Below are 52,703 nucleotides of genomic sequence, written 5' to 3'. Positions count from 1 at the left end.
CTGCCGGACCCGTGGCAGGGTGAGGATGTACCCTGTGTCCCTCTCAGCAGCTTTCACACAGAATGGATGCACCTCTTCAGACAGAGGAGGGACCACCTGATGCAGGAGATTTAAATGCAGTGTAGAAAAATCAAACAAAAACACTGTCTCCTCGTGGCACTGACTTAAAACTGTCACCTCCTTCCCAGCTTGACAAGGAATACAGAAACCTCCCACCCTGCGCATGTCTAGGTGATTGCTGCTGCTTTCACTTTAATTTCACTGCTTTGCCTCCTTGCAAAACTAAGAGAGAAATTTACAAAGTTGAGGAAAATGGCAAAAATTTTCCATTCCCTGCTTATTTCCTACCCTGCTTCCCTTTCCAGTCTGCTGAAGCACAAATGGTATATCAGAGGAATTGAGCCTGTTCTTAAAACAGTCTCCGTCTCACCCACTGCTTTCTGCAAGACTGACCCCAGTTACTGTCACCTTGAATTTTTATAGTGCCAACAATAACCCTACTCCTCTAGCATCATTTGGGTGTGTAGGATCATATTTCTTCACAGTTGCTATAATTATTTTCTTTCACAAGTTTTAAGTGCTGCCTGCTTTGCCCATGCTTTCTTGATACATTTTATTTTTAATGCCACGACAATTTTGTCTTTCATGCATTTAACACTTTGTTCCTACAGGTATTACAGCAGCCTTCTCCTCTTTCTTTTCCCATATTTCCCACTTCTAACAAGGAACACTTCAGCCCCCATGCCCACACTGTCTTGCAAGGTGCCTTTCTCATATCTCCAACGCTTGGGCTCTTCTTTTACTTGCTCACCATTACATTCTGAACTGCCTGTGGCTTGATCCTGTCTCCATGCCACAAAACCTTTCCACATGTTATTTTTATGCCTACCTGGCTGTGATCGTGGCTTTCTGAAGCATTTCTGGAGCTGCAGGCTTCTCAGCAATGCCTTCCCTGCCCCGTGCAGCCTTTTGCCCACACTTTCCCTGCCAGATTGGCTTCACTGCTTTCTCTTAGCCTATTTCAGCCTCAGGAAGGTCCCATTTCCACCTAGGCATGGGCAGATCACTGACACCATTTAGGCCAATGACACAGGCCAAACCCCTCTCTGGTGGGGAGCAGTGACTCTCCAGGCTCAGGCACAGGCATGAGCACTTCACGGCCAGCTCAGAAGCTCAGCATCCTGTGAGCTCCTGCTCTCCTTTGTTTCCACAGTTGTACAGCTGATGCAGAGGTACACAAGCTTCAGGCCCTCTCCTCCTGCTTGTGAGGCTGAGATGGCAGCAAAGGCAGCACCATCTCTGCCCTTCCCCAGGGACTTGTGTGGAGACAGCCCCGAGGCAAGGGAAGGGATGGCATGGATTCTATGTCAGCCATCACCCCCATGGCTGTGGTGCCTTTAAGACCTGCTCAGCTGGTCTTAAAGCCACCACCCAGATTTGGGGGCTGCCATTCCAAGGATGATTTATCTCCTGCCAGGGAGGTGGCCTGTGTGTCCAAAAGGCAGAGGGAGGAGAGCAGTGATACGGATCAATGTGCTGCAGGAAATGTCAAAACATGAAGTGTTTTAACAAAGTGTTAAATGCATGAAAGACAAAATCAGTGAACAGAGGCTCCCCACCAACACTCCCAGGATGTCTGCATTAGCACAGGGTCCCCAGGGACAAGGCTTTCCCCCCAAAGGTAGTGCTGTGATTAATTTTCTAATTAAAGGAGGGGGCAGAACATCTGCCCTTGCAGCCTGCCCAGCTCAGAACACAGGAAACACAGCCCTCCGCTCTCCTGCACCCTTCATCACATTTTCTAAGAATTCTTAGTGTCACCAAATCTATTTACTTAGAACTTCCCCGTGCCAGAGAAGATGATCAAATACATTTTTCTTAACACTTAATGAAATAAAAGCTCAGACTAAGCCTGATAACTCCAGTCTCCATGGGCATCCTCCAGGGTGTCCTTCCACCTGCAAAGGCAGCAGACCCACTGCAGGAGTGGTCTGTCCTTCTGGGGGCACAACACTCACTCCCTGGATGCCAGCAGCCTGACATGTGCTACCCCAGCCCAGGCTCTGCCCCTCCACACACCCATCAAAGCACATGAGACTGTTCACAGGCACTGTGCTCTCTGCCTGTTCTGGAGCTTTATCCTTCCATCTGTTTGTGCACAGACAAGGCACCAACTGCAAATCCCCAAACCCCATAGCTCTAAACAGGGGTTACCCTTGGCCTCCCTCAGCCCACATCTCTGGCATCTCTTCTTTTCAAGACACAGCTTCAGAATCAGACGTGACCAGAGAACGTTACATAATGGGGTGTGAAGGGGAAGCTGTGAACTGAAAAAAGATCCTGCATAAATGAGGTTCAAAAGGAAGACGACTTCTGCATTACCTACAATAACACAGGAAGCAAAGACTCACTGTTAGTTAAGAATAACAAATAACTCTTCACTTTCTCAATAGCCAACCTAACCCTAAAAAAAAGTTTAGCCTCTTACCATTTCCTGTTTCCGTGGTGGCAAGGTGCATCCCCCACTGACCTCTGGCAGCAGATTTGGCCCTGGCTTACTGCAGCGCTGGTGAAGCCAAATGTCCCCAAGGGGAAGATGTGTGGTCAGCAGCCCTTGCTGTGCAGCAGAGGGACGAGCACCAGAGCCCACTCCATGTGTCTGGCTGGAAAGAGGGAGCTGGCCTGGACAGCATCTTCCTTGAAGAAGTCGTCAAGATTTACCCAGGCCTGCTTTGAATGTGTTGGCAGAGGGCCACCTGCAGCCACTGTCCCCTTCCCTCACGCACGAGTATTCACTCCCAGGAGCCCAGGGGCAGGGCCAGGCTCTGCACAGATCCCTAAGTATGGAGCTGGAGGAGGAGGCTGAGGTTTGCAGCCCCATCTGCAAGGGGTTGGGATTGCAAATGCCAGAAAGCTCCAGCTGAAAGGTGGTTTGGGTTTAGAGCAGCTGTTGTTATTTCAGCAGCTGCAACCTGAGAGAAACATGCAAATCTTTCCCTACATTATATTAGTGACTTGTCCAAATCACCTTGCAAAGTCTTTCCTAGAGATCACAATGCTGCAGGGGACAAAAGGTGAGGGTCTAAACACAGAACAGGGAACAGGTGGGAAAAGCAGGTATGGAATGTGGAAGAGAGTAGCTATAAAATCTAATCTACCTCAGCCTCTCCAAAATACTTGTGGCAGTTGAAAAAGATTCAAGCAAAAACTTCAGCTTTTCAAGGAGGCAAAGGGAGCCTGGAAGGGGAGATGAATAAAAGCCACATTTTTTATTTAATATGTCTAAATCAGAGGCAGGTCTGCTCAAAAGTTAAATGGAGAAGAGTGAGCAGGTTATTGTAGTGTGCCACAGAGATTTTAAAGATACTGAATTCATAGATCAAACTCCAAAAAATGTTGGATTTAAGAGAAACAAAAGGAGCATGAAACTTGTTAAGAAGCTTTTATACACTGCACAAAACCACCCAAATTATACATTCACTTCTGGAGGACAGGGGAATTCTTCACTCAGGCTCAGAAATTCAAAAGAAGAGATTCCCAGAATATTCCTCCTCAAATATAGAAAAGCACAGCTGGAACAGGGTAGCATGCACAGCACAAGAAGGAGTGGGGCTGCATGGCCGGGTGGGAAAGCAGAGCAATATCACAGCAGACCAGCATGGAAACCACAGGAACGTGCCAAAGGGGGCAGAAATAGGAGCTCTGAGGAAATGCTTCCTGCAAAATTCACACCAAGCAAAAAGGCAGGAGACAGTCAGAAGGAGCATGGAGATGGTGGGAATAAAGAGAGGCCAGAGCAGGGCCAGCCTGTAGGCAGAGCTGCCATGTGGGCAAGGTGCCAGATACAACCTGAGGGAACGGTAAAAGTAATCATCTCAGAAAAGTGAGAGAGACAACAGAGTTGGCTCCTTTTCTATGAAAAACAAAGGATGACAACGCTTGCCTGTGTTCAGAGCTAAACAAGTATGCAGAACAGTAATTTCCCTCTGCTCAGTGTAACAGGTTGTATTTGGTGGTGAGGCAGGCAGCAGATGCTTTTCCACACTGGAGGCTTCAGCTGATTTCCTCCAGGGGTAAGAACAACCAACCTCATCCCACCCTAAGATCTCTCTGTACTCTTAGGAAGGCACTGATTTAGGAAATAGCCATTTGGACTGCACCTTGTGCCTCAGCCCTTCCACAGGCAGGAGGGACACCATAAACCTTAGGGTAATATAAGCAATACACTGATGTGCTGATAAGCAATAGAAAAACACAGCCAAAACTTCAGAAGCCTTATGAAAGACTGCTGGTTTAAAACCCAACAGCAGCACCTTAACAACCTCCTTAGAAAACAGAGTAACCTAGAGATGACTGTGGGTAAAGTCCTGTCCTTTGCAAGGAGTCAGCCACAGGCCTCACCTTCAAAACCAGACTTGCTGGGAAAAGAGAGTTTTGCCATGAAATGCAATATCCCAGTCTCTGCTGCAGCTGCACACTCTCTGGCTTCCCTGCATAAAGCAGAGGGGCAGCTACAGGGGACACTCTGGGGAAAGCACATTCCCAATTCAGGAGCAAGAGAGGCTGCAGAGGAACTGGCAGCCCAGACAGAGAGGATGGAGCTGAGCAATACTGAGAGCAAATCACACTAGAGGTTTCCACACTGCCGCTGACTCACCCGGGCTGTGACAGGCGCTGAACCGCCAGGTTTCACTGCCTGCCTCCAGAAGGAAACAGCAGCAGGGTTTCTGTATGAGGCCAGGCCACCATGCAGCAGCCTCAGCATATGCTGGTGGAGAGGAGCTGCAGCTGAGCCAGGTTCCCACCCACACTCCTTTCCTACCTCTTGTCATCAGTGCTTCCTTACCCACCTGTAGCAAACCTCATCATGTGTAAGGTCTCAACCATAGCCCTGTCATTAGCCATACAGGTTGATTTATGCTTCTGACACTAGCAATGGAAAATATGATTCCAATGCTGCCAGGTTCATGTCATGCTCAGGACTGGCTGCAAATAACAAACTGAATGTACAGAGGGTGAGGAAAAAGCAATCACTGGCTGAACAGTGCCAGAAACAAGAGTAACAAACTGATGGAGAGAAGCTGGGTGAAGTTATCAGGACAGGGACAGAAGAATATTTCTTCTGGGCAATGCAACATGGCCAATGCTCCTCTTTGATAAGCATGAATGAAACCTTCCTGAATGAAAGCTGCCCTGGGAAGCTGGAGAGCCAAAGCTTTGGACCTATATGGCCAAGGAGAACCCTGTCACCTAGGTGAGATAGCAGAAGCCTGTTGGGACAAGTAGAGAACTTTGTGGTTAATTTAATTGTATTTATTCCTCTTCAAAAATCAAGTAAACTCAGTCTTGGAAAAATGCTTTAGCAACGTCCTTGGGGCTACATTTTATCTCTATTTCAGAGCATCAGAAACACTCTGCATTTGGGAGTCATTGCAGTGCAGTCAGAGCATTCTGTCCCAGAGGAAAGGGCTGGTTTAATACCTTACACTCACAATGTTATCAAGGTAGCAAATGCTTTGCCAGGATAGTGGCAGGGTCTGCTGGGGAAATGTCATAACATTTTTAATTGAACCATAAAGACACACACTGTGTGAGCAGCAGTCACCAGGGGACACATGCAGAGATGCTGCTTTCCTACTTTCCAGAAAAAAATACCAAAGAATGACCAAGATGTGAAGTCAATTATTTTCAGAGGTATCAGAAAAGGCACCATGCACTGAGGGCAGAGTGGGAGACAAACAGAGTCCAGAAACAAAAGCAAGAGATGACAGAGTCACTGAGCACAAAAGCACCTGGATTATCTCCGGCACGCACACGCTGGTGCTCGCAGGCTCACAAAAACCCCCACGGCAGAGCTGTGAGCAATTACTTCTGGTTCAGCTGGGTACAAATATTTACAGAGAGCAAACCAAGAGACAACAAACAAACAAGAAGTGGGGTTCAGGGGCTGGATTTTGCCCCTCATGCCTCCAGAAACCCAGCAGGGACAGTGATGGCACTGGCGCAGTCTGGTGCTGGTGCCCACTGGGGCAAGTGACACCTGCATTTTTGGAAGACAGATCAGTGCTGCACAGCCATGCGGGGCAGGTGAGGTCTCAGTGCCCACATGCCACCAGCAGTCCCCTCCAAAGACACTGATGGGAAGTTTGCCCTAGGGTTTCCTTGCCGAGAGAGCCAGTGGGATGAAAAGGGCCTGGGGTCAGCAAGCACCGGTGCCCTGCCCTGCCATGGGAAAATGAGGCAATGCCATTCCTGCCTCCAGTCTGCAGCCTTGATCAAGCACAGGAATGGCTTGTGTGATGATAGGAATTAAATTACTTTTTAGCTGAACCACTTGCCCACTGCAGTCCCAGATTGCAGGCCCTGGGGTGTTTCCCATGAAGAATACCTATACCATATCTCATTTGGATTCTCTGAATTTCCTTACTCTTTCCTCTTTGGCTGTGGGGAAAAAAGCCCCTTTCTCACTCCTCTCCTCCTGTCAGACTCTCTCTGATGTCTCCATCTCCATCTATGAGCCAGCTGTGTGCTTCACTGGCAGAGCCTTGTGGATGCAGGCACATGAAAAGGAAAAATCTAAAGTACTGGGGGGAATTTTCCATGAGGCGGCTATGTGTATCATGAGGTGGATATGTGTAGCTGCCTGGAAAAAGAAAGCATCTAAGCTGTTTCTTTTTGTTTTCTCTCTTTGCTATTCAGAGAACCTCTGTGTCATCTGAGCAGAGACACAGCAGGGAGCTGCTGTTTGCTTTGCCAAAGCAATGAGAAGGAATAGTCTTTGTTAAAGACACCACCCTCGTAGGGATTATAAATACAAAAGGAGATGTAATTATCCAGTTGAACCCAATCCACAGAAAACACTGCAGTGAGGAGCAGGAGGAAGGGGAGTGCCTGGCTGTGGGCGATGGGCCAGGCAGGGACATATGAATCACATTAAAAACCTATAAAGGAGCACCAGAAAATGTGTTTTCTATAGAAATACTTTCACTCCCACCTGCCTGTCTAGCTCTACAGCTTTTGCAGGAGGAGACTCCAATGATGCCAAGATGGCAGGATCTGAGCCCAGCACACCAGGGCACCCTGAGGCTCACGGTCAGTGTACCCATCCTGCCAGGGGGGACAGCCAGGTCATGGCAGGAGCAGGAGGCTGTGTGCAATGGCAGCAGAATTAGGACATCTGGTTTGCCTGTGAGTTCAGTGTCCAGGGGTCCAGTCCCCCAGGACTGCCACGAGAGCACGGAAGCTGTCTCAAGCCCAGATGAGCAGCACTAAGGGTCTCATGGCTGCTGTGTGCCCGGAGCAAAGGGTCCTCAGCATGCAGCCATGACTGAGCTCCAGCTCAGGGGCACTGGCACAAAACAACACAAGTTTTGTGCATGCATTTGTAAAGGATTTTTAAAACATCAGGTCATAGCTCTGCCCAGGCCAAGCTGCAAGCATGAAGGAGCAAGCTCTCACTAGGCTGCTGACCACAGCCTACCACAGCTAGCACAACAGCCTGAATATGTCTTATCAGTCTTCCAGAGTTCCTCTAGTTCTTCATATCTGCTGGGACAGGGTGTTGAGGCCCCCAGTGTGCTCCCAGCTGCCAGATCTGCTTATCCAGTTCACATGTACACTCCTGGCAGCCACAAGGCAAGGTGCTGCAGATACAAAGGCTGCTGGGTCAGCCGGCTGCCACCCAAGCTGCCAGAATGGCTTTCCAAAGAAAGGTGCTTTCCAAAGCCAGAAACATATAAAATGTTGTGATGGCTGAGGGAACCACCATTGTTTTTCATGTGGAACAGAGGCAAAGTGGAGGCAAAGTCATCTGATTCCAGAAAAAACCCCGTAATTTACTGCCAGTAACAGTGTGGTTTTGACTGCTCAAGTCAGGAGAACAAGCACTTATGAAAATGAATAATTGAAGATACCATAAGCCTTTATTAGTCCTATGGTAAACATAAACGCCTTCTGCAAAACACAAAGAAATGCCCTATCAAAAGTGTCACGGATGTGTCATTCTCTGTGACTTCCCAAAGAGCACTTTGGAATGATTTACGCCCAAAGTAAAAATGCAGAGTAATAATTTTTTAACAGATTTACAGTTTCTTGGTGAAACATGCATCGCTCAGACTGAGCAATTATATTTCACGTTATAGACAATGTAAGATTCCTGATGCCTTTAATTAATCACATTCTCATTTCTAAGTGAATAGATTTTGTAGATGAGAGAAACACGCAAACTTATCCCTTAGCACCTCACTGGTGCTTTCAAAGATTATTGAATTTGAGCACAGACCCTCTGTGCAAGCAGGCAGGGAGCAGTTGCCTGATCTGAGCACACAGTGACTCCGTCTCACTGGCAGCAGAATGACAGTCCAGGAGAGTCTTGCACTGGGAAAAGAGCCCCAGACTCCAGCAGGCCAGCGCCAAATCCCCCCCATGCCCTAACGCCACACCCATCATCATCCAAAGGCGGCGAGCAGCTAATGCACGGCAGAGGTTACCGGGCCGGTGGCTCTGGATCGATACCTCAGTGAATGGAAAAACCTTTATGGCCAAAAATTGTTCTGCTGAATTTGCATAATGCACAGCAAAGTGTGATGGGAAGCAGTCATCTCCCCTGCGGGCTCCTGACTTTCACCCCAGTGCTGGGGTGACCACGGACATGGATCGGTGACCACGGACATGGATCTGTCACAAGGCAGCGCTTCCAAACACAGCTGACGAGGGCTGCGGTTTATGGAGCCATGAGGAGCCCTGCCCGTGCCCTCCCTGTGCCCTGCCTGCGCCTTCTCTGCGCCCTCCCTGCGCCCTCCCTGTGCCCTGCCTGCGCCTTCTCTGCGCCCTCCCAGTGCCTTCTCTGTGCCCTCCCTGCGCCCTCTCTGTGCCCTGCCTGTGCCTTCTCTGTGCCCTCTCTGCGCCCTGCCTGTGTCTTTTCTGTGCCTTCCCTGCATCCTCCCTGCACCCTCCCTGCGCCCTCCCTGTGCGCTGCCTGTGCCTTTTCTGTGCCTTCCCTGCATCCTCCCTGCATCCTCCCTGCGCCCTCACTGTGCCTTTTCTGTGCCTTCCCTGTGCCCTCCCTGCGCCCTCCCTGCTCGGGGCTGCACTCGGGAGGGCACCAGCACCCACACACCTGCCTGCAGTGAGAGCAACTGTCCTGTTTGCAGTGGGGGATAACGGGGGGAAGGGACAGAGAGAGGGAAAGAAAATCCCCTTGCGAGGAGTCCTAAATCCCAACTGGCTGCTGTGTGGAGGGCTGGGGGTACTCTGAAATGCCAGTAACAGGAGCTCCAGCATCCCACGGCTCCTTGCTGCCTGCACTGGGCCCTAGTGTGGAGCCACCAACTACCCCCAGGCTCTGCCAAACTGCTTGGGGTTTTGCGGCTCCACATGCTCCCTTTGCCATCAGACCCAGAGCAAATAGACTCCTCTGGTTTGTGCAGTTCCCCCAGACACCCCGGCAACACTGTTACCCCAAATCGAGAGCAGCAGGTATGGCGTCTGAAAGAAGAGGTATGTCCAGTGATGTGAAGTGCTGACAAGGGGAGGTGATGCCATTTCTGTCCCTCAGCAACCAAAACCGAATAAAAATAGGGGACTGGGAGCAGACAACTCTTTTAAAAGGACAAAAGCGTGATGTAGACCGGGAAGACCGTGGAAACTGTGCTGGGATTACCCCCACCACATTGTGCAAATGTTGCAAAGCCCCAGACACAACCCAATTTTCCTCTTCCATTTTGTTTGCTGCTGGCTGGGGTCACGGCTCCCTCACCCCTACTGCCCACCCACCGGCAGAGAGAAGTGCCTGACTGCCCCCGGAGGGTCTTGGGGCTCTCCTCGAGCTCGGTGGCTCTTTGAGGGTGTCCTCGGTCCAGCAGCCTCGGCCAGGCGTGCGGAGCCAGGGCGGTGAGCTCCATCTATTGTCCAACCCGCGGAGGGGCTGGCTAGGATAACTCCTCTGCGCGAAGGAAATGCGCTTTTCCTTGCCTGAATGACTCAGAAACGCTCTCCTAATAAATAATTCCTGTACTCAGTAAAAATGCGGTCCCGCTGAACGCAAGCGGGCTGCGGGGGGCTGCGTGGTTAGCAGCTGCCAGCTCTCCTTCCTTGCCTGCGCTGAGCCGCTCATTTCAACAGGCAAGTGGCAATCTCATTAAGTACCTCATTAACAGCTCAGCCCGTGGAGCCGGGCTGAAGAGGGCAGCCGGGCAGAGGTGCGCTCCCAGGTGCCTCGTTGGAAAGATGCGATCTCTGCAGGGAGTGAAAGCTGGGGGGGCCGTTTCGGCTGGGGATGTCACAGGGGAGTGACTCGCATACCAGATCACTGAGGTTATTCTGTTCCCTGCCCAATTTCTTCCCAGCTTAGAGTGAGCCCCCAAACGAGACCAGATTGTGCTGAAAGCCGCCAGTACCTTACTCGGCTGGGGGCTGGCGTGGGAGCGGGGGGGAGGTGGATGCAGTCGTGCAGAACCCCCTCCCCGGGCCCTTGGCTGCCTTCCCCTGGCCAGCCTGGGGAGGCCAACGCAGCACCCTGAACTTGCAGTGCAGAAATGAGCACCCTGGGAACAGCTATGACATTCATAAAAGAAGCATTGAGCAGTGTTTACAGGGCTCCGTTTCCTGGACAAATGCATCTCAATGTCCCTTTCGGCATGAGAAATCCTGCTGTGCCAAGATCCCTTGCCGGGAGCCAAGTGGGGATCCCATGAGGCCAGGGAAATTTATTTGCAATCACCACGAAGAGAAACATGCTGTTGCTCAAGCCTGGCAAGGAGCTGTTCTGTCCAAGCTGCCCATCACAGGGAAGAAAAGAGCCCGTTTGTGCGTGTGAAATGGGCCGAGAAATCGGTAACCCCAGTGCTGAGCAGGAGGCTGGACTCAAGCAAAGGCAGAGTGTGGCAGTGGGTCCTGTGTCCTGCAGCCAGGGCCAGGCTTCCCCCCAGCCCACCAAGTGGGGTGTGTCACCTTCTCCCTGGACCCAAACGCTGCCTCAGCATCCCCTGTCCTGTCCCACTCCACCCATTATCCTGTAGCATGTCCTGTCCCACTCCACCCATTATCACACTACCATGGCCTTGGGGAAGCAGCCACCCTGCACAGCCCAGCTGGGCTTTCACATGGCCACAGAAAGCCACTGTCCCCTGCTGCAGGCTGGCACCCACACACTGGCCTTGGGCACTGCTGCCAGATCTGCCTGTCCCTGTACCTGTGCCACCTCCCCACGCTCATGTAGGAAAATCCAGGGGGAACATCAGGGCCGGTAACAGGAAAGGCTGTGCCACACGCCATGTCGATGGCCCTTGTGCCTCCCTTCTGGCACTGCTGGGGACATCAATGGCACACGGTGCACCCACCAGCACAGCTGATCCCACAGGATGCAGCTTCATGGGGAGGGGGCTGAGCAGGCCCCAGGGGCACGCAGGACCAGGTTGATACCCTCCAGCCTGGCACAGGGAGAGCTCCCAGTAATAATTAGCCACTAGAGGGAAGTACAAGGCTGTACAGGGAAGGGTTTGGGCGTTCAAGGATGCCTGGGATCACAGGGAATTGCAGTTTGGTGAGATGGCAGCACAGGCCATTTTACTGCTTTTTCTTTGGAGCTGGCTCCTCAGCACTCGCTGGTGTCTTGCACCCAATGCAGGTGCCCATGAGGCAGTGGCAGGAGCAGGCACAGGTCTGGCTGGCCACAGGAGTGGACTTGGCCTGAGCTGACTTTGTCCGAGCTGCCTGCGGTGCCCTGAAATGGAGCCAGTAGCACCCTTGGCATGGAGACTGCAGACCCTGGCATAGAGGCCGTGGTCCCTCCAGGGTGCACGGCCTCAGACAGCACCAAAATAGCAGGGAGCAGCCTGCCAGGCCGCCTGCCAGACAGCATCAGCGGTTTTGGCCATTTTTAGCAAAGTGGGGAATGTGTGTTGTTTCTGGGACATGCGGTATCCAGGGCCAGAGGGAAGACAAGGGAATGACCTGGCATCCCGGGGGGACAGCAAACTGGAGCACAGTGCTCGGGACAGATCCCAGTGGAGGAACCCCAGCTCTGGATGGGAAGAGCAGTCTCAGGAAGGGACAACCAGGGGGATGAGGGTTCCCATGGAACTGGGCTCCACAGTGGTGCTGGTTTGATCCCATTGGGAGAAGACAGTGGTGGGCAGCTGAGGGCTCCTGCCCCAGCCCCATGGCACAGACCCTGCCAACAGGGCCTGGACAGTCACCAACCGTCCCAACCTCCCTGGCCAAAGCAGCTTTCTACCCCTGAAACAACACCAGCAGGGATCTGACAGAGCATAGCTGATAATGAGCCTCTGCTCTATTTTATTCCTGTTTATAGATGGCTAAATATAACCTTGTGCTTATTTTTAATTCTTACTGAAAGCTGCGAGCCACAATCCATCAAGTCAGTTTTGTGTTTTTCTTATTGGCTGGCTTGCATCAGATCCAAGAGAGGAAACATCCAGGCTCAGCACGAGGCCTGTAGCCAAGTTAGGTACGTGTCCCACACAGGAGAGCTGTTGACCATGGAGCAAAGCAGAGAAGGCATTGCAGGACTTGTGAGCAGCAGCCTTCTCTGTGCCAAAACACCCCCAGTCCATCCAGAGCTGCTGTCCCTGAGCACCGCTGCTGTGGGCACTGCCAGGACAGCCCACATTTGGTGGCAGGTTTTTCTTGTCGCCAGGCAGAGCCAAAGCATTTGATTTGTTTTCCTATCACAAAGCCAGAAGCAACTCCCTGGATTGTACAATATCTCCCTCTGCAGCAGGAACAGGAGCCAGCACCAATCTGCAAACCAAGTGTGCAACGTAACATAACGGCAAGCAAGTGTGCCAGGGGTTGTATCAGCTGGGTGTACCTCCAGAGATAAACTTCCACCTCTCTCCTGGGAGGCCGGGATAATGTCTGGGAAGATGTTTGATGGACCACTGAAAAATTTATCACTGTGGTATTTCCCTGACAACTGAATTGAAAGACCATGAGGTAATTGCAGCACTACCTGTTAAGCACCTTAGGTCCAGTCCTCAACTCCTGGCAGCCTAATAAATATCCCAATCATACATTTCAGGGTTCAAGCCAAAAGTTGGCAGGGGAACCAGCCTTTTCCTGCTCACACCTGGGGCAGGGGCAGCTGAAAACCTCTCACTCCACAGCAAAAGCTGGTCCAATTTCAGTTCCAAGGTCTTGCTCCTCCATTCATTACTCAGGAGACTTCAACGGAAACATTGGCATTGCATGCACACAAATGCACATGGCTCTAGAAAATCACATTTATAACAAAACAGATCCAACTAGATCACTGTCATATTTTACTGGGGTTGCATGAGAGATTAAGTCTCAACATTGCATGGAAAATCCATCATCCAACAAAAACTAAAAATATTCTTCAAATGCTGGACTAAGGGCTTGACCAAAACAAGGCAGGCAGTATGCAGTTGTCCTGTGGCTCCTCCCTTCTGCACCTTCTCCTCAGTCTTAAAAATTCACTCTTGCTGACTCCCAGCACTACATATAAAATGTTACTTATGTGCTCATTTATACATGTTTTTAGTCTCTCCAGATAGCCAGCTCTTGAAAAGAACTCAGCAATTCAGAATACTGCCATGCTGGCATTCACTTGGATGAGTTTCCCCTCTCACAAGCACACCAGCTCCCCATGCCCAGTTGCAACATCGCACATCACAGTTTTTTCCTGGTATGATTTGGGAGCTCAGGTTTGCCAAGGTTCCACCTAGCTAACTTTGAGCTGCCCCAGAGCAGCTGCAGAGGAAAGCGTCTGCTAGCTAAGGTTCAACCTCTGCTTTGGAAGGAGACAGGTACAGGGAGAAAGAGACTTTGTTTTGACCTAAAGCCAAAAAGCTCGATAGGTAGAAAGCCATCCTAGGGCGGAAATTACTCCAGTCATTTACAATAGTGCTGGCATTGGGTGCCTTAAAAAGGAACTCTCCCCCAGTGCTGCCCTCCCCCTCAGGCAGCTTTGCCCTTCTTTGGTGTGGCAGCAGCCTCCAGGCAGGAATGGTTCTTGCAGTTAAAAGGAGAAGCCCAAACTTATTCCACAATAATTCATTTACTAACACACTGAAAGCCCCATGTGCGTGCATTACTGCAAGCTGGACACACTTTCTCCACCAGCCACTAACAAGATTTCCCAATTTGCAGAGAGCAGCAGCCAGTGCTGGGCAAGCACAGCCCTGGTTGAACAGGCTCTCACACAGGCTCTCCAGGAAACCACTGCTCTTCCAGTTCCCGTCCAATTCCCAAACCCATCTTTTCCCTGTAAGGCCATCTTCACAAGCTATCCCAGTGGATTATATATGTGTTCCAAAACTTAAGTTATGTCCAGGAAAAATTAATGGGAAAACCCAACTTTTAGGTCAGCATGCGCAATAGCAAATGGAAACAGCAGTGTCTGAGCTGACAGCTCCCCGTGCCCTTAGGGATAGCGATGCGATAGCCAGACCTCATTCTCTAAACAGACTGCAGCAAGCCAACCAGGACTCAAAGCAGCTGGTAAGCATGATTTTTTTTTCCCCTCCTTACTAAGTTCAGGAGTTTCTTTTCTTTTGGGCTGAATTGGACAGACTTTTCTCTTTGCAAGAAGTTATCTTTCTCCGAGTTATTCTTGTAATAGCCAGAGGGTATTTTAAACCAAGAATAGCTGATGTCCTTTAGATTCATGCTCCCCTTTTTGGAAACACTATTTAGAGAACAGAACTCCTAAATCAAAAAGTAGTCAGGAACAACAGTGAAAAACGGCATGGCTGTAACAGTAAATACTGCACTGGCACCTTTCAATTCACCTCTTTCCTCAAAGACTCCAGGAAAGATTGGGTTTGCCCCAAATCTCCTTGAGTCACGTAAGTTCCTCACCAGAAACCTGCACCACTCACATTTAAGGTGTGAGCCTCTGGAACAAGCTACTGCTGGAACATCAGCAAAAACTATGCTAGGAGAATTAAAAAAGAAAAACGTTTGACATAAGCCAAAGCCCTGGTTAATACCTTTTGAGGGAAATTCTCTAGTGGGAAAACAGATGGATTTTTTGGTCTGTTTTGCACAGAAAGGTGTGGGGGCTGTATATAATTTTTATATAGTGCTATCTGAAATTTAAATTCTGAATCATTACGTAGCCCTTAGGAATGGCATTGTTCTCACAGATGCTACTCTGGTTTCTACTGATAAATGAATAAGCTTCATATAATGCATATGTGCTTTTAATACAGCAGCTGCCAAGGCAATAACTGAAAGCCACCAGCAGTACAGAGTTCATCTCTTTCTTGTTCATCTATTTCTTGCCCGAAAGGTTTGACTGACATTCAAATATAGCAGATTATTTCATGTTAAACTGATGCTAAGAATCAAATGGAAAACCAAGACAAAATAGGAAAGACCAAGTAAAGGGATGTCACTTCTAAACCAGAGTTTAAGCTCAGATCTAGTAGACACAGCTTAAAACTTGCCCTTTGTAAGACATGCTTATGCCAGAGAACTGCTTGGCTTCTCAAACACAGAAATCACCTGTGCTTGAGTTAAACTGTAGGGATAGAAGTAGTTTTCTCCTTGCATATTACAGCACTTTTCTCACGAGAAAGGAGAGCACTGTGTGTGATGAGTGTGCACTGATGCTGGGGAGGGCATGGCTCTGAGCCCTCCAGAGCAAACTGGCCAAGCAGCTGCCAGAAAAGCTCCCTGCAGCCCTGCTTTGGGCTCCTCATACCTGCACTGCTTGTGACCTTATAGGAGAGGGTTATTTTGCACCAGAAGACCTGGCTGTGGGGCACACCACTAAAATTGAAATGATATTTGAGTTCTAGGCAGCACACCAGAAAGCAGAACTAACCCCAACAAAATCACCAAAACATGGCTCAAGAAACACAATTTTGAGCCAGATTTTTATGGCTCACCACCATGTTTTAACAAAGTTAGGTGTCCCCAGGCAGCCTGGGCTGATTTGGAGGGGTACATATATGTGCCCCCAGGCAGGGGGGACGAAGATCCCTCTGCTTGGTGCCAACCACTGGGACATGGCAAGGGGGTCATGTCACAGTGTGATCGCTATGCACACCCTTGCTTAGCAAACCAAGCCACTTTTAGGATTTGTAGACATCAGTTTCACTGGTCCACGCTGGTTCATGGACAATCACTACTACATCCCTTGCTGCAAAGGGGCATTTCACTTCCCAAAGCGCAGGGACACAGGAACACTGCCTAAGGCTCAGGCTGTGCTCACTGGACCCCACAGCACACCCTCAGCCCCAAAACTGCCCCCAAGCCAGGGCACTGGCCCCATCTCAGAGTGCTGTGTGGCTGCTGGATGGCTGGAGCCTGGCTGGGTGGGCATGGATTTTGGAGTTTTCTGATTTTAGGTGTTAGGCACTGCCCACCAAAGCCATTAGACAGAGCTTTTAAGTTTTTTTTCAAAGCTCCTTCAATATCCTGCAAAAACTGAAATCATGGCAACCTCTTTGTTACTGTTGTGGTTTAACCCAGCTAGCAGCTGAGCCCCACAGAGCCACTCGCTCACCCCTGCTACAGCAGGATGGGAGAGAGAGAATTGCACTGGTAAAAGTGAGAACACTCATGGGTAGAGATAAGAATAATGCAATAATTGAAATAAAATAGTAATAATAACAAAAAGAAATTGTTGTGGAAAGGAAAATAACAAAGAGAGACAAATAAACCCCAAGAAAGTCAAGTGATGCAAATGGAAACAGTTGCTCCTCACAAACTGACTGATGCCCGGCCAGTCCCCGAGCAGCAGCCTGGGGCCAGCCTTACCCCTGCTTTATAGCTGAGCGTGATGCCATGGTATGGAACACCCCTCAGGTCAGTCGGGGTCAGCTGTCCTGAAGGTGTTCCCTCCCAACTCCCCGTGCACTCCCAGCCTCCTCACTGGTGGTGTGAGGAGCAGAAAAAGCCTTGATGCTGTGCAAGCACTGCTCAGCAATAAGAAAAACACCCCTGTGTTATCAACCCTGTGTTCAGCACAAATCCAAAGCACAACCCATGCTACCCAAAGAAAATTAACCCTGCCCCAGCTAAAACCAGCACATTCCTTTAGCTTTCTTTGAAGCAATTACACCAGAGCTAGTAAGACATTATTTAAAGTACGACATTTGAATAGCTTGCCTAGGAAAATCAACCCTGCAAAGAAATTGCTCCAAAATATTATTTTTCTTGAAAATTACAGAGGTAAGGGACTCTAATTGCCATGCTGTTGCTCACTTTTTATTGCCTATTATGCCACTTACAATGCTCCTAACAGGATACTCTTACTGTTCCATAGTAGAAACCCTGCCCGGGGAGCAGTATCACACAACAATGGTCATTTTAAAATATCTTATGTTCTAAAAACCTGACCCAAAGCCCACCAAGGCCTGGGAGCACAGGACAAAGCCAGGCTGGCTGCAGGGTGCCACCACCCACCTGATTTTGGGCAGCTGCACTAATTGCTCTGACCAGCAAAGCAGCCAGATTAAAGAGAAATACAGTCCTACAATGCCTCAACACTGTGGAATTTGTCTTCCTGTAATCAAAAAACAATTCAGATGGAAAAAACTCCAGTATCATAATTTTATATGGTGGCTCAGAGGAACTGGGAAGCCTGGCTGTCATTCCTGTTTGTGTTAGGTAAACCCAGATGAGCAGGCTGTTTGTGCAGTGACAAACCACCCCTGCCTGGCTTCAAGGCTGTAGAGGGTTTGAGACAGGCTCTGCCAGACCTGTACCTTCCACTGGCTGCTCGTTCACCCGGGGAGGAGTCAGGGCTTATTGTGGCTAATTGAGCAGAGCTTTGCAAGGAGATCAGCCACAGATACCCTCGCATTTGCCATGCTCAGTCCTGAAACATCTGTGCCTGTGCACAGAGCCCGTGAATGCTGGAGGAGTAGCTGGTGTTTGCTCCTCTCTGCACTGGATGTGCCCCCAGGGGTCCAGCTTGGCTCATGGAGCTCACACCAGCAGCACGCTGGATGCAGAGAGGCCCTTGGGGCCAGCAGCACTGCTTTCCTTCAGATGTACTGACTCAAACTTCAGTCTTCTGTGCCTCTCTGTTATTTGGGGGAGGAGAGTGTTCACTTTTTTTCCCTATTAACCTTTAAAGTTAACAAAGCCATTGTCCATATCAGGAACCAACAATGAGGGGCCTGGCAGGCTTCCTGCTGTTCTCGTTGCTGCTGATGGCCCCCCACTCCACAGGGGTGGCTGCCCAGGACACCCAGCCTGACCCCAAAATGCCATGTGCCAACTGGATGGGAGGAGCACCGGGCTACCCTGGCCACAACGGGGTCCCTGGCCGGGATGGGAAAGATGGAAGAGATGGACTAAAGGGAGATAAAGGAGATGAAGGTTGGTGAGGAACAGGTGGTATGTTGGTGCTCGAGTCCACAGGCAGCCCCAGCCCCAGTCCCAGTCCCAACAGGTTTCATGTCTGGTGGGTTCATGCCTGATCTTTATCCAGATGGCTTTTGATTATCTCCTGGGGTGGAGATTCCATAACCTAAATCAAACAGTTTGGTGTGGGGTTTGTTTCCCCAGTTAATGATGTTTTTTCTGACATGCTGCTCTCAGCAGCTCTGCACACAGCCAGGGTGGGGGGTGAGCAGGGTTTCCACTTGCTGCCTCAGTGGAACCTCCTGGGGGCTCTTGAAGTCCCTGAGCCTTTCCTCAGCTCCGTGCTGCCAAGCAGGGCTCACGCCACAGCCCCCTCTGCATTTCAGTAGCAGCCACTAACACAGTGCAAACACAGCTCCCAGTCCCCACTCTGTCCTGCAGGTCCAGCAGGTCCCAAAGGTGAACCAGGCCCAGTAGGAAGCCGAGGCTTTCCCGGACCTCCTGGATCTCCTGGAATTCCTGGAACCCCAGGGCAGAAGGGCAAAGATGCTTTTGTCCACCGCTCTGCCTTCAGCGTAGGGCTGACGGAGCGAAGCCCTGCCCCCAACATCCCCATCCGCTTCAGCAAGATCTTCTACAACGAGCAGGGCCACTACGACCCCAGCACGGGCAAGTTCCTCTGCAACATCCCTGGCACCTACTACTTCGCCTACCACCTCACGGTCTACCTGTCGGACGTCAAGGTCAGCCTCTACAGGAAGGACAAGGCCGTGATCTTCACCTATGACCAGTTCCAGAACAACAACGTTGACCAAGCGAGTGGCTCTGTCCTGCTGCACCTCAGCTCCGGGGACGAGGTCTGGCTTCAGGTGTATGGGAATGGGGACAAAAACGGTGTCTATGCTGACAACCTCAATGATTCCACTTTCATGGGCTTCCTCCTGTACCCTGACCCAGATAACTACTAAAGTAGGGGGTGCTGCATGGAAAAGGATCAGGTGGCTTAACCCCAGACGTGTCCTGGGGCACTGGCACTATAGCTATAATGTATTTACCAGAAAACTGCCTTTTACAGGGGCAACGATTGCCAAGGGGGGGACCTTTTCTCCTGTGAAATCAGTGAGATTGTACCAGTACTTCCATGGAACCAAGAGCTCACTCCTACCTCTGCTCTTGCTTTCCTGTGGAAACCTCAGCCCAAAGTCAAATATCACTCCTGCCATGTCATGAAAAAGTAACTCTCAATATGGCTTAACCTTCTTTTAAATTTAAAAGTGAGAAGAGAAAAATTGGTTGCATTTAAATATGACATTCTAAATCTCCCCTTTTTAGCCACCTAAATCAATTTAAACCAATTGTAGAAATTTTAGCCAGCATTTTAAAGTTTGAGTAGAAGAGGGAAAATACTACTTGCAAAAGTAGAGTGCTCTTGTTTTCAGCTGAACTGATGGCTCATTTTTTTTAACTCCCCCTTGTTAGGGCCTTTGACTTCCACTCCTGGTTTGTTGTCTCCCTTGTTTTAGCCCAGATCTTTGAATATATTCAGGTTATTAACTTCCACTGATTTTAATCCTTTGATTTTCCTTTTATGTTTATCCCCTATTGTTATCCTTAATGCAGACAGCAGGCTGGTTTAGGGCAGGGATCTTCTCTTGTGATTTATCTGAGAAGCCTTATGAGCACTGGTGAGGCCACACAACAAAAGCAGCCCACTGACTGTGTGATTTCAGGGGCCCTGAGGTGACCACAAACATCCTGTCCCATCTCCCCTCTAAACAGCTCCCAAGTGCACCCAGAAGTTGAGATCTATCAGCTGTGTTTCTACTTTTCCAGGCCCTAAGTGTGCCATAAGCCATGGTTTGCTCACCAGCTAGGCAGAGCTTCAGATGGTTTTGAAGCTTCCCACGTGGAGTGGGCTCCTGGGATGAACACCCCCAGGCCTGTCCCCAGCTCTGGGCTGAATGCAGAAGATTTTTAAGGCTGGAATTAGTGTCAATCCCATCAAACTGCTCTCCAAGGAGCTTGCTTGACTTTTAGCTGAAAGAGGATTTGATGGTTTCTCAGATACATTCAAGAAGACTCCTGCTACTAAGCTTCAGAACAAGCTAACACAGATCAGAGCTAATGCAGTATTACAAGCACAAAACAGCATTAAGAGCTTCAACTGAAATTACTTGCAACATCATTTTCCACACTCCAGTGAATTACCACACTGCAAATAAAAAACAATAAAAAACTCTCTCAATGAGAATGTTTCCACATTTTTGTGTGAGTTGTTGGGAAGAACTTGAAGAAAGGGATTTACTCCTAGCCTCACCAGGCAGCCCAGGAAATTTTATTTTTTTTCCCAGCAAGGTGGGGGCATTATAGGCTGGCAAACACAGGGGGTACCCCCCCCTTTTGCTTTCTCAAGGAACACTCCACACTCTAACTTTCATCAAAGCTTCAGCATCTCACCACCTTACACTGTATTGCATCCTTTTTGGATAAAATGAGCTCTGGTTTTCAGACTATTTCCCCAACCAAATATCCCGAATCCAGCCTAAATGGCCATCCAGAGCAGGGGCCTCTGCTGGCCCTGAGGGCTTCAAGCACACTGGATTTAGCAAGGATGAAACTGATGCTCAATCTGGTCATGCTAAATTCAGAAATCTGGGAAAAACCCTGCTCTTATCGTGGGAATTAATGGGAAAGGAACAGGGCAAAGGTAAAAAAAAAAAAAAACAAAACATAAATCCATAAATCCATAAACAAAAGGAGATTTTAAAATGCAGCATTTTCTGGATCAAATGCCGTAAGAGGCTTAAATTGAAATGAGCAAGTCAGAGCTTTTGCACTGTTTCTTTCAATGTTTTCAGACAGATCTTCAGAAGACAGGGAAAATTGAAACAGCCACAGTACTAAGAGGCATTTGGGATAAACGTTAGGAGGCTATACAAGTTTAAAGACTAGTTCAAGAGGGAGCCAAAACAAATTATTGCTTTCTTTGCTGCCATGCAGCAGGAACAAACATGCTTACAGCTCTATCCAGTACACCAGTACTCAGAGGCTTAGACCCTGGGAAAAATTTTAAAGAAAGCCAAAATTTTAAAGTGCCATTAAGAAGGCACTGCTGTTCCGTGTAATGACTCTTCCCCCTTCTCACAGACACAAATACTGAACTGCAGCTTCACCATGATACTCCAGGAGAGTACCTGCATTGCTCATGCATGTCCCAGCCAGGCACCTCAAAACCCAGCAAACACAGCAGCCCAGGCAGCAGGCTGTGAAGAAGGTAAACACCCACGGCATGGCAACAGGGGTCAAAGCCCGCCCTTTAGGGAGTGGGACTGTTTTAAGAAGTCTTCCACCTCAAATCTCGGGAAGATTCTTGCTCAGCTGAGACATGCACTTCCCCAGCAGGCACCAGATTCCAGTTTACGCCACCTTCCATCTCTCCTATAAGGCACATGCTCCCAACAGAGAGCTCACTCCATCAACAAAGCAAGCACAGACACAGGACAGGCAGAGAAGCACCCCCACCTCTGCCCCACTGCAGCCCCACAGCTGCCCTTTTACCTCTGTTCCTGCCTCCTGAGGCTGCCCAGCCCCTGAAGGGGTCTGCATGGGGGTCTCAGCCAGCCAAAACCTGCTGACAAGCTTTGGGAGCAGCAGCTGAGCATGGCCATCAGTCACCCTGGGGAGTCCTTATAGCCCAGCATATCCAAATTCCTGCATGTGGGATGGATACCAAACCTCCACCTCACCAGCTCTGCCACGTCAAGGCCACATGGCCAGGCTGACCGTGGTAGCCCATGGACAGAGAGCTGCCGGGCACCATGCTGGCCTTGGGCTGCTTTCAAGATAGAGCTGCAAATAGGGTTTGGGGGGGATAACAAGGTCCTGGCAGATGAGCTCAGGGGAGTTCCTAAGGAATCTGGCCTTTTTCCAGTATGGAGTTGCTGGGGTTTTACTATCCCTGCATGCTTCATAAACCCATGGGAGAGGAAAACCTGGCCAAGATAGGCACATCTCCAAGTCCCAGGCTGGCTGCTAAGGATCACACTGCATTGAACACACAATTATGTTGTAACAAAAGAGCAAGAACAACACTGACATGCTGAAAGGGCACAGAATCACCTGCTCTCTTAACAAATTTAAGTGTTTTAGTTTGTGATTTTTAATCAATCCTGACAGTAGATGCCTTGTACGAAGTTATGTCTCACTATTTACTGCCTCTCTGGCTGTGGTAGGTTTAAACGGACGCTCTTCCCTTTAGAGGCTAATATACTCTTAGAGCCAGAAAGCAGGAACACTCCCCAATGAAAGATTGAAGTCACTGCACTAACAATCAGAGAGAACTAACATGGAAAGCTGGAGACAGCTGGAGAGACTGGCCAGTCTCATCCAGCAGGGAAACCATCTGTAAAAGCATCCATAGGCCTTTCAAACACAATTATAGGCTGGTCCTAATTGTACTTCAACCCCATGTAATCACTTGTGCCAGTAATTAATTGGAATACAAATAGCAGCTGCACTAAACCATGAAGAGCTACAAGAAAAAGATAAATTGCTTGCAAGACTTGCATTTCTGAAGTATAAACTCACTAGAGGGTTTTCATCATGGAAGCAGGCAGAGGGATTAGGATCAAGTCTGACATGTGGCTAATCAGCTACTCTTCTTCCATACAAGAAATGCCATCAGGTTTAAAGTCTTTGAAATACTGTGGATGAAACCAGAGCATGCCCAGGCTGCCACATGCTTCTATGACTGTATTTGTGCTGGGTGTAGGTACTTGATGAAAAGACTCAGTCTGCCATGGGACTATGAGTCAGCAAACCCACCCTCAGCTCATCCTAGGATGATCAGCCCAGTCCACTGCTCTTTGAGAACACTGTGAGACTTCCTTACATGGCGGTGCAGTTCATTAGCCTCCAGCCAATCCAGGGGGAAAGAAAGGTTTATTCCAAATGAAATGGATGCATTAAATGTCAATATTTATTTCTTCCTGCAGGGATTCCCACCCTCAAGGAAATCTGTGGGATCCCTCCCATAAAGCAGGACAGATTTATGGAGAGGCATCAGGGAGGGAGGCAGAGAGATCACACTTGAAGACAAATCTTTAATTCCCTTCTGGAGTCAGGCAGGGAAGGAGAGGGGGTATGAACCAACACACCCAGCTCCCTCTGAAAATCTGGGCATCTGTGGAAGTGGAGCTCTGCCTAACGGAGAGGACAGCACAGCTTCTCTGCTCCTTGACAGGGATTTCCAAAGAAGCCATTCTAGATCTGTACCATGTTTTGGCAAGTGTTGTAAGGCCAAGGTGGATCTGTCATCCTGGATGAGGTACAACACAGGGAAGGTGATTCCCACACCACAGCACCTGTACCCCAGTGATGCAGAGGCAGCTCCAAAGCAGTAGATCATCAAAAGGCCACAGTGGGACACTGCTCAGCAAGCTGCACTGGAAGTTGAGGCACACCCTGACTCGGAAGCTCTCTGACAGGACAGAGCCACTGTCCTGTGACAGGAGTTGCCTCCGAAGTGTCCTCGCCAAAGCACCCCCAGCTGGGACTCCCTTGGTGGGTCAGCTCCTGTCAGCACCAGGGATGCTTTGTCACGTTCCCTTGGCAACAGGTATCCCCTTGCCACATCACCCACCTCATACACAACATTCTCAGCTGTGCATCTGTTTATTCACAATATTCAAAATAGAGCCCTTTCTTCCACCAGGCTTTAAGTTAACATGAGTTCATACAAGATTACCTAAGACTTTTTTCATAAATAAGCAAGCATCATTCACAAAATAGTCCTACTTGTGAATTTTAAAAATGTTAAAAGATACTGCTCCTGTCTCCCTCTGTTCTGAACTCCTTATAGCAGCTTGACTAAAAGGTTTGTAATAAGGGTCAGGATTCTAACCCTGCTGCTTGGCAAAGGCCAATGAGCAAATATAAAAGCCAAAGTAAAAAAAAAATAAACCTGAAAGAAAAAACATGGAAGCAAATTTTCATGCTCAAAGCCACCCCTGCTGCCAAGGACTGACTTGTATCGTGCTTTTCCAAAATATCCCTGATGTGATGCTGGCATTCCAGCCCCATCACCAACAGGGACACGCAGAGAACAGGGCTGCACTATCGTCTGCCCAGCATGTTCTTATGTGCTGAAAAACTGCACATTGAGAGCAGGAAGATGCCTGCCAGCTTCTCAACACCCCAGGGAAGCAGGAAGAAGTCCATTTATTCATCTAAATGAATTCCTTCGTTATCAAGAAAAATACCTTCCACTTCAATTATTGAAATAAAATATTAAAGGGAAAACTTTTAATTCCCCGGAAGTAAACTAAGCAAAAAGCCATCAAGGAAAACCCACTATTGCCACATTAGGTCTGAGCTTGGCTGTTCCTGCTCATATGAAGAACAGTGGAGCACTGGATACTGGATAACCTGGAAACCAGCCCAGAAGCAGCACTGCAGAAATATTATACACAGATGACAGCCAGCTTCCTTTAGCATGGCAACTTTCTCTCCCTCACAATGACTGGATTCTTTTCAGCTCAAAACAGATTGCACATTCTTATTTCCAAAGAATGTACTGGGACAGTCTGCAGTTCCCTACAAACAGAACCTTGGCCTGTTGAGAGTCTTGAAGGGAACAGGCTGACATTTAAGTGTTTTGAAGCAATTACTTTTCATCTGTGCTGCACCACTGGCTACACCCTTCTAAGGCATTTTCAGCACTTGGGACCTCATCCTGCCAAGTCTCAGGCAGGTCAGCTTTACAGATTGCCAGCTGTCCCACTGCAGTCACTGGGACAATTCACAAATCTATTCAGACTAGAGCCTTTATCTGGATGTTGAAATACCGAGCAGTACCCAGCAGCTTATAACCTAATACACATCAGTCTAAATGTGTGCTTATTGCTGTTAGAACAGCCTTATTCCCTAAGAAACACTTATTATGAGATGTGTCAATCTCAACAAAAGGGACAGGAATCAAAGCTCAATAAGTGAATTGGCCAAGGCAGGCAAATGCCCTGTACATCAATTTTTATTAGAGATTTTGACATCTTGTGATTATTTCCTGACAACAGGCTGATTGCCCAGACTAATTAGAAGGAAAGCCTTGACAAATGGTAACACAGAAACAATGTGAAGCTGAAGGGCATTTTGTTCTTCATCTAACACCATTCCAGAAGGGACCCAAACAAATTACAGCTCCTGCTGGAAGTTTAACACACTCAGAGTCCTCTTTAGAGAGATGATGTGATACACACCCTCAGCCTCACTGTGCAGGAGGGAACTTCACACTCCAGACAGCTACAAGATGCATGTTTGGCAATATCCCATCCCAACTCTGCATGTTCCTCCTATTTCATTCCACCCCAGGAGACCCACCCAGGTATCAGATTGAAGGCCAAGCTCAGTTAGCAGGAGAGCAGCTGGGAATACCCAAGAACCCCCAGTAGCTGCAGCCAGAGCAGCATTAGCTGCACACCCAGGCAGTTAATGAGATTCCACAGCTTTCTTCGTTAGGACTTAAACACTTTTAAACACCCACAGACTAGGTTCCCTCCCTACAGACACACATACCATATTTCCCAGGTGCCAGCAGTACTATTTATGCTGCTTTTCTACATGAAACCCTGAGTTTCTGGGAATCTTCACAAAAAGGTATGTTAGCTATACCTACCTAGAATGGATAGTTATATCCTACCAGAATGAAAACTCCTGCTGGACCCAGGAGCATTATTTGCCCTCTACCCTGTTCCTCAGAGAGAGTTCCATGTTTTGATCAGGTGAGATGTTACAAAACTAGAACCACTCATCTTTAGCACCTTCAAACCAATGTTCACTGAGGTTTTAGACATCTTTAAAGGAGAAAACACCATCCATACTGAAGTGTAACTGTTCAAGGTGGGTTTGTATCGCAGAATATACCCTGCTCCTGTGATCAAACTTAATGCTCAAGTTTCTTACAGATTAAGAAAGCAAATGGAAAAACAAAGAACTATGGACAAAACGTGGACAAGGATGTTTTCCAAAACCAAGATGACCATAATGAGGAATCAGCAAAAGTAGATAAAAGAACAGAGGAGAGTTGCTTCTTGAATCTTATTTCTTCTTCTGCACCTGCCCAAAATGCTGCCTCCATTTCCTGGCAGCAACTCATTTCTCAAAACCTAGTTTGGAGAAAGCACAGCACCAAAGCCAGAGACAGTCCAAGCACACTTGCCACCACTCAAATTGTTTTACCTTGGTCTCAATGAGGAAAACCGGAAACCCCAGGCTCTCAGCAAAGCAAGCACTAAGAGGGAAAGGACACTGCCTGAGCAAGGCTGTTCCTTCAGGGACACAGCACAATGTCAGGCACCAAGCAGAGTAAATGTCAGAATGCTGATTTAGAGTACACTGCATGATGAAACACAGGCTGTTCAGAAATCCACAGCAACACAATCAAAAGATGCCTAAACCCTACTGGGTTTATTGTGCTTACAGTTTTAAGTTTATTTAAAAATGGTCAGAACAGTTACTGTTAGATTTAAGATTTCCTTTTTTAAGGCAAACTAAAGAAATAAAAATGTGATAGAAGTATGAAAGGGTTTCCCTGCAGGTACAATTTTAGTGTGAAGTGTTTAAAGAAAGATCAGTCACAGTATTACGTTTGCGATCAATTTATGGAATACAGATTGCATTTGAGATTAGACAGGATTACACTCTTGACTCTGAAAAAATATACTAAAAACTCACCTGTTCTTTTCATTCTGAGATCCAGTTTGGTCACTGAAGGGTAAAAATGAAACATTTCTATGTTCTGAAAAACTTATGTCAAAAATCTGAACTAGTATTTCAACAGCCTGATTCATATACACTATACCTCTAAGCACAAATAACTGCATTAGCATCTGCAGGAGAAGAAAATAATTTTATGTTTCTTTTTCTATAAAGTACAATTTCAAGAATGAAATTATATTTTTAAATCCAAGCATTCCCATGGTCTGGGGTCAGAACATTTCTCTGCTTAATGTATCAAGGTGAAATTACTTTTTGTTTCTGTGTTCCTTAAATTAAAAGTGAAGTACTGATGGTAGCTCTCTGTCTTGAAACAAAAGACAACCCACACTCTTCTCAGTCCAACCAACAAATGAGTTGGACTATTCAGAACAAGCAACCATCTTATCCCAAGACAATCTTTTACAACAAACTTTTCTAGGCAGCAATGTGCCCTACTGCATCTTTTACGTAATATCCAAAAGGAACAATGATTATTTAATACCAAAATACTCCGTCTAAGGGAGCTCAGAAGACAGCAGTATCTACTTTTAAAGTATAAGCCAGAGAGAGAGGGTTTTCTTCAGTATTTTATTCAATAAGCACATCAGCAAATAAAATTTCCAGGAAAATCTACACACCGCTTCGTAGAAATAACAGTGCACAGTTCCCTCCTTAGTTATCTTTAACCATCTGGTTTTCATATTCCCCAAGCAGCTTATACAGGTTTTTTTCCCCCTCTCTGTGATTTTCCCATTTTGATTTAATTTAATAAATAATGGAGTGCACAGGCAATCCTAGAGAAAAATCCACATCTCGGCACTGCATAGCTGGGCAACTAAGTTCACTGGATGTCGTCGTCATCAAAGAGATCTTCAAAATCTAGTCAGAAAAATAAGACAAAAATTAACCTCAAGTTTCCATGTTACAAATGCACATACAAGTACAGTACTTCATTACTTGGATTAAGGACAGAAATAAAGGTGAATTCAGTGAATGAGAGTTACTGCACCATCAGTTATTAGAAACGTGCATCAGGGTGAGAAGAGACAGCAAAGGCAGACAGACCCATGCACACAGTCTGTGGCATGGACAAATTAAACTGCTTCACCTGCACAATACAAGCTTTGCAGGTAAATTCACAAAAGCAAAGCTTCAAAGGAAGGACTTTTATAAAGTTATTAAGTATCCATCACAGAGGGGCTCAAGCATGAATCCCAAAGTTCAGAACTGCGCAAGTACTAGCTTTATGCATGCAGCAAGTCTCAGTGTAGACAATCCTGCAGAATTCTGGCTTTTGGTCATAGCATCCAAGCACACCCCCTCAAATTTTGCAGATTAATGAATTGAAATTTGTGTTAAAAACCCCTTCCTTAAAAATATTTGATTGCTTTAAAGGTGCCAATAACATTTCTGTCTCAGAACACATCTCCCACTAGTGAAATGGTTCTAGGCCCCATTGGAAGCACTCTTAACTACTCAGCTTTGCATCTTCTTTGTATACTGAACATAAACTAACAACCTAACTGAATACAAGTCTTTATCCTTACAGAAAGCAGTTTACAAGTACTGTGCAACGAACTGAGGATGAATCTTCATTTAGAAGAGTCCTAAACTACCACTGGAACACAGTGCCACAGCATGATGTTAAAAATATATGGAAATAGCTACTCCTGAATATGCTGGCTCCAACAGAGCTGGGTGTCCCTCACAACTGCTGAGAGTAGAACTGCCTTTTACTCCTGTATTCTAAGTCTTGAGCAAAATGAGAAACATACTTTATTTTGGAATTAACACCAGTTTATGATATTAACAGTACCACAGCAATCAGATTTAATAACATCTAAAACTCACTGTTGAAATGTCTAAATGTGTTTCTTCAGAAGTGTAAAAACCCCTTTAGCAACTAAGTGCAGAGTGTTGTATATTCTACCCCTAAGTGGCCTGATACGTAGCTCTTCTCTGTAAAAGCAGCTGTAAATGCTTACATATAGGCTGAGAGAATTGAGATTGTTCAGCCTGGAAAAGAGAAGCTTCAGAGTGGCCTAACTGTAGCCTTTTAGTACCTGAGGGAGCCTACAAGAAAGACTGAGAGACTATTTACAAGGGCCTGGAGTGACAGCATAAGAGGAAATAGCCTCAAACTGACAGAATGTAGGCTTAGGTATTTGGGAAAAAGCTCTTCCCCTGAGGGTGGTGAGGCCCTGGCAGAGGCTGCCCAGAGAAGCTGTGGCTCCCTCATCCCTGGAAGTGTTCAAGGACTTGTGGGATGGGGCTTGGAGCAACCTGGGATAGTGGAAAATGTCCCTGCCCGTGGCAGGGGGTGGAACGAGATATCTTTAAGGTCCCTTCCACCCCAGGCCATTCTATAAGTCTGTGATTCTATATTCATACAGCTGACTTTCAAATGCAGAAAGTATATTAAAAACAACGTTTTACTTCCATTTGGGTACATATGCACGTATACTTTGAGAGTTAATGAACTACCTGTAAACTACTAACACTCAGAGATAAATTTTTAAAGTCCTGCCCACGTTTTTACATGTATTTGCACTGTTTAACATAAGCTATTTGTTATGTGAACAGACGAAGGTATTTTTCCTTGTAACGATTAACACGCTAAACCTTCCAGGAGAGGAAAACCCGCATTTTACCGCTCCCACCGGCATCATTTGGCACTGAAGCGCTCTCACACCGCTCCCCAGATATGGTGAGCGACAAGTTTAGCGAGCACCAGGCACCACAGCCACGAGAGAGAAACCAGGCGAGGTTTGCTGAGATACCCCTCCAGCCCCCCCGGAGCAGGGCGGTCCTTACCGTTGAAGAAGTCAGCGTGCACCGCTTTCTCGTTGGCGGCCAGATCCATCAGCAGCCCCGTGCTTCCCCCTGCCTGCGAAAGCAGCCGCTGAGCGCCTCCGCGCCGTGGCACCACAGCCCCGCCACCGGCACCAGAGCACCCGCCTCACCTCATCCAGGTCCACGTAGGGGCCGGCTCCCTCCGGGAACATCTCGTCCACCGCCGGCTTCATGGCGGCCCCTCCGCGCCGTCACTTCCGCCGCCGGGGCGGAGCCGCGGCCAATGGCCGCCCCCGCCTGGGGCCGCGCCGTTGCCTTGGCGACCAGCCCCGGGGGCCGCCATCTTGCTCCTCACGCCCTGGTCGCCATGGCGACGGTGGGCCCCGCGCCTCTTCAGGCCTGAGTGAGGCGTCACTTTGCAAAGGATGTGGGTGCGACTGACACTGGCGGCCCTTCCAGCCCCCAAGATGAATAATTCCTGTACACACAGAGCGGTAAATAGCTGTCTACACAGAGAGAAGTTTCCCGAGATGAAGCTGAGAGCATCACCTGTAAAAAAACCCCAAAAAACTCCCAAAACCATGCAGCAGATTGGAGGAGTTTATTGTTTCATACAGAAGCATAAATTGTAAAAAAGAGACTAATTTAAAGCCTGAAGTGCTGCATGTAGCTGCAGTGTCATTTAGTGGCTAAAGCGCAGTCCAGGTACATTTGCTGGCAGTCAGGTATTCACTCAAACACCCTTACAAGAAACGGTAAAAAAGAAACTCATCAAAACCATAAAATGCTGCACATGACCATGGTATCACGAAGCAGCTGAAGGCAGCCCAGGAGCATTCACTGGCAGACAGCTGCTCACCCAAATACCTGGGCAGCAGCGCTGATGAAGCTGAGCGAGGCACTCAATGCTCATGGTCAGGTACGTGGTAGCCAAGGTGGCTCCCAAAAGGGAACTGGGCAAAGAAGGCTCTGGCCATGTCATTGATCCTGTTGTAGGCTCCCAAGGTCCGGAAATATTCCACATATGACCAGAAATCACTGGATGAGAAGGGCCAGTATGGCAAGGCTGCAGCTTCCTGGTAGAGATCTAAAAAACCCAACCAAAATAAAATATTGCAGATTACTATAACATGAAGTGCTTTTGTTGAACTGTTGGGCCTGGAGCCACCATGGTTTGGGGTTGTGAGTTCCCTTTGGGGGCTGCTGTGCTCTTCTGGCAGGAGAGAGGCAAGGAAAGCCATTGACCCCTCTCTCCATGACCCACTCTGCAGAAAACGGAGCCAGTATTCCTTGTTCCAGATGCATCAGGAGTGACAGAGTGGGACAAGATGAGGAGCAGAAATGAAGGGACACATCCACATTTATGCCAATTAAAGAATTCCTCAGGCTGGCTTAATTTCTAGAAGGCTGCTGGTTATTTAAAAGCAAGGAGCGATTGCAATTGAAAGCCATTTTTCCTCATTCCACATAATTTGCTTTGCCCAATATAAACATAGAAGGAATAAGGCACCACCCTCTATGCCATGCCCCTGTAGCTGACTGCACTGCCCACAGAACTTCCAGGGACTGGGACCATCCTTCCCTGATATTGCCTGGAACTGCAGAGTTGTGCCTCTTGTGAGGGGACTGTAGGAAATGAGGTAAGGGGATGGAGGGGAAAGGCTTTGCCACCTGGGAGACAGCTGCTGCATTTGGGCCTGGTCCAGCAATATCAGAATTTGATATAATCATCGAAACAAGATTTGAAATTCAGCAGGAAAACAAAATCAGTTCTGAAAATGCAGGAGCTGACCACCCATGGGCCCAAATATGGGCCAACATAGCAAAGCATATATAAAATATAAACAGCAGCTGAGACCACAGTCACAAATGTCTTTCTTTGCAGCAAAGCTAAACATAGTATTTTATTTTGATTTAAAGCCCATTTAGATAAATGAAAGTTTTCCACTCAGCTTGGAGCCAGGGTCTTTAGTAGGAATTAAGAGCCTTCAACAATCCTGTTGTCAGACTTAAATTTTATGGAGTAAAGTTTGCAGCATCTGCAGAGAGGGACTCACTGTTTATACCAGCTGACCTTAGATTCACTTTGCAGGCTGCTGTTTGGTCCAGTGTGAAAGAAAACAATAATTGCTGGTAATGAGAGCAACAGGACACTGCCTGAACAGTGTTCTAATTCTAGATTGATGCAGGCTGTCCTGACTGACTCAAAAGGTGCCACAAAAATATTTGCTGTACACAAACAGCGGATATATTAAAAATATTTTAGAGGCATAAAGAAATAGAATGGAGCATAGGGAAAAAAGGTTTGAATTATAAGTAATCATATTATTAGACCTTATTCTGTATTTGTCCTGTTCATATCTGTTATAATACTCTCTGCATATTTGTGCACTGGAGATGCTGCTGGCTGTCCTGCTGGTTAACTGAGATGTACACCAGCAACAGCAGTTACTTGGTTATTGCAGATACTTCTCTGCAACTTTGTTGACAATTCTGTCAACAGAGCCAAAAAGAGGTTAAATAATAGAATCATCAGTAAACCAGTATAAACATCATTAGGGTGTTGAGGGTTTTTTAAATCAAAGGCAAACACTAATCCAATGGACTAATCACACAAAGTGACATGAACCACAGGGTAGCTGTGCTAAGGGATTTAGTCCAACATTTCTTTAATTGGTTTTATGGCAATTTGTAAATTTTAATCTTTTTGTCATGAAAGTCGGTATTTCTTGCCAAAAACCAGATATACATACAGCATTACTGTCCAGGACAGACAAAATTCTCAGATGTCCTATACATTTATCAGTCTGGTGCTTTCCAGTTATCATTCTGTACAACAGAATTAGTGACTTGACTGTAATCCCTTTTCATTTTAAGACTGGATATTAGCTCTACTATTATACATTAATATGTCACCAGCTTTTAATAAATTCTAAAGGATTTTTCTTAAATTTGCTATTCTTCTTCCACCAGAACTAATTGAAAGCTTTTCCATAGTCCACTGAGGTTAATAAGCATTCCTACCAAAGTCACTGCTGGGCATCAAGTCTGGGAGTTACAAATTACTCTCCTAATTATTAGCGATACAAAGGAAATAATGACACATTAGGAATTACCATCTCCATCCTGGATGGATCGGGCATCTGTAAACAAAGAGGAAATGCATCAGTACCAGCTCCTGCACCAAAAGACTTTCTGTTAACAAAACATTCTCCATGTATAACTGGAAGCTGACAAGTTCTTTAGTGCCCACATAGGACCCTCTGTGCAGGCAAAGGATTTTTGTTTCTTGAACAGCAGGGCAAGGATTCCCCGTTTGCAATCAGTCAGTGCTATGAACCAACTTAGTCTGGCTGTTAGTCATAACTCACAGCCTAAACAGTTAGGATTAATATGTGAGCAATACTAAACAGAAGATACTGTATTTGTAACAATATTTCTGGCAGCTTGCAAAATAAACAAGAATATAAATTCAGTAGTAATCTTACCTGTTAGCATGTTCATCAGCATACAGAAGAAAAATAAGCCAGTAAATGTCATCTTGTCTGCAAGATACTGCTTGTGCTTCTGAAAAGTAATCTGTACAATTGAGGATTATTACAAGAGATTAATAATTATGCAAACTCTATTATTTCTTGTTTTAACAGAATAGACTCCAAAATAGATTCTAGTTACTAATTTAGGCATAAAAAAATGCAATTACATTTCTTACAGCTTCTGAAGTGCAACACAGTATTAAAAGACCATCAGTCCTGAAATGAGTATTGATATTTTGGTTTTAGATGGCATAAATCCAAAAGGTGCCTCTGAATTGACATGAAATTAAGTGTCTTTGGAAATGTTTGATTTTGTGGTTAATTTAATTTCACTTTAGAAATTACCTCTCTCTTTCTCTTCTTTTCTTCTTCTTGCAGCTCTGAGTCAGCTACAAAACTCCAAAAGGATTTCTATTGCTGTAAAATAGCAGTGCTTTGTAAGGAAGGGTGGGGGGGGGGAACGTCACTGAGTTACTACACCAATCTGATTTTGTCTTCTTCAGGTATTTTAACTGCTCACATCTGCGTTATACTTCAGCACTGCCCATGGAAGACACAGTGGACAGTTTCTGAGAGGAAATCAGAATTAACTTTGGCAATAAAACTTGTTTTTGAAAGACAAAGGGAGAAAATCCAGAAGCAAATTCAATGATTATTACAGTTGCTGCCCTCCTGATTTTCTTTCTGTCCCTTCAGAAAAACTGATTTTCATAAATACTACTTGAGCAAATTGCTAAAAGGTTATTGAGTTCCCTCTCCAGCTCAGTCTCAAAACCCAGAAATACTTGACACTGCTTTACGTTCTTACTTAGGATCCTTAAAATCTAGAGCTTAAAATGTACACAGGCACCAAGTGCCCACAAAAATCAGTTGGGTTACAGTATGTAAAGAAGGCAGTCCCCGATGACTGCAGCTATGCTGATGGTGCAGGTACCTTCAGAGGGTCAATAAAGTACATTGAAATGCATTTTCACATTATACTGATTTCCTGGAAAGACTTCTTTCCCACACCAAGCAGGTGCTTTGGGCTCCAGCCTGTGCAGGTTGCTATATGGATCCAGCACTTTGAAAAGCCTGGAGGGGAGACACAGTTTGGAGAACATTCAATTGACACACACATCTTGATTGATTTTCTTTTAGCACGCAACCCCTGATGGCAGCAGGTGTGGTCAAGGGCTAAGATGTAGCAGAAAGTGTTCTGTGACTCACAGGGAGATGTGGGGATTTCCATGCTTCTTGAAGATGTGGCAGTTCAGGTCATCTTGCCAAACCTGGCAGCTGCTTCCAGATGGCTCCTCTCTTGAGAGGAGGTACTGAGATGCCAGTGCAGAGCTCACTGTGCATGTTCATGCTGTGAGATCTGACTGTACAGATGCTGATCTGAGCTGCACCCTCTTGCTGGGCATTTTCAGTTGCCTTTATGGTCTACAAAATAATTTCTCTGTGTCAGTTCTAGGCACCTGCATTTCCCAACTGCATGTGTGGGCCCCGACATTGGTGCCTTTGCTGTACCACATCCACCCATCTGCCACAGGAGCGCAGAGAAAATCTATGTACTCACAGAGTCCTGGAGCAGAGAGACCCGGGTGAGTGGCCTTGCAGGAGGACCCAGCTTGGCTGGAGTTTGTTCCTATCTACACACAGAGTTGGATAGTTTTGCCAAGAATTAATTCAAGATGTTCTGAGCAAGGGAAAAAAAGGGTGCTTTGTAGCACACTAAGCTGTGCCAACTCTTGTGGAGGCTGAAAAGAAAAATATTATGAAAGAAGAACCTGTTCCATCTTTGAAAGGCTTTAATCCTCCTGCTTAATATATTTTTCCCAGACCTGTAGGAAGGGTCCCTACATGAGCCACATTCTTCCAGCACCTCAGCCCACTCACCTGGGTTGCAGCAGCTGTGGGTGGGAAAAGGCACTTCCCTGCTTGGAGTCCTGTGGTGCATCCATGTACCTGGGCCCACCCACCAGCATTGCCTGCAGAGCCAAACTTTCCCTTTTACTGCCTAGTCCGCATATCCTGCTGAAATAAAAAATCAGAAGCACTGAGGTGTGCTGATATACACACAAAACAGTTATCAGCTGTAACTGAATAATTGCCATAGAGCTACTTTCACACACATCCAAAAGTAGCTTTTTGTTTTGGCAGTTGATAAGGCAGGTATAGTTCCAAGTGGGAGATGAGATAACATGTTTTGGATGATGACAAAGGAGAATAATGATACTCCTGATGCAGCCACACCCTGCAGCTCTCCCCTTGGAATATTAACAGTGTTGTAGGAGGATGACAGTCCCAGAGGTTATCAGATTTAGGGTCAAACTAGTCACAATATGGTCTGCTACAACACTGGATGATCTCAGGAGGACTTGCATAGCTATTGGGCTGATATACACCTTTACACCTTCTTATTCTTTCTTGTGAAGCTTGGAGTTACCCTTTTCCAGAGCTAGAGGGATCACTGATCTGACATTGTGTGGCAGTCTTCTAACAATTACATGCTTGCAACTTAATTCAAATCAAGTTTTTCCACTTGCTAGTGCACATATTGGAGATGCAAATAAATTATCAAGGTTTCCATGCTAAAGCAGATCTAGGAAATTATAAAAAGGATGAGAATTAGCACTGCAAACAACTTGCATTACACAACACAACCTCTTCTATCAACACTTCTGTTGCTGTACATGAGTACTTGTCCCAGCTGGGTCTGTTTTAAACACAACATTGGACTAGAGAAAACTGATGAGTTTGAGGAGCTCTCATCAGCTGCTTGAAGGACTGTGCCTGGTGGGTTCAGTGTGCCAAACAGTGCACAGTGTGCTCTCTGGCTAGTCCCAGAAGACATGTTGCTCTGACTTGCACCATTTGTAACACCCTGCAAGCACATTTATTTCATCCCCTCTCTTTTTTTTTCCTTTTCTTTCTCTAGGAGCACTTTCCTTTTTTCAAACTCAACACTGATACACAGGACTCCTTAAACATATGAATCATACAACTCCTTTAACATAAGTGCTTTAGGATAAAGTATAGATTAATAAAAGTTGGGTGTCAGCTGCTATGCTCAACCCAACTGCTTTTGCAAGACAAGAAGCCTAGCCCTGGAATGGGCTATGACGAAAAGTGAATAGGAGATGCTATGCCTAACACTAACTGCTCTTGAAAAAAACCAAACCTGAGTGGACTAGGATAATAAGGGAATGGAATGCGAGCGAATGGGTTTGGCTAACTGCTTGTCTGCAAAACAAGGGCCTAACCCCTACAGGCTAAGCAATAAGGAGGAAGACGCATCCCAACTGCCGTTTTAATGACAGACGGAGGAACTGTCACAAAAGGGCAGAAAAATGTAATAGGAGAATAGGAATATAATCAACACACAACTATAAATGAAGTATAACTAATATAGCAACAAAGTGTGTAATAGTAGAATTAAATGTGTATTAGCAAAATAGATGTGATAACATATTAAGAATAGTGTGCTGTGTTTGTAACCCTAAGATAAGGAAACCACAAGTCATCTAAGACCCCTTAGGACTGTAACTTTAGAGGAAGTGACCAAAACAAGGGCAGATGACAAACTTGTAAACGTATAAAAAAACCTCTGTAAGATGACCATGGCGGACACACATGGAGGTGTTAACCCCTGTGTGCATTAAAGGTGTGCTTTACTTTACAGTACCTTGCTGTGGAGTAGATTCCTTTGAATCAACACAGAGGGCAATTAAAATAACAACGCTGGATGTCCAGCACAAGTGCTGGCATGGACCAGTTAGCAGAGCCCTCTTCTAATAGTTGCTGCCCTGCAGGCTTCTTCACTGCTGAGCAGTCGTTGGAGATGCCATGGTGCCCGTAAATGCAAATCTTGCTCAGCAGCAGCCACATTTCAGCAGACACTACAGCACTTAACAGGGCAGCTGCTTAATGAGTTCAGTGTCTTAATTTCTACTTATTTTGGAAATAAATTTACTGTTCTACTCTTTTTCAGAAAGCCCATTAGCTCAAAATTCTGTTAATCCTGCTGACAAGAAGTTATTTGGATTCTCTACTCTAAAGTTTGCATAAAGTTTTTTAGCTAAGGCCATTCACTCATAAAAGCTTTGCTACACAGTAGAAAGGGCTGTTGTTTTTTCCTACCCACCCATCCCAGGAGGATCCAATCAATATGTACTTTTTGTAGATGGCTCTCAAAGCCAGAAAATCCCACACAGAGCTGTGTCAGAGACAGAAATCAATTGGAGCACAGAGGACATTCCCTTGGGAATAGGGGAATGCAATTTGGGCAGCACACTTGTTTGTGTGACTCGATGGGGAGCAGTCCTGGAGCTGCCAGCCTGCCTTCAGATAGGCCTCTCACTAAAGGGCTGTTTTATCCAGAGCCAACCCCCGTGGAGGAGTTCAGCTCTCCTTGTCAATTAACTTGAAACAAAGATAAAGGAATACATAAAAGCAAGTTTATGGATGCCTTTGTTTTCTCAATAGCTATGTTAGACTAGGTATCACACACACAAAAATCTATAATCCTCCAGGCACTGAAAAAAACCTTGTACATAATTTTAAAAAACCAGAATCTTTCCTGTTTAATCAATAGGCAAAAGCAAATGCATGCAGAGCTCCATAGGAACGTATTTAAAAACTAAATAGGACTTACAGTTGCCTCTGAAGTGTCTTGCCCTTGGACTGAGCAGACAAATGTTCTCCATAGGGCTACAACACTTTTGTACATCAGAAACAACTAATGACAGTGATATATTGACCATCCCTAAAAACAACAAATGTTTGATTATTTCTTCCAGCAATTTGTCCAAATAATACAGGTCAAAAGGAGATTCCTGTGACTAGAATATGATTTGCTCAGAAAGGTGTAAGGACCTCACAGTACCAACAAGCTGAGTAACAAAGTGGCCAGAAGAAGTAAAATTAGGTACCTGTGTAAATTTCTCCCACTTTCAAGACATGTGGTTTCTGACCATTCCCACTCAAACTAGATTTGGAGCTACAAAAGATAGTAGTGGTATAATATTCTTTAATGCTCAGTCACAGAAAAAGGCAAATCAAATAAGAAGACAGGAAATAAAACCCATAAGGCATCACTTCGCCATTGTGCCAGTTGGTCCCATTTTGAGTATTGCCTGTGTTTTTGGTCTCACACAGCAAAAGGTCATGACTGAACAAGACAAGATACAAAGAACAGCATAAGGGGAATTAGCAGGCAAGGACCAGCTGAAGCTGACTGGGACTCCTCAGGCCAGCAAAAGGATGACCTTGATTTCTACTAAGAGATACCAAATTAGTCTGGCAACAGCTTTTTCAAAACAAAAGGTAGTGGGGTTTGATACAGTTAAGCTGTGGAATGTCTTGTCATGATGTATTATCAACTACACAGTGTCCTGGCTGCAGTGTCTGAGCCTGGCCTGGGAGCAGAACTGCACTGCACTTTTGCTCTGTGGCTCACTCCTCTGATACCCTCTGCTGCTGGGCCAGGTGAGCTCCCAGGCTGACCCTGTGCTTGATCTTACAGTCAGTTTTACTGAAATATTACATATTTCCAGTTCTTGTGAACAGACAGCTTTCCTGACAGCAAGTGGCTTGATCATCCTGGTAATAGTAGCCCTGGAAGCAATTGAAAGGAGACATAGCAGATGGATTTGGATAGTTACAAAACCATTAACAGAATAACTGCAGCACAATTAGAGAGAGCCCAGTGAAAATGAGCCACTTTCAGATGTCCTAGAGCTAATTGTGAAGGTCAGAGTTACAAACCATAGGGTTAAGGAGTAGTTCTACACTTAATCACTCTTAAGAGCCAAAAAGCAAGTGCATCTGTCCACATGTATTTCAACTAACCATTTTAACCTCTGTCTGAAGAAAGGTTATATTAGTAGATGCAACTGAGCTTCCAGGGATTTACAGGTAGCAGGCAGTGCCACATGCAGCAGCAGGTAGTGAAAGCAAAGGAGGGGAGCAATTCTACTGGCATTGGGACTAGTGCAGCTTGCCTCCCAAGGAGATGATCCTGCCAGGTATCCCAATGCCACTCCCCAGGAACATCCTAGGTATCCTTAGCTCTCCCCCACTGTGCCTTTCCCTCTCAGGGCAGCACTGCCAGCTCCAAGCACCAGGTTTGGCTTTCTCCAGCGTCCATGCAAGGCTGCTGGCACAACACAGAAGGCTGGTGCTCCTTCTCACCAGTCAAGCAGATGCTCCTGAGCCAGCAAAGAACAGCTGCAGGCTGACTTCTCCCTTCCTATCACCACTGACACCAACAAATTTTTTCTACCATCCATTTGCAAATTTTCATATGAATGCCAAGAACCTCCCACCCAGCCTGCCACCCAAGTGGGTTAGGATTTGATAACATTTCAAACTATTTTTGCTATAGGCAGATTAGAGCCAACAAGTCTACTTGGTTTCTTGCATCTTGTTTCCTCAGGAGACACAGCTGGCAATGCCTGTCAGCATCACAGAAGGTATGGGGCAGTGAGGAGCACCTGCTTCCAAGCAATTCTCCTGCAGGGAGAATAAGAGGCAGCAGCAATGGTATTCTAGTAGCAGGACATCCAGGACTTGTACTCTCCCTTCCTGCACACATATTAGGCCTAAGCTTGTCCAAGGCCCCTTTTTGGATAAATTGGTCAGTTCTTTGCTTTAGCCTTACTCAGCTATTCAGCACAGCCACAGATGACTGAACTCAGGAGGGAATCTAATAAACTGGTCACCAAGTAACAGGTTTATTCAAGAACTCTCAAGAGAGGATATATTTTTCCCATTGCCATTAAGGTTAGATGTATCATAGCAATAACCTCCACCATTTTGAAATAAACTCAATTTTTTCAGATTGATTGAATGCTCCAGCTACACTTAAGCTATTAAGCCATCAGCAGCTGTTTATTGTTTTCATTTCACAGAGATGTTTCTTTACATAAAAGTTCATTAAATATTTCATTACCGAAGTTAAAATTTTAGTAGGATAAATAGAAGCTTCTTTACACCCAGAGTCTCTTCTTCCCTTTGATTCATATTCCAAAGCTACTTCAATATCACCAGTTATACCTGTCCACAAGCAGCTCTGCCCTAGGGACAATAAAATTGATTAACCTGATGGATGAAGAGATGAGCTTGATTACAAAAAATCCATCACAAATGTGAGCAAGTTGCCAGTATATTTGATACCAGCAATCAATGAGACCTGTTAGTGGATGTATCATTGCAGCTGTTGCCAGACCAAAAACCACATAGGCAGGGAGAAAGTGCTGCACAGTTCCTTGCCATGCTGGTAGCGACCTGGCTATCCAGAAGCAGGGCTTTAGCACAGGGAGACCATCGAACTGTCAAGAGATTGTTTCAGCTGCAAGTGGAGATGTCTACATGTGAAAGACTTCTACCAAGGAGGCAGGTTCAATATATTCATCTGGGTGGTGTGACTGAGGAGTGCAGTCACCCTGCGTGCTCCCTGCTGGAGATGCTGCTCAGCACTGCAAGCAGCACCTACATCCTACCTCCCCTCAGCCTTCCAGCACTTGGTGAAACAAGCTCAACTTGTTAAAGTTTAACAAGCACATTGATGCACTGGAAGGAACAGCTGAGAAGCAGGGAGGATTTGGGAACACTCTTCTCTGTTTCCTCAAGGTTAGGAAACCCAAGGAACATCACCTGTGGGTCAGGAAAGAATTATTCTGTTTCTCCACCTTACAAAGTTCTGCTGTTTTAAAGACTGGCAGGGTGAGGACTATCAGTCACCAGCCCAAAATGAAACAGCGGTTACCTTCTGCCCTAGGTTTTCTGGGTAACAGCAATCAGTACTAACACTGCAATTGGAGAACAAACCCTGCACAGCTCTAGGAGCTTGTAAATTATGGTTACTCAGATTATTGCCTTGTATATTGAAGGCAGAGATTAGCCTTATAAATTAGTGGTCTTACTAAGCTGTACAAGCTACTTTGCAGAGATAATGTTTGAGGTTCTAGTTTGGACTGCTGTGATAAACTCCAGTGCACTTGAACAAGACTGAACCTGTTATAAAGGGTGACCAAATAAATTAATCTCTAAAACAGCATTGCTGACACTCAAATTCCTTGATGCATACAGTTAAACACAGGGAAAGCAGTTCTTGCCTGCAGCATTTATTGCTATGTAGATCATAAATTGATGATCATAGCCCATGTTTGACACACAACTTTGCAGTCAGTTCGCATCTGACCTTGCCTGGCAGCTCAGACTATGACCTGCCTCACCATTCAGTTTAATACCATTTTTGTTACTGAAATTCAGCCATATGCATGGGCAGGGCAGCCTTACCAGGGTCCTGGCACGGACCTCATTCATGTGGGACCACACAACTCACATGAAGCGGGGACAGCTGCAGTTGCTGGCGGTGCGGGCTCTGCCCGGGACTTCGCGGTTGCACGGGAGGCTCCCCGGTAGGACCGAGCCCAGCCCGGGGCTGCTGTGCGGGGCTCCGGCTCCCTCTGCTGTCCTGGGCCTGTGATCCCCGCTCAGACACCGAGGCTGCTCACACGGGCAGGGGGGCAGACCATGCTCGGATTTAGTACGCTCGCAGTTTGAATAAAGTCGGGGTAAAACTTCAGCTGCATCAGGAGATTGATAAAAAGCAGGACCAAAGTCACAAAGGTGAAAACCCCATTTCAGCAGACTACTTTTGTGAATGAAGGCTACATCAGTTTCTTCCTATGCAAAAAGGAACTAGGAGCACCTTACATCCTCTATGCAGACACCACTCACCTTTATAGCAACAAGGGGATGGGGGGGGAAACAACCACTGCCACATTCCTAAACCCCCTGCTCCCCCCACTTAGGCTCCATCAGCAATTGCAAGAAAGCAGTACTCAACTCAGCCTGCTATGGATTAGGGTCTCAATTATGCAAGCAGGAGCCATAGAACAGAAACACTCATGAGTCCCGCAGAGCCAAAAACTAACATTCCCACAAAAGAGGGTATAGGATTTGTGGCCCTGGGAAGGGCATAAGTGCTTCCTGGGACCATGGGCAGGGGCGTGGGAGGGGGCTTCAGGTGAAGCTGCTTGAGGCCGTTAGGGTATATTAGTGCCCTCAGCTCCTAGGAACATGTTTGTCACTTAAAGGGAAAACTGCTGAAATTTTTGTAAAGAAGATAATGGATGAATTAGGAGAGGAATTATGAGGGCAGTGTTGCTGGCAAAACTCTAAAGCATTCCTTGGTAAACAGATTCAGCTCCTGGTATTGCTCCTGTCTTCCCACGTGACCCTGGAAAACGATGAGGGTACTTACATGTTTATCAATACATTTAACCTACGGTCATGATCATATCTATTTTTAAACCCTTTAAAATGTGTTGAATTTTAAACTCACCTTGACTTGTGGCTTATAGTGTTGGTGGGAGCTTAAGACAGGAATAATAACTAAACCTGCTACCTAGGGACGGAATCAAGGTGATTTCTTTTTGTTGCCCAAGCTTCTATGCCTGTGATCCTTCCCAAGGCAAATGTCTGTGAATTACATTAGAAGGCAAAGCATACAAAATGCTGCAGCTGCCAGGCATGTGGTGGCTTGTCTCACCCAGCACTAGAGCTGGGCAGCACTTGGGACAGTTGATAGAAACTGGGCAGGCACTGTCAGGCCTTCTTGGGAAAGAAGGGCAGGAGTTTGTCCTTTAATGCTTGATTCTTACCAGTGCTTTGATTTTCTTGGTCTGGACAATGTGCACAGTGGTACATCCCAAACCTCCCTTTCCATGAGCACTGTCTTTTTGTGCAAGGCAGCTGGTGCCTGAGTGCTCTGCTCTCCTTTTCCTTCAGTAAAGGTGTGACTCCTGTACAAGCACATGCAAAGCACAGCTGTCAGGAAAGAGTGTTTTAAGTTGCACAAAGAATCACTGACAAAGGTATCAGCAAAAGCAGGTTTAATGTTAAAATGAAAACATGACAAAGTTCATTGACAAGGTTCACTCTACTGTTTACTAGATGGTTAAAGCACACAGAGAAAAATTGGACTAAAACCTAAAATCAGTCAATTTCAAACTAAAATCAAACTAAAATTATCTACCTGGAGGATGGGATAGGAAAAGGGTAAGGATAAGAAAGAATAAGGGAGACCCTCCTGTTGAGTCACAATATTCAGAGTGAACCCCCTTGCCAAACTTAACCCCAGACTTCACCAACAATTTAGGTCCAAAGGTTTTAATAGACTTAACAGCACTTAATCGAGAGTTTAATTTAAACAATTTAACAAAATATTCTTATAGGACTTACAGTAGCACAGCAATAACTCACTTATAGGCCTAACTTACTTATGACTCTAAAGCATTTAAGAATCTAGCAGAGCAGCATTGACTGTACATTGGCTATAGCACATTCACACCCACACAGACCTACAGGAGGATGTACAAGGTAAATACCTGTGAAAATTCCCCTCCAGTTGGATGTCTTTGCATCTTCTCAATGGGCAAAGGGTTGAACCTTGAGGAGTGGTCATATGTGGCTTAAAGCTCTTTTACAATAGACCATTATCCCTTTCTATGAATCTATTTGACTTACCCAGTAAGTTTTTCCATTACTGATATGTAGGGGTGGTGCTTTAGCAGGGTAATCTAACTGTAATTTTAATCTACACTGAGGAGATTCTGTAAGAATAGTTTCACAAGTTTTCCTGCTTAGGCCCCCCCTTTGCTCTGTGCAACAAAATAAAAAGCTTCCTCGCCAGTGTGATCTAATTTCTGATGTAACCATTCTCCCAGTCTATGCCACTCCTGATTTAAGGAATCCTCTGGTTTTATCTCCCTAATTTTAGTCAAGTTGTTGCCTAAATTCAGTAGAAAAACTTTCCAAACAATATTAAAATTGATAACATAAGAGCAGTCTTTTAATGAAAGCTTTCAGGTGCGCACATTATACCTATGCACACACACAGCATCAAATTGTCATGATTTTTATAAGTTTAACTAATTAGCATATCTAGCAAGTAAATCCGGCAGGAGAGTGGTTGCCCTGGTAACCCACCCTTCCATCTGCCCCACTGGAGCCCCCCCCAAGGGTTCTTAGCCCTGTATCTTGTTATGCCCATGAAGTATCTTATTATTTTGGCCAAGATGCTGGTAGAAAGCAGGATATTCTTGTTAGAAATTCTTTTTCTTGAAAATAAGACCAAACAGAATTTCAAGAATGTGGCATAAAATATGAGAAAGACTACTGTTCCAAAGTGTGAGAAAGTCCTAAAAACTATACAGCTGTATGTTAAAAATCTACAAAGCTACAAATACTTAAAAAGCTAAAAATCTTTAGGCATCATTTCTCCTCTTTAGAGACTTGACAAAAAAATTCTATCTTGTCTAGTCTCTACCACTTATATTTAACATTAATCCATAAAGATGACCAGAAGCTACAGCATCGAAACATACACCAAGTCATTATGCAGACACTAACTACAAATACAACTAGTATGAACAGTTGTATTATCCAAATCAGCTTTGGAAACTGTGAAGTAAGTGTATGGTTATTATTTTCAAAGCCCAATGAGTCATCTTCGAGAGTTACCTGATCTAAAATTTGAGTTTGTTTCCAAATTTCAGCCAAATCTTTTTTAATTCTTCCAGTCTCATCTATATAAGAACAACAACTAGTGTTAATGACTCTACACATGCCCCCTTGTGAGACCAGTAGAAAATCGAGAACCAGTCTGTTTTGCAGAATCACACGAGCCAAACCCCAAACTTCTTCTCGTGAGGCCATGATTGCATCTGAAATTTGATTCTCAGTATGTTCAATAATGGCCGAAATGTTAACAATTGCTTTTTCCAATTCATTTACTTCTAAAGAAGGAATAGGAGCCATAATTGCACTATGGAAAATCATAGGATGCTCAACAAGGGGATTATTGGGTGTTTTTATCCTTCTTACATTAGTCCACCTCCACCCACTTTGTTCTTTGAGGTGATCAAATACTGTTATGTCTGGGATTATAGCCCCAAGGGCACAGGCCCGGTCTTTATCAAGGGGCAAAACTTTCCATGCTTCATTTTTACATATCCAATACCATCCTGAACCCTGCGGGGGAACCATTCTCCAGGGTGTCTGTGCCAATCCTACTATGGCTTTTGGTACCAGCCTTATTTTAGATTCAGTTTTATGACAATACGGAGGGAGAGTGACCTTTCCTGTGACATTAACCACCACGCAGGGAACCTTATAATTTTCTTGATCAGGAATTAAGCTGCTTAGAGTTACAGGTAGGTAGTCCTTAGTGACCTGTTCCCAACTGTTGTTAAGGTTTGTCTCATTCATTAAAACACCAATTAATGGCCAGTTGTTATCCTCATTAATTCTTGGCATTTGAGTACAAATCCAACAACTGTTTTTATGAAGAGCATTGGACACATTTTGGACTAGAGCCGCATGCAAATTTTGGTTCCAAAGCTGAATCATGGTTACCGACTGTGCAGAGAGTAAACATAGAAAAAACAATTTAAACCACATCATCTTCATTTGTATCCGTCTCTGTTTTTCCAGGTGTTCCAGGAGCAGAGGCCCTCTTAACTCTGGAGTAGTCCAGGGTCCTTTGCCAGCGACTCTGACTGTGGTGAGGGTAGTCAGCAGGACCTGGACTGATCCTCTCCACTCAGCTTGCAGAGGGTCACTGTCCCAGCATTTAACATTCACCCGGTCTCCAGGCTGGAACGGATGAGCAGGGGTGTCCAATCCTATGGGTCTGGATAACACGATGAACCTCTGGAGCTTCTGCAATGTGAAACTTAGAGCCATTAAATACTTTTCTAAGTCAATTTTCCCCCTCCTGTGAATTTCTCCCAGCATATGTGGAATTTGATATGACACACCATACAATACTTCAGGGAGTTATGTTGTCCCTCTGCCTCGGTTGTCTGTGGATTCTCAGTAAGGCTATAGGCAAGGCCCGAACCCAGGTCATGGATGTCTCTTGACAAATTTTGCTGATTTGTGTTTTGAGGGTACTATTCATACGTTCAACTTTGCCACTCACCTGGGGTCTGTAAGACATATAGAGATCCCAAACAATTCCCAGAATTTGACTAACCTCCCCCACAATTGTTGCAACAAAGTGTAGCCCTCTGAGGACAACCCCAAAGGAATCCCAAATACTGGAATTATATGATTGAGCACAATTTATACCACTTCTTTTGCTGTGTAGGTACGACAGGGGTAAGCTTCAGGCCATCCACTGGAGGTGTCAACCAACACCAGTATGTGCCCATATCCTTCTTTGCTTGGTAACTCAGCAAAATCTATTTGCCAACAATCTCCAGGAAGGTCTCTGGCCTTTGTCACCCCTAGCACTACTCTTTTGCTCATATCAGGATTGTGTCAATGGCAGATTTCACATTTGCTTACTATAGATTGCACAATTTCGGTCATTCCCCTTCCTATTACTGTCTTCTCCAAATGTTTCAAGAGATTCTCTGTTCCCCAATGGTACCTTCATGTTCCCACAGAGCAATCTCCTGAAGGAGTAGGGATGGGACTACGGCCTGTCCTTTTGGTGTAACAGCCCACCAACTTCTTTGATTTTAGCCTTAAGGGACTCAATTAACTGGTGGTCTCTCTCATACTTTGATCATACTTTGGGGTAAACCCTGACAGATCGATTTCTCTCTGTGGTATTACTGCTAGGATACCCCTTTTGCCATTTCATCCGCAAAGTGGTTTCCTGCTTTGGGAGTCATGTGCCCCTTTTGATGAGCTTTGCAATACATAATAGCCTCCTCTGTAGGCTTCCAAATAACTCTGCAGGAGTGCATGGATCTGGTTGGCATGCTTGATTCCACTGCCCTGAGTGGTTAGCAGCCTTCTTTCCTTCTAGATGGCTCCGTTGGTACACACAACACTAAATGCATATTTAGAATCAGTCCATATATTTACTTTCCTTCCTTTGCTTAGTTCTAGAGCTCTCTCAGTGCAATCAGTTCAGCTTTCTGTGATGATACATCTGGTGGCAGTGTTTGCCTTGATTACCTTGTCCTGGGTTGTCACTTCATGTCCTGTCATTTGTTTACCATCCTGCATGAAGCTACTTCTGTCCATATACAATTCCCAGTCCGGATTTTCTAGAGGCACGTCCTTCAGGTCTGGTCTGCTGGAATAGGCCTCTGCTACGATCTGTGAACAGTCATGCTCGGGCAGGGCACACTGCCAGTCAACGGTGAGGACAGAAACATAGCAGGATTGACAACAGATGTTGTTTTTAGAGTAATATTATCCTGTTCCAACAACACAGCCTGGTACTTAAGCATTCAGCTAGGGGACAACCCATGTCCCCCCTTTTGTTCTAGTACAGTTAGTACTGCATGGGGTACATACACTACAGTGTGCTGCCCAAGGGTGAGTTTCTGGGCTTCCTGGACCAATATAACAGTAGCTGCCACAGCTTTCAAACACCCAGGCCACCCTTGGCTAATATTGGCTAGGTGCCCTCAGATCATGAGGGCAATCAGAACCCTAGTATGGGAATTAAAAACATATCAATCACTGGGATCCATATAACCCCATGATCCTACTACAGCAGAAGGGGTTTTTGCAGAGCATGGTACTTACTGTAACCTCTTTCAAACTGGCCCTGACAGAGCAGAGACCTTTAGTATTTGGCTCAACTGCATTTGAAGAGACAAAACAGAGATCTTTTGAATGCAAAAAGGTACTTTTATCTTTAGCCCAAGCAGTGAAACAAGATGAGAAAATACATCAGGAACATCATGTACAAACCAGAGAACCATTTAATTTGCTGGAATCTCTCTTACAGGGAACTTTTCCCCCTGGAAAAAAGTGACACAAAACTCTACAATATGGAAATAGTATGTCTATGTAATGGCAGCTGCAGAAGGAATTAGCTGAAGAACCTACTAAAGTTTATGAATTACAAATTTCTGCAAATGCAAATCCATTACAATATTACAACAACCTTTCAAACCTTCACCAATTTTAGATGCACCTCCCCTTACTAAGGGGATGTCAAGAGAAGACACTTGGTTTACTGATTCCTCAGCAAAAACGGTAAATGATACATGGCAATATGAGGCTCTTGCAGTTCACTCCAGTGATTTTAAATCTTTGCTATACAGGTTGCACACCCAGCTTTTGGGCATCCTGCTGTGTGAATACTGAAACTTGGGCTCCTGTACATAATAGAAATTTTATTATTGACAATGACAATGAGGAATCAGAATGTATGGGCCATTGTTATCTATCCATTGATGAGCGTTGAGCTGCTGGACTGGCAGGCCCAGGTACTGTCCAGATGTTACTCATTTTTTTGATCCCTGATTTTGGGGAGAGGAAGGGTTATTCTGCCTCCCTGAATCTGATGCTGGTGTTGGTGTCTGAGTGTTCAGAGTATATTCTCTCTGATTGTTGTCATCTTGTCTCAGGAATGCATCAATTAGGCTCTGGATAACACCAATAGGCTGTCTCTGAACTGGAGCTTTTGCAATACCTAATGATAATGCCTGATTATATACCTCTTTCTAGCACCTCTGTTTTCTGGATGGAGGACCTGCAGGTCCTGGTTCCTGGGAATAGTCAATTTGTCTAAAATTATGACTTTTATTTTCAGTTTTACTGGATAAATCACTCCATCCTATCTCTCGACTGTAATTTATGCTGTCACTCATTAGTGTTGCCCAGGTGGGGATTTCTCTGTGTTCTAAAATTGCAGCAGCACTCCCAGCCAATTCCGCATTAAAGGCTGTGTTTCTTTTAATTTCAATTCATTTTGAAGCCAGGTAGGATTTGAGTATGTCAAGGGCTCCCTTAATTAGCAGCTTTAACATTTCATAGGTTACAGGTGCTGTAATGGGAGCATTAATAGGGCAACGCTTACGCACGGCTTGGACACGGGCAGCTTTCATAACAGTGAAGAGCTCACTCAGAGATTTAATGGGTGTGATCAGAGGCTCTCCTCTCTCCCTCAAATCTATTTCACCAGCCCAGTATGCCATCCTGCTTGTGATCAAATGGGGATCATGTGGGGGGTAGGGACCAGAAGTTAAAAAGACAGCAGGACCCCAAAACCCTTTAGCTTCTTTACCACTTGATAGGACTCTGTCTCCTCCAGATCAACAAACTCACCATAAATATTCAGTTTCAGTTTCACCTGGCTTATGGCTGTAGTGTTCTTGCAAATTTGCTATCTGAATCCGATCAAACAGAAGTTGGCATTTGGTTATGATTTCTTCATCCACTCCGAGATCCAGTAGTTACCTCTGTTTTTATAATGGATCTGACTTCATACACAGGGGAGTTTGAAGGAGATAAAAGATCATTTTCCCCTGGTATGTTATCACAGGGATCACCCCATATATTTCCATCCCAGTCTTCAGGGGACGCAATTATCTTTCTGATCTGCACAGTGTCAGGAGGATTTGGAGCTCTTTTTCCTTCAGCTTTTGTTTTCCTTTCTTTTCTTCTTGTAACTGTCTCTGCATCTGTTCTATTTCAAGGACAGTAATAGTTCAGTTCTTTTCCTGCTTTCTATTTCAGTTTTCAGCTCTTGTTTCTCTTTAACTTGATTTTTCCTATACTGGCGGGCAGCTTCTAGGCAGGTGCCTAATATTTTACAAATAATTCCTTTGTTTTTTCCAGCCTTTATATGGCCCCTAGCTGCTTCTAGACATTCCTCCACAGCTTCCCAGTCACGCCAATTATTCCAAGCCCATTCATCTGAGAACTTAGGACTTGGACTTATTCCATGCTTTTTAAGTAGTCAGTGACTTAATTTCCCATCCTGCTGACTACAATAATTTGTCACAAATGAGTATTTTAGGTTGCTCAAAGAATCGCTGGCAAAAGTATCAGCAAAAGCAGGTTTAATATTAAAGTGAAAATGTGACAAACTTATTGGCAAGGTTCACTCTACTGCTTACTAGATGGATAAGCACACAGAGAAAAATTGGACTAAAACCTAAAATCAATCAATCTGAAATTAAAATTAAACAAAAATTATCTACCTGGAGGATGGGAATGGGAAAAGGGTAAGGATGGGAAAGGGCAAGGATAAGAAGGAATAAGGGACACCCTCCTGTTGAGTCACAACGTTCAGAGTGAACCCCCTTGCCAAACTTAGCCCTGGACTTCACCAGCAATTTAGGCCTAAAGGTTTTAATAGCATTTAGACTTAACAGCACTTGGTTGAGAGTTTAATCTAAACAATTTAACAAAAGATTCTTATAGGACTTACAATAGCACAACAATAACTCACTTACAGGCCTAACTTAACTTATGTCTCTAAAGCACTGAAGAATCTAGCAGAGCAACATTCATTGTACATTGGCCATAGCACATTCACACCCACACAGACCTACAGGAGCATGTGCAAGGTAAATACCTGTGAAAGATTCCCTTGAGTTCAGTGAAGGACTCACACTGGATGTCTTTGCATCTTCTCGGGGTTGAGCCCTTAGGAGTGGGGGTATTAGCCCAGGCTCTGTTGCTGTCCTTTGGTGATGGTCCTCCAGGAGCAGCAATGCTGAGAGCTCTTTTGCTCTGAGGCCCCACTCAGAGAGAGGTGCTGGTCTCAGCCCGCTGCAGTCCAGGAGAGCTCTAGGGTCTGTCTTTGCACCGCTGTTTATATGGCCATGAGGGAGTGGGCTTTAGTCACAGTAATTTTCCATCCTGGCTGCAATTTAGGTCAGCAAGCAAATTTGATAACAAAAATATTGTTTCACTTGGGTTGTTAAGCAGGCAAGAAAACTAAGTTTTCAAGGCTGTTAGTTAAAACCAGGAGCTCGTTAGACAACACAAGTTCCCGGGAGCAGACAGTGTTTCTGATAAGCTCAAGAAGAGCTGAGTCCAAGTGCTGTTTGTCAAGGCCAAGGCCTAACAAACATTTCTGAGATCACAGTGCAGCCTGAGGAGGGGATAGGATGCTGCACCACTACAGCACTTCGACTACTGACAGCTGTGGCATTTCATAGCTTCAGACAGGAGTGCGTGTAAAGGCAGTGACCCACACGGGCCCACCCAGCTCCCCTCTGAGCAGGGCTGCACCTGCACTGTGCTGTTTCCTGCCTCCTCATACCACTGTGCCCTCCCAGCAGCTCCTCAGTGGCCTGGCCCGTGCTGTGGTCCCCATCCACAACCCACCTGCGCTCAGCCTTGGCCTCACCCAGGAGAGCAGGCATGCACTGACACCCCTGTGCTCCCCTCAGCAGCCCCCCAAACTGGGGACTGGTAACAAGTGGTGATTACTGGTTTTGTAGGCTGTCCATGCTCAAGATCCAGCAGAAAGAGGGTCAATAGGGAAAACAAAAAAGGCACATTGGGAGCCCATTTCCAACCATACTTATTAAACGGGGGCATCTGTCACATGTACATTGGTTAGGCTTGTTTCCTGATTGCTAGCCCAGGGCCTGGGCTGCTCTGTAAACTGTGTGCTTCCCAGTGTTTGTACGTCCCTGCTGGTGTCTCTGCTCATTTCACCACTTCCATCCTGTCCATTAGCAGGTGTGGAAAAAATTCCCCTACACCACAAATTTCTCCTTTTTAGCATAACCAACCTGCTATGTTAGTTTCTGACTCCCGCTTAACAAGGTGCCGGAATACCCCTCACCCTTTGTATAAAACGTCCCTGCTCATTATGCAGCTTTCCTTTTGCTTAGCCTAAGGGCAGAGACTTTTTGTTTTCCTCTCCAGTCCCCAGTGTCCTTCCTCCCCTCATTATCGAGAATTCTTGTATGGGAGATAACAAAGTCTCATCACCTTCTCACTGCCTGAGCCAGCACAATTCCTAATCCCTCTCAAACTGTCAGGGAAGCCAGGGCCTGACACACGTAATCCACTCCTGACCTTGCCAAAACACTGCAGACATGATTAACTATCCCCACCACGCGCACCTCCCTCCCCCAGCCCTCCACTCAGTCAGAACGGCCAAAACTGCTCCACAAACTGCTCCCACTCCTGTCCCTTTGCCAGCAGCTCGTAAATGTGAGCCCCATCAGTGCTTTTCACCTTTGCTTTGAGTCAGGCCCACCTCTCTTCCTTTTTCTTGTTCTCACATGCTTTTTAATGCTTTTATCATCATGCTGATGATTAGATGCCCATTTTCATCTACGTGAAACAGGAGGACCCAGCAATACTGACTATAAATCCTTCAACATTAAGTATTTTTCACTCTGTGTGTGTATGTGCGTGAGCTTGTTTGCATGGGGTTTTTTTTTCCTCATCTGGAAGAGGCACAGCTGTTACTTTTGTATCAACTCTGAGGCAGATAATATTTTACATATTACTTATTAAAAAAAAAAGGCGAGTGCGGGCACATCAAACTTCTGGAGGCTCACAGGGTTACATTTTAAAGTTTACAGACATCTC

At 45.9% G+C, this 52,703-nt stretch overlaps 4 protein-coding genes across 4 annotated transcripts; 1 reads left to right on the top strand and 3 right to left on the bottom strand.

Annotated features, from left to right (window-relative positions):
• The first annotated feature begins 14,079 nt into the window (after positions 1 to 14,079).
• On the top strand, positions 14,080 to 20,557 carry ADIPOQ (adiponectin, C1Q and collagen domain containing). The gene is made up of 3 exons (XM_042042377.1): positions 14,080 to 14,484; positions 18,102 to 18,321; positions 18,748 to 20,557. Exons 1-3 carry the CDS (start codon positions 14,368 to 14,370, stop codon positions 19,272 to 19,274), a joined length of 864 nt encoding a protein of 287 aa, XP_041898311.1. The 5' UTR covers positions 14,080 to 14,367; the 3' UTR covers positions 19,275 to 20,557.
• Positions 20,558 to 27,629: 7,072 nt separating this feature from the next.
• Positions 27,630 to 30,133, bottom strand: COPS9 (COP9 signalosome subunit 9). Its single transcript, XM_042042323.1, has 3 exons — positions 30,024 to 30,133; positions 29,875 to 29,947; positions 27,630 to 27,939 (listed from the first exon to the last, which is right to left on the bottom strand). The coding sequence occupies exons 1-3, from the start codon at positions 30,084 to 30,086 to the stop codon at positions 27,902 to 27,904; spliced, it is 174 nt and encodes a 57-aa protein (XP_041898257.1). The 5' UTR covers positions 30,087 to 30,133; the 3' UTR covers positions 27,630 to 27,901.
• Positions 30,134 to 30,435: 302 nt separating this feature from the next.
• Positions 30,436 to 34,914, bottom strand: OTOS (otospiralin). Its single transcript, XM_042042321.1, has 5 exons — positions 34,599 to 34,914; positions 33,735 to 33,806; positions 33,342 to 33,432; positions 32,970 to 32,996; positions 30,436 to 30,940 (listed from the first exon to the last, which is right to left on the bottom strand). The coding sequence occupies exons 3-5, from the start codon at positions 33,391 to 33,393 to the stop codon at positions 30,756 to 30,758; spliced, it is 264 nt and encodes an 87-aa protein (XP_041898255.1). The 5' UTR covers positions 33,394 to 33,432; positions 33,735 to 33,806; positions 34,599 to 34,914; the 3' UTR covers positions 30,436 to 30,755.
• Positions 34,915 to 43,261: 8,347 nt separating this feature from the next.
• LOC121671084 (syncytin-1-like) lies at positions 43,262 to 51,043 on the bottom strand. The gene is made up of 3 exons (XM_042042320.1): positions 50,722 to 51,043; positions 47,358 to 47,531; positions 43,262 to 46,106 (listed from the first exon to the last, which is right to left on the bottom strand). Exons 2-3 carry the CDS (start codon positions 47,424 to 47,426, stop codon positions 44,709 to 44,711), a joined length of 1,467 nt encoding a protein of 488 aa, XP_041898254.1. The 5' UTR covers positions 47,427 to 47,531; positions 50,722 to 51,043; the 3' UTR covers positions 43,262 to 44,708.
• Positions 51,044 to 52,703: the final 1,660 nt, after the last annotated feature.

This window comes from Corvus kubaryi, unplaced genomic scaffold (assembly GCF_017639235.1).
Source record: "Corvus kubaryi isolate FWS band 111438036 unplaced genomic scaffold, C.kubaryi_AGA036_p1.0 37397, whole genome shotgun sequence".
NCBI classification, from domain to species: Eukaryota; Metazoa; Chordata; class Aves; order Passeriformes; family Corvidae; genus Corvus; species Corvus kubaryi.
The sequence above is the reverse complement of the archived record's forward strand: the minus strand, read 5'-3'. Positions and strand labels throughout refer to the sequence as shown.

Excerpts from the sequence above, each read along its gene's own strand:
- LOC121671084 (XM_042042320.1), bottom strand. The coding sequence starts at position 47,426 with ATGGACAGAAGTAGCTTCATGCAGGATGGTAAACAAATGACAGGACAT. Across the intron at positions 46,107-47,357 it reads AAGTGACAACCCAGGACAAG|AAGCTCCAGAGGTTCATCGT; the intron begins GTAATCAAGGCA and ends TTCACATTGCAG.
- OTOS (XM_042042321.1), bottom strand. The coding sequence starts at position 33,393 with ATGACATTTACTGGCTTATTTTTCTTCTGTATGCTGATGAACATGCTA. Across the intron at positions 32,997-33,341 it reads GCTGATGAACATGCTAACAG|ATGCCCGATCCATCCAGGAT; the intron begins GTAAGATTACTA and ends CTTTGTTTACAG. Across the intron at positions 30,941-32,969 it reads ATCCATCCAGGATGGAGATG|ATCTCTACCAGGAAGCTGCA; the intron begins GTAATTCCTAAT and ends TGGGTTTTTTAG.
- ADIPOQ (XM_042042377.1), top strand. The coding sequence starts at position 14,368 with ATGGAAACAGCAGTGTCTGAGCTGACAGCTCCCCGTGCCCTTAGGGAT. Across the intron at positions 14,485-18,101 it reads ACCAGGACTCAAAGCAGCTG|GAACCAACAATGAGGGGCCT; the intron begins GTAAGCATGATT and ends TGTCCATATCAG. Across the intron at positions 18,322-18,747 it reads GGGAGATAAAGGAGATGAAG|GTCCAGCAGGTCCCAAAGGT; the intron begins GTTGGTGAGGAA and ends TCTGTCCTGCAG.
- COPS9 (XM_042042323.1), bottom strand. The coding sequence starts at position 30,086 with ATGAAGCCGGCGGTGGACGAGATGTTCCCGGAGGGAGCCGGCCCCTAC. Across the intron at positions 29,948-30,023 it reads CCTACGTGGACCTGGATGAG|GCAGGGGGAAGCACGGGGCT; the intron begins GTGAGGCGGGTG and ends CTGCTTTCGCAG. Across the intron at positions 27,940-29,874 it reads GCACGCTGACTTCTTCAACG|ATTTTGAAGATCTCTTTGAT; the intron begins GTAAGGACCGCC and ends TTTTCTGACTAG.